Source organism: Phaenicophaeus curvirostris, chromosome 3, assembly GCF_032191515.1.
Source record: "Phaenicophaeus curvirostris isolate KB17595 chromosome 3, BPBGC_Pcur_1.0, whole genome shotgun sequence".
NCBI classification, from domain to species: domain Eukaryota; kingdom Metazoa; phylum Chordata; class Aves; order Cuculiformes; family Cuculidae; genus Phaenicophaeus; species Phaenicophaeus curvirostris.
This window is the reverse complement of record NC_091394.1, coordinates 50013855-50085943: the sequence shown is the minus strand read 5'-3', so window position 1 is coordinate 50085943 and position 72089 is coordinate 50013855. Positions and strand designations below refer to the sequence as shown.

Genomic DNA, 72089 nt, shown 5'->3' with positions numbered 1-72089 from the left:
TTACTGTTACATTCTCTTAAGGACCTGATTGAACACAAATCTTAGTCTTTATGGATCCAAGCCTGTGTCTGAAGCCATGCACGTGCCAAATCAAGGGATAAAGTGCTGTAGGAAGCCCTCTTCCTCCCCTGCTTGGCTTAACGGGGGCAGTAAATGCTGGTGCACAGACTTCAGCTGCCAGCAGAACTTCCCTGGTGACTGAGTCCTCCTCCTCAGCATAATGTCAGAAGATTGCTTTCCCTGAGATTTTTCATGGAGACAGTCTGTGCTTTTAACTTCAGCTCAGCTAGTGAAAGGCAGCAGCGTAGACTGCAGGGAGAAAAACACCTCTCCCTACTACCAAACCCCATTTCACCTCCTGAAACCATACTAGGACTTCCAGGTGGGTCACAAGTCAGTGTGGACACCATCAACTTCTGCTGGCCTGCTTCTTCTCCATGGCTTCAAGTTGCTGCTAGGTGTACAGCTTGTTCCCGTGCAAGCTGATCTGCTTGAAGGAGATGGGACTTAAAGCAAGACCTAGGATGGACCTAACATCACTTGAGGTTTGGATTTTGCCTGCAATGAGCAAGCATTGCTAAGGCAGCCCCACAACAAGCAAGGCAAGCTCAACACAGTCTGTAAGGAAGATAGGGAAAGATTTCCTTTAATGCCCAGCACAGGGGTATCATTACAAACAGGGTGGCAAGAAGCTTGTGACACTCCACGATGGGGCATGTGGAATGGTGCTGTCCCACAGAGATGCTTTGTGCATTGCTGTTTCCACTGGGATATCTGCTTATTTCACATGGCAACAAGCCTCCCTACTCCATAGAGGGTGTGAGTAGGCTGTATGGCCAGACATAACTTCTGGTGTAGGAAATCTCCCAACTCCTGGGATGCTGTGCCACTGGAAGAAAGGGCTTGCTATGCTTCACACATGTCTTTTTCTACACTCTTTAAATCACAGCTGTGGTTTAGTGGACCTCTGCTCCAAGCAGATGTGCTGCTCTTCCCATGGCTACCTTTCAGCTATGTGGGCCATGCTTTGAAGCTGCCTTTCAGTTGTAAAATTCTAGTATGGGGGCTGGTGAGCTTCATCAGGATCTGACCCTTGGTGAGGAAGACTGTTCATGCAGCACACATGAATGTTCATGTGCTGATGTGGAACAGATCATGCCAGGGTATTTTGCATTTGGGTCACTGTATTGACTGCTCACACGGACCAGCATGTTTCACTGTTCATTTCCCTGGTACATGCTTTGGAAATACCTGCTCTCAAAATGTCTAACTGTTGAGAGAGCTGGCTGAATATTAGATGGAGGCTAGAGAGATCCTTGCTTCTTTCCTTAAGACATTCGCGGTCAGAGGTTTTTGCAGTTTAAGCACAGAGAAGGCTATTCACCTCTGCCTTCACCCAGCTGTTTCAGCCATTTTAGAGTTTCTGTGCTATGTAACATGTAACTTGAGATGTGGGTTAGTCTTCCTCCTTGCAGTGAGTTGAATTTGAAATCCCAGCTCAGCCTACTCTAGACAGAGATTTAAGCCACTCTTCTTATGTGCCTCTCTTAGCCTGCTCTGCACTACTGAAGTGGTTCATTTTTTTTGCATCACTACCAAAAACTGCTGCTCCTCTGTGTCTCCTCTCTTCTCTAAGGCAGGCATCCCTGCCCCTTATGGTGACAGGGGTGCCTGCTTTGTTAACTCCAGTTTCCCCACTGATCTAATCCTTCTGGGCACTGCAACTGATGAAGGAGGCTGCAGCATCGAAGGGGTACCACTGTGCACTTTCTCCTACTTTGGTCTCCTCAGAAGCTACATGTGTCCATCTGCCTCAGTATAGCACCTCCCTCCCTGCCCTCCCCTGTCTCCTGAGACTCACTGACCCCATGTTCATGGTGGGTCTGCTGTGTCAAGGAACTTACCCGAGAACAAGGAACTGCAAGTCTTAGCCAAGGGAGAGATGAGGGACTGTGAGTGTTTTCCCTTCCCCCAGTACCAGAGAAGAGAGATTATACAAGGTACAAATACTCTGGCTTTAGAGAGGAGATTGAGCATGCAGGCATACGCCAGGGAGATGGGTGTCATGGCAAAAGGGAGGACCAGCCCGAACTGCGCAACATGCACAATGGGTCACAAGACTTGCAAGGAAAGATGCACGGTGGTGTCAGCACCTGGCAGTGTTGTTCTGGGCTGGGAATCCTTCTGTACTGTACCCTGTAAAGCTGATGCATTATCCACTGTTGATTGTGTTATGACTTTTAAATTAGTATGTTCCTCCAAGATTTAATCTTATCATGAAGTTGTTGGGTGGAGTTAAACCCTAACTCACATGTGTCTGGAAGATGAAAATTACAGTGGGGGCTGAAAAGTGGTCTCTGCTGAGGAGCCATCAAACTGAGATGTGCTCCACACTCCTGTTGGTACAGATCTCTGAGGCAGAGGATGTTCCTGCCTTGTGGTGGCAATTGTCACACCTGCACGTGGTTGTAGATGTCATCGTGTGATGCAGAGGGGAACAGATGCCTGTCCGTATCCCCATTCCCCAAGCAGGACTCCGAGGGAGCTTTCTGCCTATATATAGGAGCTCAACTTGGACAGAAGCAAGTGGGACATGATGATACAGAGGAAAGCAGGAGACCCAATGATATTTGCCCGAGCTTGCAAACATCACCAGGTAATTCCAAGATTTCCCCCAAGGACGTCTCCAAAGCAGCCCTCTGGAAGTCATGTGTTTATTGCCTTCTCTTTTTTGTCCTTTTTCTCCTATACCCTATTTTATGGAAGGAGTTAGAAAACAGGAAGGATTTTTTTCTTATCCTTTTTTTAACCTAAGGCTGCAACCGAAGCTTTCAGCACGGGACTCTGTCACAGCCCCAGTCTGTGTGCATCTTGTGTGATAGGACTGCCTCATGTCAACGCGCGGCTTACAAAAGATTACTTAAAAAATGCTCCCTCACAGTGGAAGGGGAGAGTGTTGACCAGCTATCCACGCTTAGCAATGCTGGCAAAGTGAAACTGTCTCCCTTGGGACCAGAAGACAGACAAGTGAATAGAGCTGATCAACTTCCACTGTGTTTTTTGTTTAACTGGGGGGAGAACGTGCGCATCACCTGTGAAGTTTGCCATCTGCACAAGTCAGGCAGTGGATCAGTTGTTCCAAGCAGTGGTGCAGTCAACCCAGCCAGTCATCTTCGCGTGTGCTGAGGCAATGTTTCCGCTTGATACCATGTCTCAGGAATTTTAAAGGGAGTTTTAAAGGATCTCAGGAGTTTCGAAGCTTTCCATTACTCTGGTTTTGCAAGAAGTTTTTTCCTATGCTTGTTTATGGTTTTGATGCTCAGAACAAACAGATGCATGTTTAGAAACAAGTCAGAATTCCTTGACTCATAGGAAATACTCCACTTTATTTTGCACTGTTTAGTACCCAAATCTAAGCGTGCAAAATGTCTCTGCGAATAACCTCAGCCATTCCCCGTTTAGGGCACTTCTTGCTCGTGCTGAAAACTCTCTCACAGCATAAGCAGTGACCATCTGTACACGAGCTGAAGAAACTTGGGTAAATATTGCTGCTTTGGTGCTGTTATTTAGAAGGTGCTGTGCTAAATGATTTATTAGTGTGCTCAGTGCTGACGCTGAGAGGGCTCTTCTCAGGTTGGCTTTTATCACTGACACCTCCTTATGGGATCTTGCTTACTGGAAAATTCCAAGTAACTGGATAGTAGGAAGGACCTGCAGCCCCAGGTCAGGTAGCTGATGATCTTGTCCTCATAACTGTGTAATGCCTCACAGCATGAGAGAATAAAATCCACGTGCGGCACAGCCATCCTGGAGGTATGGCCCTGAGCTAGTGAAATCCAGTGGGAGAAGCTGCAGCCTCTGCAGTAGTTGAAGCTCAAAGTTTCTCCCTCTGTAGTTTTTTTTTCCTATTTTTGCACAGAGGTTGAGTTAGAGGTGCCAGTGCAGCAGTCAGAAATTACTTCTTCCTGTACAGATCCCTGAGCAGCCACAAGCAGAGACTGGGTAGACCTCGTGTGTCTGTAAGCCTTCCCTCTTTAAAGGAAATCCTTCATTTAGAAACCCAAATAGCCTAAATCCTATTTAATATCAGACAGATAATTTATTCATCCACACTGCTTTCAGCAGCACGGAGCCCTGGACATAGGGACTCCATTTTGATGTTCCCGAAGCCTTATTTGTTGGGTGTTACTGGATCCAGCAGCTCAACAGGTGAGGATATCCTGTAGCCTTATCCTGTAGGCTTATCTCCACTTTGATAACTGGCTCCCAAGTCACCTATCCCACTTGCCTGCTGGCAAGAGTAAGGATCCCCCTACCCTTGGAAATAGTTAGAAATGGAGATTAACGAGCAGTGGAACAGACAGTAGCAATGAAATGCAGGGCTTGGCCAGACAAGAGTACTGACCAACTGCTGGTGACATGCACGGGCCTCTTTTATTCCCTAATTATCCCACACTCGTTATTCCCCATACCACCATGATCCCTCCCTTCTGCCACTTTTGCTTCCTTCCCATAACATCCTGTAAGTTCGTGCAATTCTAAGATGCTGTTCCTGTGTCCCATAATGTGCCGCTCCTCAGTCTGTGAGTTGTTGGGGAGAGCCTCTCCCATTGTCTCAGCCTGATTGGGTCTCCCCCACAGCCCAAGGGGCTGAGGCTCCTCTGGGACAGCCCTGCAAGGGGCAAGGAGGGACTCATGTCCCTAGTGAGGTTCTTGGGGTCCCGGCACCTGCTATTGTGCCTCCATTCTCCTTTGTGGGGAGGGGCGAGCCTTTTTTTTTAAGTTCAGCCGTAGCTGAACAACACTAGGTCTGACATGTGGAAAACTTGTTGTTCTCCCAGGTTATTCTGGAAGCTTTTCTTAAATAAAAGCAGAAATTTATACAACCATTTGATTGTAAGGGCTGAAGCTTTAGCAATGCAACAACTTGGAGCTGAGAGCATGACCTTCAAAAGCATTGCAGCAGTGAAAATGGGAAAGTGGAGTGGTGTGAACACACAACCAAAATACCTAAATGCACACACTAAGCAGCAAAAGAGAAAGAGCTCAGAAGGGCTGTCAGTAGGGCAGGAAAATCCTGGAATTTCACATGTTGAAAATTCATCAAACCTCCTTGATATAAAGTTACATGCACATGACTTTTGAGCAATAAATTAGCCACTATTATCCCAAAGCCTTAAAAAACTGAATAGGCTAGTGACTAGGCAGTTCAGAAATTCTCAGTGCAAAATTCTCCCTTCAGGCATCAGCCAGGGCCAGGGAACATCACATCGTTTGTGTTGTAGCTTTTTTTACCTTTCAAAAGAAGGAGAGATATGCAGAGCAGCAGATCTTCTGCTTGAGGTCTGTGAGGACACCAGCAGCAGGCATAATCACATTGTTTCATTTTCTATGCTCTGTTCCAAATATTTTTCTAGTTGTGTGGTTTCTTAGTTAGTATGTAGCATGAATATACATAAAAGATGAGTTCCTTCTGTCTCAGTGGTAGAAAATACAGAAAAAGAGGCAACCAATATTTTAAATAGGGTAAGCCAATTTAAAATATTTGGTTTAACAGCCACCAGTTGTATGACGGCTCAAGGAATGCCACGAAAGTAGGTTAATCCAGACCGGTGAGTGTTGAAAGTGGCCAGGATCAGACAAATAGGTCTTGGCCAGCCTTATGTTAACATCCTTCTCAAAACTGTGGGGAAGCAGATTATTTTCACACAAAACCCTCTCCACACAGGTTGCCCTCTAGCAGTGCCCCAACCTTCAGCCAAGCTTTTTGCAATGGGTTGTGAATTACTTGCTTTCTAATTGGTGAACTCTATCGTGTTGCAGAGCATATTGAGTCTCTTGCCACTTGAAACAAGATCCCCTTTTGAAAACATTTCAAGTTAGTCTGAGCTGAAAGCCTGAATACAGAATTGTGAGGGAGGTGGGAAATTGCTGAGGAAAATATTTTACCACAAGGACTGCAGATGATGGCCCTTGGCAGGGAGGCATTGGTTTAGTTCCTGAAAAGGTAACGTACATCTAGGACTTGGAAGAGTTGAGCAGATTAAAGCAGGGTGCTACCCACAGGTAGCAAATTAGAGTGGCAGACAGGAATGTTTTGTTTTTGAGAGACTCCTGTGAGTCTTACAGCTGTATGTTGAAGGCAGTTCCTTCTAGGAGAATGACTGCAGCTTGTGGGTGTCTTTGCCCGGCGTACAAAAAGCTGCCATGGGTAATGGGGACGTGGGTGAGAGCCCCTACCGCAGGTCACGGTCAAGTTTACATATCCATTTCGAATAATAATTTGTAGTCTCTCGGTAACAAATGCTTTAAGTCTTAGTGTTCATATTCTCATGTCCTTCCCAATTCAGTCCTAGAATAAACGGATTCTGCAGAAGTTTTCTTCTGTGAAAGCTCGTGAGATCCATTTTTACATATACTTAATTGGAAGTAGTTTTCTTCACAAAAGGAAATACATTTAAAAAAAATTTTGTTTCGGTGTTAGTTCACGTTTGCTTTAAAGAACACAAATGCTTTTATAAATGAACTCCTTACGGTGAGGAGATCATATATGCAGTAACTTTAAATAGCTGGCACAGCCTGGAGACCACCAGTCTCCACAGCACATACCTATCTTTTTTAAAAAGTATTGATTGCTTTTAACTACTTACAAAATCTTTGTTTCCGTACTGCTATGTTAGAACAGTTTGGTCGTCTGATGTCTTGACAAAATTTTCACAAAATTCTCCTTTGCTTATGCTTCGTGTGGAGAAGACACTATTAAAAGACCAAGAGAGAAGCAGAGAGCAGTATGACTAAAAGCATATTCTTTATATTTTTGTTACTTTTCATTTTTTTTACTTGCTTATGTATCAAATTATTATAACTGAACTCCAAAAGTCCCATTGATTTGTCTGAATGATTTGCCAGGCATTTAACAATTTATTAGCAATTAATAGAGTGTATTTGGCAGGCTAGCAAACTGACAGTTATTCAGTTGATACCCAGAAAAACACTTTAGAAATACATATAAAGAGCACAGTGATTTCAGACTGGTTTCTCATGTTGAGTTTGAGTTTCTGCTTCTGTTAATTTGGCTGTAAAAATGTAAGCTGAATTGCATTAGGATGGAGTGAAATACTTAAAGAAGTCTTATATTTCAAACCCAATTCTTTTAGATGTAATCTTGTGGAAAATCTTGGCTTTGTTCCGAAGTGGAACACTACTACAGTTTGAGATACTGGATGTTTCCGTGGAATAGAAATTTCTGATTTGCAAGTATCGGTGTCTTGGTTAAAATTATATTAATTCTTACACTTGTGTGATAAAGTACCTGCATTTTTGCACACTGGCTTGAGAAGTTTTGAATTAAAATAATTGCCTCTTCTAGGACATCTGTTCAACATTAAAAGAATATAAACTCATTATCTGGTACACATTATCCAAGATAAGGTTAGCAATTTTTTTTTTCATTTTATGCTTCTTTTCAATTGCAGATTAAATTCCCAAGCTCTGTGAAATGGTGACTCATTAGGAATGTCATTTCAAAGACTGTATTTAATCTCTTTATCTTTTCCCACAACTGATTTACCCAAGGGCATGAATAAAGCACATGTAAGATTCCCAAAGACCCTCAAATCATCATTTCTTTCTTATCTAGCATTACTGTATTCTCACTTTATTTAAAACTGTTCTAAAAAGACTCGTCAAGCTGGTAATTTTGACTGTGAGGGAATTAGGTGGCTTTTATTACTATATGGATTTGAGCTGATGACTGGACTGCATTTTGTCTCCTCTGTTTCTTGTTTCACGTGTGTCTGATCCACAGCACAGACCCTTGCCTTTGGAGTACAGGCATATAAAGGTTTTGTCTTTTCCATCACTATGTTTTTTTTTTTAAAGCCTTCTCCACATGAAACTCTTGGCTAAGTATAAACAATGTCAGGCAAGGTATTAAGTAAAAATGAATTAATTAAAAATGATTATTAAAATTAATGAGTATTGAAGATCTAAGTGGTCTCTACTCTGAATTTGAAAGTCCTAGGTAAGAACATCAAGGATGTTTATGTAAACTATTCAGAAATAAGAAAGTAAAAGAAGGGAGACCTTCTGTATTTCCAAACTGTGGCTAAAATTTTATTTATTCAGGTACGGTAGTTGAAACGTATTAATAAGCGTCATCACCTCACAGGAGTGGTAACTTCAGAGAAGAAATGTGTTCAACAGAGGTAGACATGGGACTCTTCCTACCATTGTTCCTGGTGATATTTTCCTCACTTTTCTTGTCGGAATACCTCATGTGTCACCAGGTTTTATTTAAAACTCTGCCTGTGCGTTGGCTAATTCCAAGCATAACCACTTCTCAGTGTAGATGTACGAAATATTACTGTTCAGATCTGGTTACATATTCTAGTTTGCGGATGCCTTCCCAATAAATACATGCTTTTAGCTTAAATCAGCTTTCTTGCCTGTAATAAAAAAACCTTTTCTCCTGTGTTGACCTTAAGCTCCAACTAATCTTCCTAACAAGATACTAAAAAGAATCCTTGGCTATAAATGAGACTCTGATTAGCCTTGTTCATGGCTGCAGCTGGAATTAAAATAAATGCCACCCAAGGGCAAGCAATCTTCAAATGTCCTTCTTAAAGTTCTTGCTGGGCAGGGTTATCTCCCACCATTGCCAAGTGTGGGAGACAGAAGCCATCGTCCCTGTCTGGAGACTCCCAATGCCTCTCTTCATGGTCAACATGATACAACACCTCCTCCCAGCCACCTTGAAGTCCGCGTGGCTCTGCTGTGATGATGTTTGCACCTCAAGCACTGAGCCCAGGATGCCAAATGTCTAGCTGCATGGGTATCCAGAAAGTATTTTTAAGAGAAGCAGATTAAAAAGAGTGGGAAAAACGAATACACAATTGTAACCCGAGAAAAATCTCATGTTAGTACAACCATCAAGGAGAAAAGAGACTTATCTGTATTTACAGCACTCATCATTTCAAACTTGGTCAAAATGCACTGTGTATTTTTACAGCATATCCTTGCTCTAAGACACAGGAACCCAACCCGTGCTGACCTACCACTTTGTAACCTGTAAAACAATCCACAGAAGACAACGCTGTTTTTATCATCTACAGCACACAATTTTCCCATTTGCTAACATACAAGAATGTAAATTGTTCTCCCAAACTGCATGCAAAGGACAGACTAAAGCAGCAAAAGGAATTCTGAGGAAAATGCTTTACATTTCAGTTTTTCTCCAATAAAACTGTTCTGCACGGGCGTGAAGTAAGCTTGGGCCATCTTCTATTGAGTCAAACTATCGGCTTATTTCTGTATTGTTTTTCTTCCTCCCTTGGCAGTTTGTTGTTCATACTCGTACACAGAGAACACTCCTGGAAATTTTATGCTCACTCTGAGCAAGGAAAAAGCTAAGAGTGATCCATTCAGACTGAGCAGCCTCTCTGTGTTAAAACATGCAAGAGAAGGTATCATTAGCTCTTTCTTCCAAATTTTTCACAAATAATATATTTATATTCAGTAAAGCTCTTTCTTCAGGGATTGAGGTCAACAAGGCCAATGGCTAAAAAGAAGAGTCCAGTGATGCATCACAGGGTATCAACAACAAGCACCTCACCATTCTTTTCCTCTGCTTTTCCCTTGTTTATAACTTTGTTTTCTTGTATACTTGGTTTTGGTTGTTTTTTTTTTTTGACAGGAGTTTCCATTAATCAGCAGACATGCTCTTCTTCCTGCTTCATTAGGGACACACCATTCATTCTTTCTGTACAAGAAAGGCAAAGTTCAAATGCACAACTAATTAAAAGCAACTAATGACGAAGTTGGCCATGCAGGCAGCACAGGAAACGCAGCTAGCCTGTGGACATTTTAACAGCAATCTGGCTCACTTCTGTTCTCCAAGCAGCCCAAGAAATGGTTTATGATCAAAGGCTTGCTTTTTAGGCTGAAATCTGTCTGTGAGTTGGACGGATAGTGCTCTGGATGCACTAAAGCTGTCAACTTGCCACCTTTACATCTTTGAGAATGACTCTAGGCCACTGATTTGGAGCCTGTACCATCATTTGGCCTGTGCCAGTGTCTTAACATCCCAAACTTGAATATATGCTAACACTCTGCGTCCCAGTACTCAAGAAGCTCTGTTGAGACCCTGAGCGTTACCTTAAATCCAAGTTAAGAAAAGCTGACGTTCAGAAATCACTTCAAGCCATTCCAGTAGGGTTCATCATTGATGAAGTCAAATAGATGGGTTTGTAGATCTCTCTCTCTTTGGGTGGCTGTTACTATGACAGATTCTTACAAAGAGAAGTGGGATGAGGCTGCCATGCGATCATGAAGTCAAATTCTCCCAGTCATGGACAACATGGTAGCATTATATAACTAAACACTTATTAAAAAAAATAGCATTAATTACCCTCAGTTTTTCTTTTTTTAATAAAATGAGAAGAGGCAGCATATGGACACATCTGAATCCCAAGACATGGTCACAGACAGAATTACATAAAAGTTGCTCAGGCTTTTGGCATTTCTTAAGGCCATGAGTAAGCTATCTCAGCTGTTCTCTTTCTATTCTTGCATTTAGATTTTTTTTTTTAAATTGATCTTTTGTCAAGCTGAGTTTTGGTTCTCAAAAGTGTAATATTTTTTTCTGGCATTGGACGAATTAGGCAAGGGATCTAAATTTTTAAAGGTAACTAAAGTCTTAAAAAAAATGGCTAACTAAAGAGTAAAAAAGGGTAGTTATTTTGTTTTACATACAAAATCAGTTCCTTACTGTCCTCTAGTGGAGCAGTTCTATCCTCACCGACATTAACCGCCTTTCAAAATAAAAAAAAAGTGTCTATTACTAAAATATTCAATTATGCATTATTAACTCTTACATACCAAAAACTTCGCCTACCGCAGGCTTGATTTCAAAAAACCCTAAGGCAGTGGTACTATCTTTAACCCATCTTAAATGAATTCTAATTTATATTTTTAGCTTGCCCGAACTTTGTTTCCGTAACATCCTACAGCATTTCCATTGCACAATCCATGGTTCATTTGTTAGGCAGGAAGATGCTCCTTTCTGCTTGTAACTAAACCTGCTGCCTGATGCCCCTTAGTAAGCAACACCTCCTATTTACAGTTTCCACACTTCATGACTTAACTGGCATCTATCATACCCCTTCTTCTGTGTCTCCTTTTCAAACTGAATCTTACCTTCTGCTTTGCAAACTCCTTCCTGTTCTATATTCCAGTTCTACCTGCGCAGTTAACAATTTAACTTAATCAACTTTATACTTTGCCCTCCACCCTTTCTCAAAACTCTTATAAATAGGCTGAATGTAACAAGCCTTAGGAGAATCCCACAGCAATTTTCTTCTGCTGTGGTGATTTGATATAGCTTTAAAAAAGGCGCAATTTATGGCCAAATCTATGTTTATATCATGACAGGTTGGTTCTACTATGAGTTGTCAAGATGCACCACGCTTTCACACCTTCAAAGAGTCTAGAGACAAACAGAATAGCTTGCCTTTAAAAAGTGTTGATTCTTCACAGAGTGTATTTATTCATAGGTCTGCAAATCTTGTTCACTACTGTCTTACCAATTATCCCACTGTTTCCAATACTCAGTAAAATTGATCAGGCTACATCTCCACTGACCTCCTTGAAGTATTTTTTTTTTTTAACCTGATGGCAGAATCATCACTTTGTACTCCTTGACCATCAAAACTGCTCTAAGTGACAAGATCCACGCTACAGTGGGGAGTTGGCAGTTTCTTCTCATTTTCGAATCCAGGGGAGTAGCCCCCAATCCAGCTAGCTTGCTCGTAGATTTCCTTGACCTTTTCTGCCTTTTCAGCCTACTACAGCTTTTTCCGCCCTCCCTGCAAAGAAAGGTTTTTTAGCACTTCCAAAATGAACAGCAGTGCAAAAAATCCCAGCTTTTTTCACCTTACCTTTAAGTGTTCACATTATAGTTCGATCATTTACTCTGCCAACTTACTGTGAAGTTTACTCTTTCTGATAGTTCTTAAAAGTAGGATTTATAATTAATTCTTTAAGAGACTTTTTCATAGAGCCTGCTTTAGGGCAAATTTTACATTTGATGAGTGACAATGTGCCTCTGCTTTTCTTTTTGTGGATGTAACTTAAACTTTACAAAGGCTCTTCTTAAGTAAAAGCAGCCTCCTACCACCTTTTGTCAAAAATTTTTTTTTCCCTTGGATAATTATTTATTTGGAGCATGTAATAGTTGCCTTAAAACAATTTTCAAAATAACTGCAAGAATTCCACCTTTTTGGCAGCACCTATTTTCTCTGATGTTTTCTAATTTTCAGGAAACTACTGACCTTGGCACGGATTCTTTGAACTTTTACAGTATGTAGAGATTTATTGTCAGAATGTTAGTATACATGTGAATGACTGAAAATTTTCATTGTTTTTTTGCTTCACGCCTTTGCTATTGCTTAGGATATATCCCTGTGAAATGCTAAAGCAAATCAATCAGCTAAGCAGGTAGTGTGGGGACAGTGCCTAGTGACCCACCTTCTATTTTTCTGCAAGGCCTGTGATTTCAGCCTAACAGGATTTTGTGTTGGACTCGATGATCCAGTGGTTCCTTTCCAACCTCACGATCCTATGATTCTATGTGTTATTTACTGTTAGTTAAATTAATCAATTTTCTTTTTACGAGAATGCCATAACCTCTCCACCAGCAGAACCTACTGCCACTCTTAAATAACTACTCCTGAAATTAATTGGTCCTATCCACCAAATTTTTAAACACATACATTCTATACATGCACACACTAACATATGTATATATATAAAATACAGAAATAGAAAGTACAAACACTTATTATTTACTATAATAAAATATAATAAAAATAAAATATCTGTACTTTGTTATTTTATTTTGGTTTAAGACATTTAAAGTTGCTTGCTTTATGATCTCTTTTTAAAGAGCAATCTCACTGCTTGAACCTAATTCTGATTGTCCACTGCTTGAACACTGTCTTTTATTCTAGAATTCTATTTTATTCTTAAGTATCTTATACTGATCTTTAGCCTGCCTACCTATGAAAAAGCATTTCTCTGCCTGTGTGATACTGTATGCTTCTACTGTCCAAACACAAGTGTGAAACTATATCCCCTGCTACAAGGAATTAATGTAAAATACCTCTGGAGAATCCTTCATAATCTAGTGGACAGAAGTGGCTGTCACCTAGAACTCTTGAGAACAGCTGTCCTCCAAACTCAGAAATAACGCTTATCTCCTTATTAAGGAGACAGAGATATACGAGCAAATCTAAATCAGCTAAAAAAATTTTGGATATTCTAATTTAAACATTGAGAAAAATGTGGTGCTATACATTTAATACAAAAAAATTGACAGACACTTAAAACTAAATGGGTTTTATACCTCCAAACTATTAACAGTAAATACCTTTCATATTTAATACAGCTTTATTACAAAGTTGATATAACCATTTTTGCCAAAAGAGAAAGAATACATAAAAAAAATCCAGTGCAAAATAAAAACATCCTACAAAATCTGCATTTCAGTTCCCATTGACAGGCATTTAGACCTTGCAAGAATGACTGATTTCAGTGACTTCAGAGCTGTGACTCACTGACACAAAGTCCAGGATCTGCTGGAATTTTAGGTGTTGACTTCAAAGAAAAAAATGGGAGACTCATTGTCAGACAGGTGCAAAAATTAAAACAAAAGGTATTAACAAAATGTGAAACAAACATTAAATAGTTTTGCTTCCTCATACATCAGATTTTCAAACAAATTTTATAAAATTTCCATATTTAATGATTTATCTATCATTGTGGAAAACAGTTTCTTTATTTCAAGTTTATATTAACTATAAATATCTAAGGACAGGAAAGATGCTCTTCAAGTTGGTGCGCCTTACTTCCCCATCCTTTATGTCTTCTGCTCTTTGGCTTTTGGTGAAAACATTACAGCATATGGTTGCCGTCTTTTTGGACGCTGACAGGGAGCAAGATCCTCTTTAATATATCCTTAAAAGAATAAGAGCAAATCTGAGGTGAGAAATGGAATATAAAAACAGGCATAAGCTTAGCTTCGTTTTTTGTTTACCCTCAAAAATAATATGTGATTTTTTTTTTTCCCTTTTATGGCAACTGTTTCTCATTTGACAAAAACTAGAGATCCCAGGGTGCAATATCTAAATAGTAGCCTTCTGTTTTGAGGGCTTTCATATTTATTAAAGACTTGTCCATCTGGAAAAAGCCAAACATGAACCTATAGATCAAACACCTTGAAAGCTCTCTGATAAGAGGAAAGTGTATAGAAAATGTCTATAACATGCTCAGCTTAGCTAACATTGATAGTAAGCAGACACCTTATACAAATGTGTTATAACACCTGCTTCTTGTCAAACCCTTACTGTTTATCAGCACTAACATCCACTGAGGTGAGCGTAGTAGATTTCTACTTCATAGCTGGAAAGTTTTCTCCATGGAACACAGTTATTTAAAAAGAATAAACCAACACAAACCACACTGGGTTCAAGATTCTGATAAGAAGTAGAAAATACATCCTTTGTACCTCACTACTCTGAGGGACAGCTGCAATTGCTCATCATGGGAACTCTCTCTGGTGTCTTGTTGCTCTTGCTGCACTCTTGTACGACTTTTTACTAAGAAAGGGCTGCTCTAAGGTCTGCTTCTGATACGCTGTTGAGGACTATTATAACAACTGAAGGCCTCTTACTCTAGCAGAACAAGCAGATAGTTAAGAACCTGATTTTAACAAGGTTGCAAGCAGATTCCAAATGGGTAGTAACAATCTCCGTAACAGGATATCTTGATCACCTTAAGTTATAAATGGATATACCTAGTTTAGACCAGCTTTCTCATGAGCTGGAAAAGGTAAGAGGCAACCAGGATGGAACAGGAAGGACAAGATTTGTCTATCTTTAAAGATAATGATCCAAGAACCACATAGGTGGATCTAGAGTGGTGAGAATGTCTCATTACTTAAGGTAGAGGAATGAATTAGGCTCAGCCAAGCCCAAGGGCTATATAAGAGAGGAAAGAGACTCTTCTCAAAAGAAGTGGTGATTCACCAGCGTTCCTTAGGAACTGAGGGATTCACTTTCCCTGATGTGATACTAGAGACAAATTGATAGGAAAAAAAAGAAAGAACCATTATCTTGAAGCCTAAGCAAGTCCCAGGAAGCTTAATGGCCTGCAAATATCCCCTTGCAGTGGGTATTTAAGAAGGTGGAACGTGACTACAGCTTCAAGAGCAAGTGTGACATTTGTCCCCCACAATGGGGAGCAGGCTTGTTTGAGAGACACATATTTCTTGGAAATACAGCTTTAAATTTAAATGAACTGGACTCAGTATATCTTGCTTAAGAAGTATGATTTGCACTACAGTAGTTATTGAAGTCCCTAAAAACCAAGGCTCCCTGTTCTAAAGATTAAGGATGATACTGAAACCCTATCGCATAAGAACACATACACATCTCTGGCTACATTTCCCTGTTCCTGACCTGAAACTGTTATGAAAAAAAAATAAATGAAGACTAATGCTTCACAGCTAATAATATCTGCACAAATAAAGATATAAATAACTCGGAGTTCATATAGGGCTCCTTACTTCAGGGTTTCACTGAAGAAGAAATGTACATATAGTACAGTACAAACTCACCATGTTTTAACATCATTAGTAAAAACTCATTTTTATACCAAGCTCTAGGATTTAGAAGAATTATTTAGGAAAGCACAACATTCTGTGTGAAAAGGCGTCAACCCCCAAAACCAATAAGCTTGACAATCTCTAACAAGCAGGGTAGAAGTACTAAAAACTATTTCATCTCACCCTACCTTCAACATTTCCATTATCATGTGGAATTAGGGAGCTCTAAAGATACAAAAGACATTAACAGTGCTGCCTCTCCTCAGTAAGTACAATCTCTCAACCTTTGTCTTTGAAAACGTTGACCCAATTCTTGCTTTGATTCAAAGACATGTAGGGTTTTAATTAAGTTCTGTGAAAATCCCAATTATTTCTGCCTTCTCTATCTAGGTTCTAAGAAAGCTTCCTTGTATTCACTTATCTTTAGTAGTATAGAAGCTACTAAAAAAGACAATATTTGCTGCTGATAAGTAAGCAGACCTCAACAAGACTGGATGAACTAGAGATAATATCATATAACCATTTTAGAAGAAAAAAAATAATAAAAATCAGCTTTAAAAACTGCTTTGTAAGCCTTTTTTTGCACAAACCTCTTTCCACACAAGTTTGGGTGGAAGGAAATCCAACCTCCCAGAAATTTTCAGGAGTATTTGGAGGAATGTAGCGAAATCTGTGTCTTGAACAGGAAGCTAGTTTCTTTTCTCTCTCTTCTTCTGGAATGTCTGCATAATACTGAATGTTAGGGGGGAAAAAATAATCCAAGTTAATAAATTCATGCATGTAAAGCAACTGTTTTACACAACGGCATTGTCAATCACTTTTTATTAACAACGTTATCTAAAAATAATGGCAAGGATAGCCAAGAGTAGAGATTTGTTATCCAAATGACAAACATCTGGCCATTATCCTAAAAGCTTACTGGATTCACACATTAAGTATAACCTTATAGTGGCCAGTTTGTTAGCTTTATATCTTTTAACATACCACAGGTACAAGTTTAAGGCATGTGTACAATTACTCATGTAAACATTTTTAATGACGGAGTTCACAAAGCTACATAGCACAGGTGTTGGAATAGATGGGAATTTTATAATAAACTAAGTTTTATCTTACATTTACAAATAAAATAGAAAAGTGAAATAAGGTACTATAAAATCCATGCTGTAGAATTATTTCCAGTGTCTAAATTTACAGCAGTAACAATGCACTTAAGTAAAAATGCTTCCTACTTTATCACCGTCAAATTAGGAGTAAATATAGAGCTAGTTTAACTAGCTGACTGACACTGGGACTTCATGCCAGGTGGGCATTCTCTGGAGTATATAGTAAATTGGCTAGCTACTATTTCAACCTTGTCAACTGTATTGGAGGCTGGAACAAGCATATGGACACTCTCCAAAGATATTTGCTGGGTGTTCCCATGAGTAGCATCATAGAAAGATAAGAGGTTTTTTTTCCATGTAGTTTTCTACTGGTTTAGTTTGTGATTCTTGTTAGCAACTCCTAAAAACAGTAATCTTGCACTTGGATACTGCAGACTACCAAAATATTTTCAAAGCAAATGCACTGTTTGATTCAAGTGGCAAGCCAACAGTCATCACTGTGAACTGCATGAGAAACCTGATGGTCATAAAAGCGGTAGAAAATTGTACCGAAATTATAGTGTAACAATTCCAATAGGCAAACTAAAGTTTAAAACCTCATTCAATCAGCCGGAAAGACTGGGGTATTTGAGAAAGGAACAGAATATCTCATTCAACAGAGATTACTTCCTGTCTCCACATACTGGTAGGATTTCAGAACACCTACATACTGGAATCATGAAGTACACTAATAAATTCCTTTCTTCCTACTAGATGGCAGACAAAGTATAAAATAGGCATAAAAATACTCCTCCAAAAAACTGAGAGATAAATACTTATAATTGTATAGAAACAAGTAATCATAGCTCTGAAAATGAAACTTAGCTGGAAAAAAAAAATGTCTGTGTCACTCAGTTAAAGATCTAGAGACTAATGAAAGAAGAGGAACAGGTAACTATCATCTAGTACCTATGACTTTTCACTGACAAAAATTAAGAAATGACATGGTGTTAAGTCAACAAAACTGACTGTAAGAATTCTACAGCATCTGCATAAACCAAACAGATTAATAGCCAAATCTTATTTAGGGATAATTAGCAGTGCACCTTATGTTTATCCTTTAAATAGCCTGGAATTTTAGAGATCAGCCTACTAAAAGTTTGCAGTGTTTTTTATTTTTTTTAATTAAAGTGTTTATGACTGCTAAGGAATATTTATGGATCAAACAATGAAAAATGCAGTATAGTTTTCTAGGAACAGAAAATAAAAATACCAATGAATAATCAAACTCAGTATGCATTCAAAAGAAATTATAAACTAACATTACTTTAGAAAAAATTTTAGAAACTTGTTCAGAAATCCGTTAGGGTTGATGAAGAATGAGAAAGTTACATACATGTCTGCTAAACAGCAAAATGAATTCTAAACTGCTTTCTGGATTGACCTCACTGTCCACAGCATTTTCAACCCATACATAGCATGCAAGCTAGGCCTTTCCATGTATAAAAAGATAGGCAAAATCTCATCCTGCGGTAAAACAACAGTTTACAGAACTTTATAAGTTGCAGTCTATAAAGAGAACAAACCCTTAAATATGTTCCATGCTTTAGTTTAGCACAAAGTTACTAACAGAGTCATTTCTATAATCTAAATATATATAAAAAACATTTGACTGACTCTGTTACTTATCTAAAACATAGTTAGGCTTAATAACCACACTAAAAAACCATTACTTCTACAAGCTACCAGTAACTCCAGCATACGATCTTTCTCTGACCACGTTGCAATGTCATAACAAATGAAAACAAGACCTCTTATCAAGTGTTGTACCCTGCAAAGTGAAGGAGATTCTTCCACAAAGTTTTAAGGTAAGGACTTAGAAAGAACTTTGTTACCAATCTGCTACAGCGTGTGCAGAAGTTAGACCTCTCACATCTTCTCAGTATGACAGATAATTCTCCCCACTCTCATACTGCATGCAGCATGTGGCCAGAAACAATTTACTGATTTTTACCCACTCCCTAAGTATTTCCATAGATTTTGGAGACTTTTTAAACCCATATGACTAAGAAGTAAGCCAAGACTTTTAAAGCATCATTTATACTTTGTCTAATACTCCCTTTTTCCATATCATTTCATTCAAAGCTAGTCTTGTTATGGTGCAATGACTTAGCCAAGGATTCTACACACTACAAAGCTTTCATCTTGAATGGCGTAGACTCAAAAAAAACCCTCAAAAACCCAACCCCAAACTTTATTTATAAAGTTTAATTTAAAAATCTAATATTGTGAAATTGGAGCTGTTGATGTTTCCAGACACCACAGTTACCACTTTAACTCGCCAGAAAGTAACGCAAACTGGATTTGCTGAGAGGAGAAGATCCATAGCTTACATAGACAGGAAATAAAAAAAATTAACACATGTCTCTTGGCCCAAGAAATAGACTGAAACTTTGGTATTTTTGTGTGTGTGTGTTGTTATTTCTTTTCCCCAACATCTTGTTTTCTTTTAAACCCTTTAAATCACAGACCTTTTTGAAAATACCATTTATACTGTAAAACTTCACTATTTGTATTTAATAAGTTTTACCAAAGCTATTTTTCAGAAGCGTGTCGCTGTTAAAAATATAATCTAACACACTTCTTCAGCTAAGTAAACATGACTTAACTACAACACAAATAGAAGGAGAATCTATAAATAAGGTTGGCATATCTAGGTGTGGAAATTAAGTGAAAACATTCCAGAGAACCCATCTTTATTCAGTCATTAATCCAAGCTGCTGGCAAGTCAGAATGTATAAGATGACTGCTTAATTAACTCCAGCCTGAAAGTCTATTAATGACTAAATGAAATATGTCTTTATTACCTCTGTAACTAATTCAGTATTTTATCTCTACACCAAGTATCTGAAAGCAGTTTAGTAATTTGAGAAGCAGGAAAAAAAATGTAACATGAACCTAAAATGTCATGCTTTTTAACCTGCTAGTGTTAACATTTTTGCATGCATTTGCATGTATACACACATGGGCACCTATGCTGCTGCAATTGTCTGAAAATGCAGATACCCCCAAAAACAAGGAAAAAACCCCAAATCAAGGCATTGCTATATGTAAGGAAAACAGAACATAAAACTTAATTCCAGAGCTTTTGAGATAAAGTTCAGAAACTTGCAATAATTCTTGGCCTCGCTAATTTATTTTTTATTAACAAAAATTCTACTGGAACTGTGATGTGAGAAGTTTCCATTCTCACACAGATACACACACAAGAAATAAGACTTTAAGTTATATACACTTACTACAGTTACAAACAAACCAATCCAATGCAAAACTTGCTGAACCAACTTTGGTAAACGTTTACTTCTCTGCTACTCTAGGCATTGATGATGATGTAACCAGATTAATAATTTCAACAGCACTTCAGAGCTTAAATACCAGCAGAGTTAGGAGAATGAAAGACTGACCAAATCTTAAAGCCCTACTTACAATTTCACATTCCTTACAAGTATGGCCAGGCAATTTTCTTCGTTCTTCTTTCTTTCGAATAACCTCAATATGAGGAAAATCTAACACATTATTCTTTCTGAAAAACAAAAACGTTTTCACACTTTAGCACATTATTTCTCCTACATGTCTGGAAACATTTAGTTTTTAGGATACAATGAATAAAAGTCTCAGGAAAAGCAGAAGTATCAGAAAACGCCTGCAAAACCCAATCATACTGCATTTCATAACTGAATAGGACTATTTTTGTAACTAGAACAGTTCTAGGGTTTTTTATAATGTAATATGATCTTTTACATAAGAGGAAATATGCATCATCGTATCACGGCTTTTCAGAGTGTGAAAGTAATTACTAGATCAAAATTACTCAAATACAGATCTCACAGAATCACTAGGTTGGAAAAGACCCACCAGATCATTGAGTCCAACCATTCCTATCAAACACTAAACCATGCCCCTCAGCACCTCATCCACCTGTCCTTAAAACACCTCCAGGGGAGGTGACTCAACCACCTCCCTGGGCAGCCTGTTCCAGTTCCCAATGACCCTTGCCATGAAAAGTTGTTTCCTAATGTCAAACCTGAACCTCTCCTGGTGGAGCTTGAGGCCATTCCCTCTTGTCCTGTCCCCTGTCACTTGGGAGAAGAGGCACCCTCCTCTTCACAACCTCCTTTCAGGTAGTTGTACAGAGCAATAAGGTCTCCCCTCAGCCTCCTCTTCTCCAGGCTAAACAACCCCAGCTCTCTCAGTTGCTCCTCATAAGGCCTGTTCTCCAGCCACCTCACCAGCTTTGTTGCTCTTCTCTGGACTCGCTCCAGAGCCTCAACATCCTTCTTGTGGTGAGGGGCCCAGAACTGAACACAGGATTCGAGGAGCGGTCTCCCCAGTGCCGAGTACAGAGAGAGAATAACCTCCCTGGACCTGCTGGTCACGCTGTTTCTGATACAAGCCAAGATGCCATTGGCCTTCTTGGCCACCTGGGCACACTGCTGGCTCATGTTCAGTCAGCTGTCAACCAACACCCCCCAGGTCCCTCTCCTCCAGGCAGCTTTCCAGCCAGACTTCTCCTAGTCTGTAGCACTGCACAGGGTTGTTGTGCCCCAAGTGCAGGACCCGGCATTTGGCCTTGTTAAACCTCATGCCGTTGGACTCTGTCCAGTGGTCCAGCCTGTTCAGATCCCTTTGCAGAGCCTCCCGACCCTCCAGCACATCAACACTTCCACGCAGCTTAGTGTCGTCTGCAAACTTGCTCAGGGTGCACTCGATGCCTTCATCCAGGTCATTGACAAAGACATTGAACAGGGCTGGACCCAGCACTGAGCCCTGGGGAACACCACTTGTCACTGGCCTCCACCTGGAGTTAACTCCATTTACCACCATTCTCTGGGCCCGGCCATCCAACCAGTTTTCCACCCAGGAGAGTGTGCACCTGTCCAGGCCAGAGGCTGATGACAGTTTCCTAAGCAGAATGCTGTGAGAAACTGTGTCAAAGGCTTTACTGAAGTCCAAGAAGACCGCACCCACAGCCTTTTCCTCTTCCAGTACGCAGGTCACTTTGTCATAGAAGGCAATCAGGTTAGTTTGGTAGGACCTGCCTTTCATGAATCCATGTTGACTAGGGCTGATCACTCAGTTCTCTTGCATGTGCTTCGTGATAGCACTCAAGATCACCTGTTCTATGACTTTCCCCGGCACTGAGGTCAGACTGACAGGCCTGTAGTTTCCTGGATCCTCCCTGCAACCCTTCTTGTAGATGGGCACAACATCAGCCAGCCTCCAGTCCAGTGGAACTTCCCCAGTCAGCCAGGACCACTGGAAGATATTTTCTATAGAATATTTATTTTGTCCATGACAGAGTCGTACTTGCATTGATTTCTCCAGGAGGAACGTTATGTTGGAGTTCAAGAACAGAACTAACAGATTCTTCTCAACTTCTTTGCTCACAAAACACTAATGTAAAGTGTTTCTTCTATAAAGAAAACAGACTGAGGTAAAAAATAAGCTAACAACTATTTAATTGAAGGGGCTGGTATCACTATGAAATGAAGATTCAGACTACCAATGACAATTTTGCAGAAAGGCAACAGAAGCACTAAGAGGCACAGTTATTAAATACTACTCATTTACTTCCTGGAGAAAGGGGCAAAATTGCCAGAGAAGGAAATGTTTTTCTTTGCACAAGCAACTCATATACTCTGCACATAAACTCAAGCATGATCACATGCTTGAAAGAAACAACATGAATTATTAAATACTGCATTCAGTAAAATTACAAAAAGCAAAAGAGGCAATCCCTTCTCTTCAGCAAATGTGCTAGGTACACACACAAATGTCTTGGGGTTTTTTTCTCCCTACCCCAGCTTTCATCTAAGGCTTTTATCTAATTCACTAGGTATTTTACCTGTGCATGTTCAGCTGCTAGTACATTATGCACAAACACATTTATTTTATGGAAAAACAAGTTCCCTACAGGGAAGATATTAAGAGCCTTAAAATGCCTGCACAGAACAAACTGAATTACCTTTCATCACTTTTGAAATATGGCTCCACAAAAGCCTTCTGCTTGGCTTTATCTTGTTTATCCTCGTGTTCTGTAAATACAGATGCAAACCAAAAAATTATATGTCACATAAGGTTAACAGACTGCCTGTAGAAATGCCTGTAAAGCTACTAGCTAGCTATTAAGAAACACAAAACTGCCATGTACATTCAGCCTGAGACAACAGATTCGAATAGATACTAAAAATAATACAGAACTGATTGAACCTGTGATCAAAAGTGTTACTGGGGCAGAAGGAAACAGCAGTGAGACACATAAAAATGATAAGCAGAATAGCAAAGGAAAGGTTGCTAGAAGTACTGTGAAATGTTTGATAGAACCTAGAATAGACAGGAAAAAGGAAGCAAGTGATCTGCAGCCAAAATCTGCTGTTTTTTCTGCAACAGTCATTTTGCTCTATAGCTCCTATGCCAGCTTCCACTATGCATCTGGTATTTGTGTAGGGGCTATATAAATGAACTACCAAAATAATTTTCATACTGGTATACGTTACGCCCTTATAATGAATAAATTTTCCCACAAATTTATGAAAAATGAACTCATGGGTTATCTGGCATATTTGTTCCTAGAGAATAGAGACTGACTTCAAATCAAATTTTGTAGTTTAACCAGGCTAATAAAACCAAAACAAATTAGGTCCCACTCTTTAGTTTCTTGTTTGTTGCTGTTATTCCCTTATCCTGCTCTTCATCATGGAAAGCTTCTTTTTCATCACATGCAGAAGGACTATCTTCTGGGAGGCAGGACTCATATTCTTCATGAGTGGTCCGATCAAACATTTCTGTTATGGTATCATTCAGCTTTTTTTCTCCTCCTGTCATAAAAAGCACAATGAACATATAAATCATTCTCTCAACAATCTAAGTCAAGAAAGCATATTTTGATTGAATGTGTATCAAAAGAACTAACATTTACTTCCAGCTCCAGCAATGCTTAACTCAGCACCAGTGATACGTTTACTTTCTCTGCAACTTCTCTGTCAATCTTTGTCAATGTGGCCAATGCTTATCTATTTTTCATAAAGATACCTTGATTCAATTTCTAAAATTTGATTAATTACTAAATCACTTTGATATACCTTCAACCTTAATACTAGATACATGAAATTTTTGTTCTTGCAATTATGGAGTTATCGCAGCAGAAGGAAATACTGTTTGTGGATAAGAGATAAACTATGGAAACCTGATCAAACTGCAACAGCTTAAAAACCAAAACACATTGTTAGAAGTCACTGCCCTGCAGCCATGATTCACCACATACCAAAAATTAAGCATGACATAAATACATTTGTATTTAAGTAAACTAATTCTATTTATATGCCATTAACAATGAAATTAGTCTTCCCATTGAAAGTCTGATATGATTACATAGCAAACTTCCAGAGCTGTTTGTTGTAAGAGTGACTGTTGCAGGTGAGGTCAGAACTATTATAAGATTAAATATTTAACTCTTCGCATACAGTAAAGGCATAGCTACTGGCTTTTATCTCAGCAAAAATCCTATCTTTTTTTTAATCTAAATTAAAAAAATCCCAATAACAATCTAACAATCACTGATTCTACCAGGAAACAATAAACTTTGTAATCTATGAAAATACATCAATGCTGTTTTACTGCAAACCCTTTTCCCCTAGATATACGGGGGGTGGGTGGAGGGAGATAGAAAAAAAAAAAAGAAAAAAAAAGAAAAGAGTCTTACTTGGACTGCTTTCCTGGTTTTGTTCTTGATTTTTCATTTTTGATAGCACACTTTCACTGACATATGTATAATCCATATCAACCACTTCCCCTTCGACTCTTGTCTGCGAACCACCCTAAATAAAAAAAAGCAAACAAGACAACTCAACTCAGAAGCAACTGCTGCAGTGCCATCCCTGTGTAACTGAAATGCTTTCACAACAGTTACATGCATTTTTTTAGGGCACTTTATCATGTAGGCATTACTGAATTAAAAACATCACAAAGACATAAAGTCTAGGTAACAGAATAACAGGTTTAGAAATTCAAATGTGAAGCAATTATCTGGTGGATTACAACACCTGATGGGCAAGAAATACCTTAGAAGTTTTCATATTAAATTCTACAAAGATAAAAAGTAATAATGAAACATATGGAAATTTAAAAACAGTCATACATTTTAAGATTGCCTTTAAGTGAGACAAACCAAACAGATTTCAGGGAAATTCTCAGATATCTTAATAATCAACCTGCACCCAACTCAAAGGAAGATAATAGTCATTCTCTGCACAGTGTATGTTTCTTAACATAAAGAGGTATCATAGTGAACATTTTTGCAGGAAGTATTACGAGATTTAGAAGTTGTTTTTTTTTTTTCACTGTTTTAAAAGAAACCCCAAACCACCCCTAAATGCATGTTTCACACCTGAGTGGGTTTATCAAATACGACTAGACAGCAGAAATGTTCTAGGATAACTGTGGAGTACTATATATTACACAAACGTTTCAGACGTACAAACAAATATCAAATGAGCTGATTTTTGTTAAAAAGTGGTTTTGGTCTGCCCAGAATAAAGTTCGTGGTACTTTTGTAGGCTTAGAACATGCAGACTTGTTACACAAGTTTACCTTTGTATCAATCACAGTAATATCCATTTTGTACTGTGAAAGGTCAGCTCCTGGGTCTATGCTCCACTGTAGGTTTTCTAAAGGCTTATCTTTCAGCTCTGGATGCAGAGAATGTGAGAAAAAAGGCAAATAATCAGAATCTAATTCTGACAACAGCAACCTATAGTGTCTAAATTGAGTCAGTTTTCCTTTTATCAATTAATCTTTAAGTTTAGGGATTGATTTTTCTCAAATAGTAAACGAGCTCATTTGGTGTAAATCATGTTTTGTCTTAACAGCTAGAAATAGATCTACATGTTTTCCTGTATTCAGGAAGTACACCACTCCTTTCTATTTGCACGAGGTATGTAATACTCCTGTGAGTAAAATCAACATACTGCAAATCAAGCAGTAATACTGAAGACGTTAGATTGATAAGGATAGGTCTTATAATATAAAATAGTACAAAAGGGCTTGGATGTTGTTCTAGAGATGACTCTTGATTTATTTGTGAAGTAGAGGTTTGGATTCCAAGCTACACAGCCACACCAGCTGCTGACAGATTTTTTTAAAACTCACAATGCCAGTATTTCTAAATCAAATGCGCAGTGTGACAGCTCAGATAAGGAGTACAGCAGCAGCGATTCTACAATCCCAGTTCAAATAATAAGTTCTCAGAATGAATGGGACCACTTAACAGTAAAGAAGATAAAACTGCTAGGAAGAGTACTAGGCTGCATCTGTTCATAATCACTGAAGGTACGATTTTCCTTAACAGATCATCAGAAGTAATGAAAAACATTGATAAAACGATCAATCCTTACACTTAAGTGAGTTCAAACTCAAAACTTCCTGAAATTTTATTTCAGTAACTGTTATTCACATGTTGCAGTAAACAATGATGCTAAATAAACGACAAAGGACAAGATTCCTAGCCTGCTGAGTTTGCAGCTGGATGCCAATGATATATTTATTATACAGTGGCAAAAGAATGCCAGGAAGAGAGTTAGAAGCAGAACAGAGAAAGTGGTTAAAGTGAGAGAAAATAAGATACGAAAAATACTTTTCACCCATAGCACAGGCTGGAGGGGTGGGGAACAATAAAAGGAGCATTTTCATCAAGTTACCTTGCTCATTTTGTAGTGCTTTATTTTTTGATAGTCTACAAGGGTTTGGTTGAAGTACAGATGCTGGTTCAGACTCTCCATGTCCTGTTCTCGTTTTCTTTCTATTTGGTACATGGCCACTGGCAACCTAACAACATATTGCAATTTTACTGTTTCCCAAAACTTAAATATAATATTTCAAAGCAGAAAAAAAAGTCAGCAAAGCATACCTTCACATCATCAAAAAGTTGCTCTGTCTCTGTAGAATTTGGTGGTAGCACAGTTTCAAAGGTAGGAACTTCTTCTTTCATTTGGATTTGTTTTTTCTTATCTGGGAATGTTTTTCCCAGCATTGCTTCATGTACATACGATTCCTCTTGTACATCTCCACCAAATAAACAACTCTCATTGCTGGCATTTCGAATGGATGATGAACCTTCAGGAATGGGCTTCCCTAGCTGTATAAAAATGTCATGCAGAGTCACCTGCTTCAGTTTATTTTTACAGGTCTCCTCATTCCCTTGTTTTTTCTCTTGAGAACGAACGCCAGAGAAGCGATCAGACAGATCCAAGGGCTTATCAATTGTATGTTCCCCATTAATATGCTGAATGCCTGATCGAAAGGGCACAGAGTTCTCTTTGTTGAAGGATGTTTTTTCACAGCTCAGGGCATGCTCATCTTCAGCTTTCTTTCTCTTAGCACACCTACTTTCTAGCTGCCTCTGGTGTTCCAGAAGGAAATCGCTCTTGATCACCTCATTTTTAGCTGCACATGTGTTCCCAGCACAGGTTACAGCCTCATTAGTATTCTTTTTCACAACCATTTGCCTGTTGGCCTGGCTGATAACAGAGTTGATTTCAGCTCCAAGATTCAGTGGTGCAACAAAAGCAACATCTTCAGATTTTGATCTACTTTTATGAGATCTGGAACTGGAAGGATTGTTGAAGAGGTTGGTTTTCAGATTAGGCTTCAATCCTGAATCTAAAATACAAGAGGTATGACTTGTACTTGAGTTGTTCTTCATACTGCTAGAAGCTCCAAAAACAGGAGAGGCTACCTGAGAATCCCAGTTAACATGTGGTGGAGTGTTCTGAGCTGGATCTGAAAGACTGAATACAATGAGAGATGAGATATTTTTCTGGAGTACACATGGAGCTGGGAGGAGAGAAAGGGATACACAGAAATTTTAAGTTTACTATCAGTGATCTGCTTTAAAGATCTCAGAGGTGATAGTATTAACTGAAAACAGATGGAAGAAGAAAACAGATTTTTGGTCTAGGAATAAGTACTATTGCACTTAGAGCTCTAAAAGACAAACAAAACTCAGACCTTGTCCTTCATTTTGGTATGGTGTGAAATTCTGTTCTCTATCCAACTGAGAGCCAAGCCTACCTAGCAATCTCTTCTAACAAAGGATTCCCTACCGTTCAATGCAGTAAAATAGAAGAAAGTGAGAATGGTTGCGATAAACAGTCTCTCTAAGTTCTTGTATAGATCTTATAACCATGATAACAGATTTTCAGAGCTTCTGCAAGTGAAGGAAAAATGTGCAAGCTTCTTTCAGGCACTGTTTTTTCTTACTTTTCATCAATAAAACTTAAATTTGAAGATTACAAAATAGAGGCTAAAAAATATTTCAATTTAGACCACAACATCCTGTGGAGTGTGGGAAGGGCAGCAGTCAACTTATTTGATATCTAGCCAGCAGAAAAGTTTTATGATCATTCTCCTATCCCAGCTCCAGGTCCCTTAACCCCAGGTTTATGGGCCTCAGAAGATACCTCACAATAAAAATAAGTGGTGAGGGAGGGACTGTGTACATCAAAAGCTCAAATCAGAAGTCTGAGAATAAAGAAGTCTACAGTTCTGCATTCTACCAGTTCCTTTGCTTCTAATGTTATTAAATTGAAAGAAGCCTGAATAATGTGACAATACTTATTTCTATGTCTGTTCCTTTAAAGCAAACTGCGTTAAGATTTTACATTCTACTAAGACTAGAACTTTATAAGCCTGTTTAAAACAATATTATAACCAAGTGGCAACACACCCTAAGTTGTTGTCATCATTTCTTGATTCAGAGGCTGGATGCTTTCTTGAGTCTTCAGACTGTGTGCTCTCTGGGGCCTGGCTCATAACAGTATTAATGTGGGGAGGACTCAGTACACTCTGGGACTCCTTGCAAGTGGTGAAGGAAAACAAAGAAAGGATGTGTGAGAAGCTATTAGAATTAAAAATCAGAAATATGCTAGGTTTGCACATAAATACTCAGAAGACCCTTTTAAACTGAACCAGTCAAAACTCTGAAAAATAATAAAAGTTACAAGAGAGATGAAATTTTGACCAACAACTTTAAAGAAATCTTATGGAAATCAAAAAAATAAATAAAATCATCATTCAAGTGCACACTACTATTATTTTTACTGTAGTTACCAAGCAAAATCTTCAACGCATCTCACCTGAGTCACCAGTCTCATGACCAAATAAACTTTTTAGTGTCAGATTTGATTACTGTGCAAAGGGAGTTTGGCAAACCCACGGATTTAGTCCCATGTCATAGTCAAACTTGAAAGTTGTGTACACAGCATGAGCTGCGTCCCTACCCTCCCCCCAAACCTCCAGACAGGTCAGCACAGCTCTATTTCTTCTTGCTAGAGCAGTCTGTAATAAGTAAGCAAAAGCAAATCTAAGTGAGCTTATTGGAACCCTGAATACTTTTGCAGAATTTTAATGCAAAAGAAAAAAGACGCTGTTTTTAAAAACAATTGGCACAAAAAGCTAATAACGCAAGAAGTCTGAGAATACTACTTACAGAATCCTCTTGAACAGCAAGTCCAATTGTTTCTGCCACAACTGCAGCCAAGTTAAAAGATGGCTTTGGAATAGGATAGCTTCCCATTCTTGGCTTATCTTTATGTGTAGACAGAAGCTCACAGTTAGTTATATATACACATTATAACATCTTACTCCACTCACACATATGGTACAAACACAGAACTAAAACGATAAAAAATTAAAATTGGTAACTATGAAAACAGTTAGACCTGTGTCGCATAAAAATCTTATCTGGAAGTGGTAAGCAGAGAAGCAGGTCAAAAGAAGAGTTTCTGATGAAAGCAAACAAAGTTCTTGTCAAAGAACTATTTACGGAGAAGGACATAAGACAAAGACTTCTACCAGTTCACAACTGCAAAGAAGAGAATAATTAACAGACGCACTTCTAAACGTAACATATTCATGTCAGACAGAAGTCCAATTCTCAGAATATTTTATCTCTTGCACAGATGGAAAATCAGATGTAAGACAATTGGGTAAGTCACCTAAAACATAAGATATCTGCAGTATAAGAACTGCGCTGAGCAAGCTTCTCTTCTTTACTAACCCTGACACAGACAGACAATACAAGACAGGCATTTCAGCAGCAATTCTTTCATTAAATAAAATACCTTTTTCTGGGTCCTGTTTTTAAAGAGAGGTTGTTAGTGAACCTTTAGTTTTACAATAATTTTGTCTTACTTTAAATGGAATTAGAACTACATCTGTTAATACACTTACTTGGTATAGGGGACAGTTGTGGATCACAGGTGTCTGCCACTAGTATTTCTTCTCTATGGTGACTCTTGACTTGTGTGGAATACAGTGGAATTTTTCCAAACTCTAGGAGATGTAGAAACATTGTCACATAGTGGAATTGGGTAACTTGTTGTGATAATTTTGCATAGATACAACGGTCCTCATCTTGAAAGCATTTGAATGTGAATTCTAATATGTCAGTAGATCCACTAATCTAAACACATTTGATTATTTGACTTCTGAGGTCTCACTTTAACAAATTAGTCACAAATATTTCACATTAATCCTTTTTCTCAGAAGTATGAGCCTAGCCAGTCAGCCATAAAACAATGCTGACACATAATTACATCACCTTCTATACTAACCACATAAAAAGTGTGTATTCAATCTATATTTGAGCTGTTAATATGGCAACAAAAGTATTAAAGAGTAAACCATGCAAACGAATAGTTTTCTGCATCAGCTAGGGTAATGAAAAGGTGAAAACCTTGAGATTTTAAATCATGACCAACTTCGTGACATGTAATCCCTTCTATCTGGACACCAAGAGCTCCTCATAGCCATTAGCTGTCATGGGTATTTACCACGCTTCCCACATATTTAACGTTAGTTTAATTTAGTAGCTCAATTTTTTCTTCAGAAAATGTAGAGATGTAGGTATGATTAGAAAGGAGAAACTATTCACAGCATTAAAATTACCAATAAAAAATAAAGGGTGTGAAGAACCAACTCATCCTCTTCACCCCACAATTGTGCTACTTTTATTCTCGGCAAGAAGCTTTTAGTCAAGACCTATATTTAGATGTAATCACAGATTATTTATAATACTTCTTTTTTAAAAAAAAACTCCACAAGATAAATTAACACATTAAAAGTACTTGGGTTATCACATTTCTTGTGTATCATTAAAATACAAGTGCATACTCCCTTACTTGACAAAAATATTTCTTATAGTTGAAATACATTAAGAGCTATTTCTATGACACTACAGAATGAAGTTGAAAAATGAAATCCAGGCATATACACTAAAGATGCAAACACTGTATCAGAACGAGAAAAAGATCACACAGCTGCTAGAATTAGACACCTATCAGTAATGTTACTCCAGTTGCAGAATAATTGCTAAACATGGCAAAACACTTATTTTGCTCCCCACTAGGTGGTGACAAGCCAAAACCAAGCAGATTTTTTTAGTTACTCTGGAGTTACAGAAGCAACATGGGTTGGAAAACTGTTATATTTGCATGTATATGTAGAAAAGCAGAAGGTTGAGAAAAGCTTTGGAGTACATCACTGATACAAGGGTTATTGTTAAAGAAATTTTCCCGTTGACTCGTGTATTATAGCACAAATGGAAAAAAAAGTCAAACAAAAATCAGATTCTTTTTTTCTTAGTTTTCACCCTCTGCAATCAAGTTTATATCTTTTTCTTTCTTTAGCTCTTAAAAATATATTTAAAATTACTAAATACAATACTCTTACCACTGTTGCTGCCTCCAAGTTCCAAATCTGGATGTGTATGTTCTGTGTAACGGATATGCCTATTTTCTTTTTTTCTTTTCATACGATTAACCACAGAAAATGAAGTAGTCACAATTGGAGAATCTGGAATGACTCCTTCATCTAATTCCCCTGCTTGTGGCTTTTGCTCCCTGGAGACCAAATCAGGTGGTAAAATAATACCCCAAGTCAGCAAGATGAAGAGCTTTCATTTCAGCAAGCATGACAATCATAAGGTTCAGGAAAGCTGAATTTTCTACATTGTTGCTATTTCAACAAGATCACAGCGTAAAAGAACCTAGTTTTTAGACACATCTAACAACAAACGAACTGCACTACATCTAAAACAATCTCCAGACCATTGGATGATACCTCTTACCCACTTGACAACAGTCTTCAGAGGGGAGCGTAAAAAGCAATGTAGACCATGTAAAATTAGTAATGTAAAATTTGGCATGATTCACGAAGTTTATTTTCTCTTCCAGTCAGCTCCAAGTATGTCGCAGAGTCACTACATAACAATTAGCATAACAAGTAACTATGCCTTTTATCTCCAAAAACTCTATGTAGACTTAGCAAGGAGATAACACAAAAAAGTGTTAAATGCAATTCTATTATCTTAAATACAGTTTGTAACCTGTCCCCGTGGTGGTGAGAAATGGAAAAGGCAGTAAGAGGAAAACACAAGGAAATCCAGCTCCGCTTGCTTGATCATGTCTACAGTAACACTTTTTTTTTTCCTCATGACTCAAGAAAAAACATAGGCTAAGAGATAATTTCCTAGCTACAAAGAAACACATACAGTTTTGATCCAAAGGAAGTGGAAGAAATACGGATGTATTTCTGCTTGAATTGAAATGAACTGCAAAAATCTTATATAAAACAAGTTAATAACATAACAGAACTACAGAAAGCTGCCTGGTTTGAGACAACAAACAGTTTTGCAGTTAGGCTGTTTACCATGGCTAACTATGAACGCTTAACGACAAACACTGATGCACTGAAGTTCTGAAGTCTTGATGAATTATATTGCAGGATTTTGTAGTTCCTCTTCTCTAGCACATTTACAAAGAGTCAGCTGTTAAGAGTTCTCTTTAAATGTACTTGTATACATGACCTTATACAACAAATTAGCCTGCTCTAAATATATTTCTGTATCTTACAAAGAAGCAAACCATCAAATGAAGAAGCTGCCATACATACTATACATAATAAGTATGCAATAAATAATTTGCAAATCAATGAAGCATTTATCTGAGACCCCCAAAACAGACTTTTGCAGAAATTTCCCTGCTGTTTGCGCTCATGGGTAATATTCTAATCTGATAAAGGATTAGATAATACGAGTGTTCTAAAATTTCATTGATTCCACTGTTATAAAAGATCTTAACTTTTTCTTCCTAACATATTAAACCTTGATAACAAAATACAGAGGACTGCAAAAATAGAATTCTATGTCAATGCACCAGAAACAATCTGTTATGTTGCATCTGTGTGATTACATCATATTGATCTAAGTTGTTCATTCTAAATAAAGCAACATGACTGCAGTTCAACCAAAACAACCAAATGCAGTGGACCATCCATATTAATTACTGTTTATCCGCTCAACTCCACATTCATTTAAACGACCACCTAACATGGAAAGCAAATAACATGGTGTTATGTTGCTCATTCTCAACTTTCCTACAGTGGGTGGAGATTTCTACTGGAAATTCAATTGCAGGACTGGGGATCAAACTAATATATTTGGATAGATCTGCCTGGTGTAAATTTTTTTAATGTCCCAATTGCTGTCAAGCTGCATAGGAGAGCCATTATTGAGAAGCAATTACACAGTAGGAAGCATACAGAAGTTTATTCCTACTTGGCATTAAAAAGGAGTGCTCCTAGGGTCATGAAATATGTTACTCTGAGAAGATGAAGTGCATACAGAAAATGAAAGGATGATTAAAGTGGAAATAATGGCAGACAAACCAAGAAATGCAAAGGAATAGGACCACAGTCATTTTCAGCTGAGGTTTAAGTTGTTTTACTCCTCTATCAAAGTTACTCTCTGACAAAGAGCAGAGAAAAATTACATGCAGAAAAAGCCCTATATATCGAGTGTGTACATCCTGTCCCATTTCCCCAATGTGTGTAACCAACCTGTTCACACATAGCCACAATGAGGCAAGTTTCAGATGATGTCAGATGACAGACAGTTATAGAAAACAGGATTACTACCTCCGTCTTGCACAGTGCACCATATCTGCATGTTAACTACAATACTATACAGCATGTTTTTGCTATCGTATCACATTGCAATTTGACAGCCTCTTCTTAACTCATTATTTTTATGGGTTTTCTTCCCTCAATGTTACTACACTTTTTTTTTTTTCTAAATTGTAAAACTAAGTTTATTTAAAAAAAATATTTGGATAGCCTGAGATGCTTTGACTAGGTGAGAAATTACTTTTTTAGTCTTAGCCTAGGAGGAAAGAATTGGTGGAGTCAACAGAGAAACAAAAAAAATGAAATGTAAGGCTTTGCTATGCACTGTGGCTAGAATAGTCTTGAAAAATAATGAAGTCAAACAGAATTTCTATGAAAAAATTCTCTCTTTCAGTTTAAAAAAAATAGATTAGCACAGTTAAAAACAGCAAAAAATCCGCACCATAAAAAGATGCTAAATTTATTGTAGTGGCTGTAGACTATCTTTTCACAATCTATTAAAAAAAAAAAGGAAGCTCAAGTTTTAAAGACTTAAAAAGTTGATATTTAAATTGCCAGAGATTACTTCTGAGGAATGGAGGGGATGGAAATATAAAAAAAAAATAAAAATCAAAACTTACTCCAACTCCTTCTGTAATTGCTGGAACTGTTCAGTTATCTTTTTATTTTCATCCTGTAAGTTGTTTTTTTCATTCACTGCAATTTAGACAGAAATATAAAAAAAAAGAAGAAAAAAAATCAATGCATACATCATATAATTTGTAATTTTGCCATTTAAGGTCCTTTAAGGAAAAGGAACCAACTCTCAAACATAACACCATACACCCTCTATGGCTTACCAAAACGCATTTTCGAGCTAGTCATTAAAAAGGTTGTAAAATGATGTGTTAGATATGGCAAAGGCTTCACAATGACTGGATCATAATGTTAATTCCAGAAAATCATTAACTACTTTTCTCCACATACATAATGAGTGAGGCTGTGTTGTAAAAATGTATTAATTGCTCACTCAGCACCGCAGACAAAATTGCTTCCTTAGGCTGAAATATATGAAATATAAAGTAATTAGCATTTGGTTTTACCCAATGAAGCAACCACCTAATGGGGGGACAGGATTTCTTAAAAAACAGTTAATTATATTGTCAGAATATATTGTTTTTCTTAATTTCCAATTAATTTTGGCCATACTTCTCATGAGCTTACTGCACCACCTTCAGCCTTTTCCCCCACACTGTCCCAAAGTAATGTAGTGATGACTCCTTGCTTTTCTGTGTAGTTCAGTTTTTATTTTCTTGTTCTTATTTTTCTGCTGTATATTCTACCTCTGGATTATTCTTGACTGACCTTTTTTGCTGGCTGCAGAAAATATATAATGGTCACATAGATCTTATTCCAAACCCGTAGAAGACTACTGTTCTCTCAGACAGCATTCAAGAAGATTTGCACCTCATAGGTCTCCCCTTGATTTTTAAGGGTTGATATTTAAAGACCTGATAATAAAGTACCCTGTTTGTCATTAATCATTGAACTCAAGAATTCAAGAATATTTTCATAGAAATATCAGTTTTTAAATGTTCTTGAAAATGGATGTATTTAATATTTCTATAATTTAAGCACTTAAACTATTTTTTCTGTCTGGCATTTCTCATATTTTGAATCTCATTGAATGCCTGCTTACTCTTCATCAAGCAAGACAACTAAAAGACACAAAATAATTAATTAATAGTAATGATACTATTAACATTTTCAAATCCTGAAATCAATCAATCTTTCCAAACTGTATTTACGAAGACATGTGCTATGCCCTGCCTCCATGTCACCCAGCAGATTTTTTTTTTTTCCTGTCCCATATGTACAGCTTCCTGATTTCAAAGCAAGCGGGCTACAAGCTGTGTGGCATGAAACAATTCTTTTGTGACTTCAGAGGGTTATGCTGCAGTTAAGCTCCAAGAGCAATTAGGGTACACAAGCTGGACCCCGGGAACTTCTGTTTGAACTGGCTACTTTGTGATCACCAGTTACTTTTGAAGTCAGGGTTTCCTAGATCAGTCATTGTATGCTTTAGGTGCAAGAACAAAAGAAGCAGCCACGTTTTATCTACAGTAGCTACTTTACACTGTAAGATTTTCCATGTCAGTTCACTTTCAGTATCAGCACTTCAATCTAAGAAGGTGGATCAAATGACTAGTTATTGGTACATTACATATTTTCAGACTGCAGAATTAAATAACCCCCTACTAAACGGGAGCTTATGAAACACGCTATATAAAAATGATATCAAGTTACAGGAATTAATGAAGAACTAGTTTACAAAATAGTATGATTTGCCTTCAGACCCGTGGACAAAACTCACTAAGCTCAGTGATAAGTTTCAGATTCTGCTGCCGGATATTTTCAAACTCTTGCTGTTTCTTTCTCATATGTTCTTCAGTTACAGCACAGCGATCACACAATCCAGCTCTTAACCTACAATAAAATTAAGAGAAAAAAAGTCCCTCCGTTAAGAAAACATTGCCATACACGAAGCAGATATCCACTCTTAATGGCTTTTTGAACAATGAAAGCCATAAAATTTCTCACAACTATGCAGAACGCCACTAAGTGCTGTGGTTTTTTATGTTGACATAGCAACATAAACGATCTAATACTACATGTACTAACATCTGCACAAATGACTGCAGGTACTGGATACTTCTAAAGCAACATGCATTACTTTTATTAAAGTGGAGCGTGCTACGCCTTGCCACTGAAAGCCTTTGCGAGGTGTCATACTAACAGTACTGCCAGATATAAATTACCATTCATCATAAGTAAAGCTCATTCAAGCAAATACAAATAAGTAAATCATCTCAGTAAATACAGTTACTACTTCATCTAAGAAGTCTCCATCACTGTCATTAAGCAAGTAATAAAATAAAAAGTTTGATCTGTAACAAATACCAAGCAAATGTGAAATCCCTCAGCTTTATCTAGGCACCAATACTTAGAAGTGGATCCAAAAGTCCACGAGGCATTGCCTCCACTGTCTCCCACTGTTTAGAAAAATGTTTAAAGCATATCTGCTATGATCACCGCATCTTACTTGACATTCATTCACATGTGTTCACCTTACAGGTGATAACAGAAGTGTATTTATTTAAAAGCCAACAAGTGAAAACTACACTCTATTTTGCCTCCTAAATAAGAGACCAATTGGTTAAGGGCTCTGCATTGCTGCTGTGAGCACATGAATTATTAAAAACACCCCACCCCCCAAAAAAACATCTAAGTTTCCAATTCCACCCTTGACTATTGGAAGCAAAAGCCATCTTCATTTACAGATACTTTAATATTGTGGAATTATGAGTAAAATACCGAAATGCCTCTCCATACTGGCTTATCTGATTAACTGTCAGATAAACACAGTATTATCATCTCCTTGTATTAAACCACATTAAATGCTCTTTCTGTTTTCGGCAATGTACTTCATCTGGTAAGGGATTAGAGAAGTCCATCCACTCTGGAAACATCTCTCTATATGTGATGTGAAAGTTTATTATCTGCATGGTTACAAGTTTATTCCTAATGTCTTTCACAGAGAAACAGTGCTGAATGCAAAATTTCAGTATTATGGCTCTAAAATTTAAGGTAAAGTGGGAAAATAATTTACTGTTTATTTATCTCCTGTTGCCAGGAAGTTTGAGAGCCTGTTAGCAAATTTAACAGAGACTTTCCAAAACAGGTATCATTTTTACAAGATGAAAAAATGCGCTGTAATTTCATGTCTATTGGTTTTGTTTTCCTATATCACAGGGCAAAAGGTGATCAGAGCATCTAAGTCCAAAAGAAGGCAAAAGACAGAACCAGGCAACCGATAAAAGATCCCTCCCCAAAATGTGAAAGATTTCCTAGTGAGTTATTTCATGAGTTTCAAAATATATTTTTATAGTTGTATATTCTATAGCTTGCCTCATGTTTTGTACTTGTATTATGTTTATATTGATTTTTTTTGTTTATTTCTTTACAAAAATGGATGAAAAAGAACGTACTTGAAAATGCCTGTCTGCCTCCCAACTGACCTATTTAGCTTCTATTTATCTTAGCTGAACTAAGCAAGCAAAGCACTTAAAAAAACCCAAAATTTTTAAAATCTAGTTCAGTAAGAAGAATCTAAATTTTATACTTTTTTTAAAAAAAAACAACAAACCCACACTATTTGGATTGTATTAGAAAAGGACTGGTAGCAGGGGTGGCAGTAGGCTGTGCTGGGGAACCATCCAACTTGCAAAGTATCCAGCGCTATTCTGTAACAGCAAAACACAACAAACCCAAAAGCTGAAAGACACTATTTCACCTGTCTTCTAAAACTTTGATAGTGTCGTGCAGTGCTTTTTGCTGTTCTCTGAGTTGTTGGTTCTTGGTATAAAACTCTTCAAGCCTCTCTGCATCTCTGAAATCAAATAAAGAAAAAGTTAGTTTTAGCTTTAAATTACAGCTATTAGTTTTTCAACAGAGAATTCTCTCTGGCACGTTTCTTTCATGTTCCTGGGAAATGTGATTATCATCAGCACAAATATTAAGTTGAAAAGAAATAAGGCAAGTGTTTCTTATGAACGGTAATTCAGAAACATCTGAGTTAGGACTAAGCAGCAGCTAGTTACACATTCATGTTACAGCTGAGCTTCTGTTGATAAATCTGATTTTTGCTCAGGATGAAAATTAGAAGTGATGGTAGTCAAGGCATAAAAGCTAGTAGCTCAAGCAGTTCTCTTTATTGTGATGCTGAACTGTTGAGAAGCTAACTGGGGGCTTTCACAATCAAGTCACTTGTCTTAGCAATGTGTGCATCTTGCAGTGTGGCAAACCACATTAGGTTTGTAAAGCTCTGACAAGTCTTCAGATCCATGAGAATCGAGTTCCTCAAGAAGCAATTCTCAGAGTCTACAGAACATGGATTCACCTAATATGAGTATGAGGAGGAGAACTCACTTCCCTGAAATCCTCAGAAAGAAAAGATCCCCTCACTTTTATTATCAGATCACAAGATCTCTTCAAGATGCAAACCAGGTAGGAGCAAGGCGCACATGTTTGTGCTTTTTCTACAAGGAAATAAACTTTCTGTAAAAGCTATGCAGCTGAATCTATGTATCATGAGAATGATTCACTTCTGAGAAGTCATTCCCAGCTCCTCTTTTTATCATGGAATCCTTCCTACATTCCATGAAAGCAGGTGCTTGTTTTGAGTGTGTCTGAGTGGATTATCTGAGGAAGCTATGACATTGGCTGACAAAAAGCTGCTAAGCACACACACAACATCAAAGGAAAACATATTTACCAACCCATTGATAAGATTCTTTTACACAGATATACTTTTACATCGGCACTATCATTTTAGGATATGTTAGTAAACACATTTTCATATTGCTGATATTACAGTAATACAAGAAATAACCAGTCATGGGTTGTAAAGTGAATGGGACAGCCAGAAGATTTCACAGTGTATAATCATAGACATATTTTATCAATAATGAAATTCAGGAACAGATATTCTGTGTTTTCTGTACTACCATCCAAACCAACATTGTCCTTTTCAGCTGCATAAAAAAAACACATACAACAGTTACAGGCAAACAGCATGAAGGATCATTAAGGATTTGTGCTTTCACTTTGAAAGGACAAAGGATTAAAGTTCATTAACCAAGTACGGCCGAGCTATGGCAAAATATGTAGTCTGAAAAAAGCAGTCTGTATCTTTCTGTAATTTTCTGACATTTAAGGCATAAAAAAAAACACCTAATTTTTTCAGTTTTGCAACTTACAAAAGGCCTAATGCATGATATTTTAAATTATTTTCTCAAGGTACCTTCAAGACATTCTATGGCATTAAGTTATTTATTAAAAAAAAGACAATAACATACACTAATACTCTATGCCTTCCACCTAAACCCTGTAAAATGTCACATTAAGATAGTAAAATGACAGAAGGAACTAGGGTTTCTTTTAGGTGGTTTGTTTTCTTTTGGTTTGGTTGTTTTTTGTTGTTGTGGGTTTTTTTAAAAAAGAATTTCATTGCACCTGATAAAGATGACAGACATTTTTGGGCTATGAAGGCATTCTGCATAATGAACAGTCTCTGACCAAGCATTTACAAGTCATTAGCTCCAAAGCTGAAGAGGGGTACAAAATAAGGTGCTCATTGTCAGCTGATTACCAAGTCTGAAACACTAAACCTCAGGTATTCATATGAACCAAGGAGAACAAGACCTCCTATGTAAGAGTATTGCATCTACAATGTGCTAATGGAAAAAGATTCCAACAAACAATAATTAAGCCATTCAGTATGTGTTCAGACACATCACCAATAGCATTCATCATCTAGGAAAAGTAACTGACCAATTTAAGATTTTCAGAAAGTGGTAGTAACTCATGATATGCCAGGTTAACTTCACAATAACATCAAGAGATAATATCTTTTTAGATTAAAACTGAAATAACTACTTCATTTATGAATTATACATAAGAAATATCAAGATGATAAACTGATTTTTGTGCAGGAAAGCTAGTATAGCCTTTAAGTGTAAATCAGCACCAAATATTTGTTAAGTGAAAGTCATCTAATAACCTAATATAATTTTGTCTACTGATATAAATATACTCCTTGTGATACTGCGATATCAACCAATGTTCAGAAAGCGTATCTTCAAAATGTAAAGTTGTTTGGATTTTAATGAAAGATCTCATAGCGTTCCACTATATACCAGGAACTCAAAATCTTCAATTGACTAAAAATTCACCAACAGACTAAAAAAGCAATTCTACCCTATTGCCACTTTTCTTTTTTTAAAGTATTTTGTGAACTCTTATGCACAATTAAACAGCAGCTGCAAAGAACATACACGATATTCTGCTAGTGCGGAGACTGAACAAGAAGCTGTATAAAAGCTGGCAAATTCTGATCCTGAGGAGCAGATCAATATGTGGGGGCATAAGTCACATAAATACTCTTGGGACTGTAAACCTTGCTATTGGTTTGGTGAATTGCTCGGTAAATGCAAGGAAGCCTGATGGTACCAGAGTAAGATGGAGGCTGTTATGGAAGTCATTAAATCATCTTTCCTTTTGTGATCCTGTCCTCAAACTGTTCCTTCAGCTGTCACTGCTATCTTCTAGCAGCTCCTCTGCAGTCTTTAGTCCCCAGAAAGCACAAAGAAAACACTTACACCTGTTCATCAAGTATCAGTGATACCAAACAGACAAAAGACAAAATAATAGGCAATTATTTATAGCCTTCACAGATGAAATCCGTGCAAATGCAGTTGAAATGTGAGAAAACAACACTGTGCAGACTCAAAGTGCTACTGTGGCTTATCAAAGCCAGCAGGGTGGACAATATTTAACTGAAATAAACAAAACACAAGCTCAGAGTAGGTCTGAGTATAAATAAAACCCAAAAAGATATCTAGGGAAGGGAGGTATTACACAGCTGAAGGCAGTTTCTTTCATAAGCCTAGTGAAAAGAAACAACAGCAATGTTCCTGGGAGTGAAGCACAGTTAAAATGAAAGTAGTCAGCAAGTTAAGTATAGCCTTATGTATAAGTAAATCACATCAGAGAAGTCAGTATCATTTTAAGACACATTTTCATACTTCATGTTACTGGAAAAGGAAAGATGGATTCCACTAGAGGGAATTTACTTCTATGGAAAGATGCCTTTGTTTCCTCCTCAACAAATATAAGCATATTGAGGAGTTCTGACAGTAACTGTCAAAAATGCTAGAGAGGTGCTTGTTTTACTATTGTAAAAAAAAAAAAAAGCATATGGCACCTATTTTTTCTAGGCTAGGTAATGGTTATTTACTGCTTATACAATTTGAAAAGCGTAACTAAAAAAGAAGCAGCAAATAAAAAACCTAATAGAAATTAACAAGGAAGAAAACCAACTAAACAATGATAAAAATGTTAATTCTGAAAAAGCATAAACCATGCTTGAAAACACTGCGGTCACACTTTAAAACTAGTATTGTGTATCTGACTTCAGATGGTAATGCTGGGAAAGCAAATATGGAATTTTTTGGTCAATTTTAATAACAGCTTAATTTCTTTAGCAGTCAAAATTGGATAAAGAATCACATTAGCATATCTCTTATCATTTAATTAAACATGCATTTAGTCAGTAGAAGGAAAATAAAAGCTGATTTAATGCTATAAATACATATTGTGATTCTACTGTATATGTAAATCTTGCAATTCAGATTTTTTCCCGAACTTGCTTCTAATGAACAGAATAAAAATTAGTAGCAAATAATGATTGCAAAAGAAGTTGCATGTGTTGCAATATAAGAACTGAGTGAACATTAACAAGGTTAATGCCGGAATCTTTAGAGAATGACTGAAAGCCAAGTTAAGGCACAATACCTGATACTAAAGGCAACATGTAGGAAAAAAAAAATTAAAATGTTTTCTTGTTCTGTCATTAACTTTTTTCCACAGAATTGATCTCAATTTTAAAACATCTCCCTCATCATCTTTCATATTAGAAATGTCAGCATTTGATATGCATCCTAGAAATCCTGTAGATAAGAAAACCTTATCAGTCATTTGTTCAAGGAAGGCAAACCCAGCTTCCAGGTTACATACCCTATAGAGTTACATATACCATCAGATGACTTCAACTGAATTACTCAAGTGAGCAGTGTTTTATACATGTTTGAAGGAAAAATTCATGAAAACTCAATTAATCTTACAAGAATTATGGCCTGTTAATGGTATTCAGATTCTCCTTTAATAAATTAGATCATTAGGATGAGTACTTACAAGCATCTTTCTTTTTTCAGCTTAGATATTTTCAGCTGTAGGCCTGAAAATGGAAAGAAGAAAATACATGATATAGAAATCTGATTCAACCAAACAAGTGAAACAATAAATTAACTCTCTCTTTTCCAATGACACTTGCAAAAGAGAAAAAAAAAATGTCACTAATTTGGAGAGAAAAATACTTCATTTTGGACTTCGTGAGTATCTTCTACAGCATCTTGGAAACAAATACAGTTATTATGATCCCTAGGAAACCGAGACTTAAACACACAGATTCCTGCTTAAGCAGGTATAAAAGTACTTTTGCAGAAAACCCCCATGTGAACACCAAGCACTATTATATGTTGGCACAGTCAACGAAAATAAGTAGCATAAAATATGTTCTGTGTACATAGAGATATACAATACAACCCTGAAAATGCAGCATCCAACCACTGAACGGAAAAATGCATTACAATGTATATGCACAGAGGAAACATTAAAAATACATAATTAAAGGTTTTAAAGCACAGGACAATATGCTCTGCTGGAAGTACGCTACCAGACCCTTTAAGTCAAAGCTTCCTTAGAACCTCTTATGGTGGAGTGAGGAATGACGTTTCACCTGTAGCCCTTCTCCTACTGAGGCCCACACACTCCAAAACATACATTCTGTGCAGAAGTACAAAAGATTTACAAACTCAACTGATGCTGTTGGCAGGAGTGGCCAGCTGGCAGCCCAGGGCCTAGACTGCAGTCCAGCCAGTCTGCCTGCAAGGTTTTGGGTGCGTGTGTATATGCACAGGGGCAGGAAGATAAAGGTGGCTTAAGTGTGGCACAGCTTAGCAAGTGGGATGCAGTGCTATGGAAGTTAATGTGATACCACCCACTCACAAGTTGGCCATACTTACCCTAAGTAAATGGGCACAAATAATCAGACTCCAACGCTATAACATTTTTTAAAATACAAATCCAATAGGAATTTTTGTAAGACGTCAGAAAGCAGTGTAACACCTTTTTCTTAGCATCGTATTTTCTTCAAACTATGAAAAGCTGTGAGCATCTTCAAGCTGAACATAAGGTATCTTGTGAGAGTTCTTGCAAATGCATTAGTGATTTAGGATAACACGATAAACTTAGGAAACCAGAACACTTTTAAGAAAGCTTTTAACAATTTTTAATTTAAACCAAAACACATACCCAATACTACATTTATTACAGAAAATGCAGGTCAAGGCAGCTAATAGACCTCTTTTTTTCTCTCCCTTACCACAGCTCAAAGGGGAAAACTACCTGCTTGAGAAGGTTCACTCCTCAGGCCAGCCAGAGCCTCAGTAAACCCACACCACAGACTGCTACAAGATGCCAGTGAGACAATGAGATAAAAATGCAGAGAAACTACTTAAGAAAAAAATTCTTAGGAAATACAGCAAGATTTCTTTTATTCCTAAGTATTCAACACCTGTGAGATGTTATGTTCTATCATGCAGATCAGCATAGAAAGAGGGTTTATTTTTTTAAGTAGTTGCTATTCATCAAGTCAATTAGGCATCTGCAATTAGAACCCCTATAAAGCGTGCTTTAATGCTGCTCCACGCCCATCGGAAGGAATGAAGCTGTACAACAATGCATCTCCTGTATGAACAGGTAGTCTGTTCAGCAAGTATTTAGGATTGTAACATTGGCAACCTGAGCCACAAATTGGAGAGGCAGTGCTCAAAAGGCCCAGTACTGTGCTACAGGTAACACTATCTCCCCTCTCACCTGAATTCAGGAGGAACCAAACTAGTTACTTAAAGGTTGCATTTTTGCTCAATTCAAATGACTGCAATGAGAAAGCAGGAAACCAGTTTGTTACATTTATCCGAGAGCATTGAATTACTACATCACGTGTAATCTCTTCCTTTTGCTTTCCCAGAGCACTGTGAGGTTTTAAGCATAGTCATTTAAAGAGCTTTGCGTTTTCAGATTTCCTTATTTAATAATCCAGTGAGCACGTAAACTCATGTGAAACTACACTGCACATTCTTAATTTAATTTTACCTTTCACACAATACTTCTATGGAATAGACAAGCTGTAGACTACATAAATCTACATTACCTAAAAATTGCAAGTGCTTTAGTAAATGACACACTGTCCCCATTAAACTATCTTTAAACTATCATTAGGCAGATTAATTAAATCCACAACACTTTGTCTACTCAAGCTGCAAGTTTCCTATGTACCTATAATATTTTAATGAATGGCTATGATAATTCCTCTTCTGATGAATTTTCAAATGCATTAAATACACTTTCTTAAAATAGACAGTGACTGGGGAGACTGCAGAATCCTCATTGCTGAAGTTCTCTTGGAACAGGTTGGACAAGCTTCTGTCAGCAATAACACAGACATAATCCTACCTTAAGGGTATGAAGATGGACTAGATGACCTCCTAAGATCCCAACCATATGTTCTATGATTATTTACCTTTGAGGAGCTTCCAACCATTTCCTTCCCCACAGCAATCTATCAATGAGATTCCTTTCCTCATAATTTTCTTTTCATCTACGACTACACTTTTTCCCCTATTGTGATCTTGTGCTTTTCAGAGGCAAGGAATAACTGAAAAAAAAACCAGGCTATTTCTTGTACACAGAACTCTCCTCACACTTCTGCACTGAAATAAAATTATTTTTTAGTAGAGAGCTTTAGACTCAAATTCATCCTCTGGAACCACGTTGATAAGGCCCACACACAGCAAGTATCCATATAATTATTTTGAGCTAGGTGCAAGCATTAACACCTGCAAAATTTTGTCACTTTGTAAAAAAAATTATTAAATTACTTTCTAATTTCTAAGTGCTATGCAACTATCCTACACATTCTACAGGTAGGAAATAAAGGTAAATACAGTTTGAATGACCATTATCCTGAGCTACTGAGCACTTCAGAATTCCATGAAAAGTTAACTGACATTTACCATGCCCAAAATCTTTGGAAACTTGGTTGTAGGAGTCCTACCCATTGACACATAATAAATCTGAGAGAAAACAATAGCTGTTTTGCTTGAAGAGGGGCAAGATTTGGAATTTTTTGCAAGTGATCAGTTTAAAAGAATAAGCAGCTTGGTTTGTTTAGCTAACATGGTGGAAAAATACACTCTTTACAACACAGTAACATAAAAATACAATAAAATCCACTGCAAGCTGAGTTTGAAGTATCTCTAGTCTATATTCTATAGACAGGTAAATATTGTAACTTGTATAACATGCCTGATCATTTCAAGCTTATGTGCCATAAATCCTACTTTTCATGGATTTGTAACAAAAATTCCAGTATTCAATACATTGTGCGCTGTACACGCAAAAAGCTTTTTCTCAACTACTAACTTTCCCTTAATCCACCTTCCACCATCTTTAAAATAATTTTTTGCTGACATTCAGATTGGAAACTGATGAGTCAATTTTAATTCTTATTTATAGACCTGAGAAACAAGCAAAGTCCAGGCAAGCCTGTGTTTGATGTTTCTAAAATATCTTCCAGTACCATTTTCTATAAGAGGATCCCCACCTTTTGAAAAAATTAACCATCCTTCAGGCATGTCTTTGATGTTATCATTGAAGACCTAATTTTACCTAACACGGTGCGGGACATACTGACAAAGGGCTAGGCATGAAAAAGACTGCCTAGTGGCAAAATTATCTGGCCCCACCCAGCATGCATTCTAAAGAGCATCTTCACTTGCATAAAGAAAACCAAAACTTTAAAAATCACGTGCTGCACATCCCAAGAAACTAGAGAAGGGGTCACTTAACATTACCCTCTGCATTACAGCTTTTTGTTTGTTCGGTTTTCGTTGTTCAGACATGCCATAGATTGCCAGATCCCATTCTGTCAGTACTTCTGCATTTATCTGCAGTTGACATTACACCCACTCAGAAAAGAACCATCAAGATTAAAAAAAAAAAAAATAGAAAAAAAAGAAAAAAACAGAAAATATAAATAGGGGTGTGTGCTTTTTTTTTTTATTTGGGACACAATATAAAATTTTATTTCACATGGTTAAATACACTTTTTTAATGTAAAAGACACTACTAACCTGGTACATCTTTCCTTTCTGTTACCCAGCTGATGAAAGGTTTTTTTAGTTGGCTGGTGTCTTTTTTAAATTACTAACATAGTATGAAGGCAAATTGTTGAGCCAAGACTTTCAGTAGGAGGTATGAACCATCCATACATTATAAAACAATCCCGCAACAGTTCTTGAAATCAAGAAGTGGTGATATAACTGGGCCTAAACAGACAGACCAGGAATTGTTTTGAGGCTAGTGAAAATAACCAAAGACACTGGAATGGTCTGGCTACAAAGATCCACTTGCATTATTAAAGCTCTTAATTCACAAAAACTCACCTGCTTTGATTCCACCCTAATATACAAACTATTTCATGCATAAGGATATGCTGGTTGGATTCCATCCAAAAGAACGGAACGTGTGACTTAAGATGAACAGAAGAGAACCTTAAACTTTTTATGAAGTATTTTTAGCAAAACATTTTACGAATACTATTTGTAAAACAATATTATAATAAGAATATAAATTCACAACAATTCATCTTTGAGTGTTCTTCATTTCCTGCACTACTGAAGAATGAACAGACACGACAGTAAAACTGATATCACAGTTCACCAAATACAATATAAGAATAAGCAACTCTTATAAATTTTGTTGAGAAAACTTGGAACACTGGAAAACTAAAATCTTTTTCTGTAATATTAATCATGGTATTTTGCAGAACTGAGGGGAAATAAACAGTGCAAACCATTTTAACATATCTGAAGTGACTAAACTCAAAGGAAAAAAAAAGGAAAAAGAGAAAATCCATTGCTAAACTTGATTTGGGAACTTTGAATCATAATCCTTTAAAGGTAAAGTAACACATTTCCTAAGCAAACACACATCCCATGTAACATTGAGCTACTTTTTCTTCACTGACCTAGCAAATCATTTATACTTGTTGATAGTTTAAATCTAATCCTGTTAATCCAGGCTTAGGCAGCCAATTTGTACAGATCATTCGTAATCATCCAGTCCAACTTTCCACATAACATACTACAAATCTCTTTAGTTTCATTCAGATGGAGTTGTGCTCCAGTTCAAAGTTTTCCTGGGGCAACAGCCAGCCTTCTGTGAACCCAAACTGTAACAATTTACCTTGTACTTCTTTATCATGACATTCTTTCAGTTTGGACCACAATTCCTTGAAGAAATCTCCCGTAGGTTCTGCAGAACTAGGGCTCCCACAGCTTCCTCCAGATGCATTCATCTTGCCTTTTTTCTGCTCCCAACTTCTTTGACTTTATTTGCAGAACCGGCTCACTTTCACACTTTAAGTTTTAAATTACATAGTTATGAAGCTGTTTCTGAAGACAGGTGTGCCTGTAATGACAGATTGACAACACTTAGGTTTGCATTCATCAGAGTATAACTTGCAGCCACGGATGAAATACGACACTTGACGCCTACCCTTGTCAAGTTGTACATAGTCAATACTGACAGTCACCCTTACAGTGTGGAAGATGCTAAGTATTTTGCAACAAGAAATTAGAAACTAACAGATTTTTTTGTCCCCTAGAAACAGCTATCAACTTAAAATGAGATTAAGATGCTTAGGACTCTTTATTCTTTTCCCACATTAAGCTACAGTTAAACAGAACTCCTGTTTTCCAAAAGCAACCCATGCTTCCAAAATATTGCTGTCAGCAATACAAAAACCAAGTTTTATCAAGGATGTATTTGTGTACATATAACCTTTACATAAACATGGATCCAAATGGCATCCTTCTGCAGAGAAAAGTTCACATCCCCTTGAAGCATTTGTGACTCTACATTTAAGTTATTCCCACTCCCTGATGAAATGGAAACAGGGGAGTAATCTCAAAATTCATGAATTGCCAAAACATTAGCATTTGAGGAGAACTATCACAGTCAGACAGCTCCGTCTTAAAAAAGCAGACTGCCTACACAACTCGGAACAATCTTACCCACAATTCTTATTTGTTTTGAAGGGTTTTCTTCACACAGGTAAACTAGAGGGGATGTATGGCACTCAGATCTGGAGCTGAGCCAAGGTACGATTCAAATCTATTGGCACTGGGTGTCCAATATTGAAATATTCACATAACCTCTCTGCTCTTCAGTTCCTTGTGCGTAAAAGTGGACATTACAAGTTTTCACCATTTTTATGTGGTCAATTTTAGACAAACACATTTGAATAGGTGGACATAACAGTCTCTGTAATATAAATCACAATTTTTAAAAGAACAACCTACCCAAACTAAGGTATTTTGTCCTATACCTAACGTAGCAGCCATGGCAAGCAAACTATGATGCTCATATAGCCAAATAAAAGGAGCAACTGGCTCTCAAATTTTTGAGGCACAATTTAAAGTCGCACTTCAAACGAGATAAGGTCTACAATTAGTTAAGAAGCTGAATTTCAAATCTTAAGAACTTTCAAGCAACTTAGAACACTTGAACACAGCTGTTGGTTTAGCAGCTCCCCTAGACTCACCACAATAAAACGTTAAGTCCAGTGGTCAGGGATCTACTGTAGGGCCTGGGGCCCTTGGTTCCAATCTCCCTTCTCATATCACTATGCACAGTCTTAAGCAAGTCACTTCTCTTTCAGTCTGGCTGTCTTTAAAATGGAATAAAGACAATGGGATAAATGGAACAAAGCATTATTTTTGACAATGCAAGAACACTTCAACTGTATGTTTTCTGTAGCATAAGGATACTTAAACACTAAGTAAGTAATGGAGCTGACAGAACTGTCAGTAGCCATTAGATAGCTCCACATTTGCTTTACCATGTTCTGTCTGTAGAAAATTCAGTGTCCTTTTCAGTACTTTGATTCAAAGTAGCTAACGTTCTTATACAAAAAGAGGTCCTTAATAGAAAATAAAATCACCTATTGAAACTAGCAGTGCCCAAAACCCTTCAGTGGAAGTTGAATATTAATCTGCTTGCATCTTTGTAGCTGAAGGACTCCACTCCACGTGCAGTCACATTAAGCCATCTTACAATGCTTCTTTGTGGAATCAATTCCTTAGTGACACTAGGAATGTCTTTTTAACTCCTATTTTTCTACCTTCAAGCAGAGATATCTCAGAAGTCATCTCTTTCTCTTTTCTTGTCACACGCTGTGGCAGTGAAGTCAACAAACTTGTTCTCACTTACTGTCTCAGATTTGAGTATGTCAGATGAATAATTTTCAAGAAAAGGGTTTCTGACTCAAGAATTAGTAAAGGCTGTCCTTCGTAGTTTTGGTTCTTTTTTATTCCCACAAAGATGACTTTTACGAAAAAAATTTACAAAACTTGCTCAGAATTCCTGAAAACTATTAGTACATCAATTGAATATAAATAGGGAAAAAGAGCAGCAAGTTTTCTCAAGCTTCACCTGCTTCAAGATCACAAAATGATACATTGCTTTCTATAGACGTTCAATCTGTCTTCAAATAGAGAGTCCCTGGCAGGTCTGGGCATTTGCACAGGTGTGAAAGACCTTTGGCGATACCCATTTCTGAACTGATTCTCTAGTCCTAAAAAAGGGCTTTCCTGTACTTAGAAAAAAAACAAAACCAAAACCAAATGCCTGAGTTGGATGTACTGACCCTCACAGGCAGGGAGAGAACTGGCAGGTGCCTGATGGGGGAAGGAAGCACAATGCCAGCCTCTCTCCAGAATGCCCTGCTGCTGGGCCCAAGCAGGGAGCTGGGCTGCTCTCAGATGGGGCTTTGCTCCTGTCCTCCAGACTAACCCTTTCACAGAAAACCAGAAACATTTCTAGCTCCCTCAGGCACTCCAAGACTTTGTGCGGCTTTCTGAGCCATTGCTCCCCTACACGTGGCTCCATCAGCAATGGCAGCTGGCACCAATAACAGCACTGGAGCTGCTTATCCATATTCATGTTGAGGCTCTGGAGTGGCCCCAGAGAAGAGAAATGAAGCTGGTGAGGGGGCTGGAGAACAAGCATTATGAGGAGTGGCTGAGAGAGCTGGGGTTGTTTAGCCAGGAGGAGGTTGGGGGGAGACCCTATTGCTCTCTACAACTACCTGAAAGGAGGTTGTGGAGAGGAGGCTTTTCACAGAAAGGGTCACTGGGCACTGGAACAGGCTGCCCAGGGAGGTGGTTGAGTCACCTTCCCTGGAGATGCTTAAAGGATGGGTAGATGAGGTGCTGAGGGGCATGGTTTAGTGACTGATAGGAATGGTTGGACTCCATGATCTGGTCGGTCTTTTCCAACCTGGTGATTCTATGATTCTGTACATCAGTGGCAGGAACACACCACCTGTCTCGGATTCAGCAGAGCACAAAGCCTCCTCAGCCCCTGGCCCCACCAAAAAGCCTTAGCCCTAGCTGCACAAAATCACAGAACGGGTTGGGTTGGAAGGGACCTTAAAGATCAGCCAGTTCCAGACCAGGTTGGATGGAAACACCTCCAGCACTGGGGCATCCACAGCTTCCCTGGCCCACCTGTGCCAGCACCACCCTCAGCGTGAAGAATTTCTTCTTAATGTCTAATGTAAATATTCCCCCCCTCCAATTTAAAGCCGCTCCCCCACGTCCTATCGCTCCCTGCCCCTCCCCAGCTTCCCTGCGGCCCCTTCAGGTACCGGGAGGCCGCTCCGAGGTCTCCCCGGAGCCTCCCCTTGCCCAGCTCTCCAGCCTCCTCCCTATCCCTTCGCAAAACAAGCGGGACACTCACTGGGAAGACACGCCGGGATGCTCGCAGAAATCCTGCCATGCCCGAGCGTTTGCCGGGCGGGAGACGCAGGAACCCGCGGCCCAGCGGGACGGCGCGGGGGCGGGCATGGACCACGCGCCCCTCCGCCCCAGCGAGGGGGACCGGAGCCTCCGAAACGGGGCAAGGGAGCGGGGTCGTCACGGCCGAGCCCTGTCCTACCACAGCGGGGGAGCCGAGCCAGCGTTTGCAGCTCCCGGTCGGCGGGGGAAGGAGGACGGACGAAGGGACGGAGCGGAGCGAGCGGCGCCGGCCCCGCGGGGCCCGGGGGAGCGCGCGCCTCGGGGCGGGGTCAGCGCGCGCCGCTTCCTGGTTGGCTGCCGGCGGCCGCGCGCCAAACCGCGGGAAAAGAGAAAGGGGAAGGGGGCGGGGCGGGGCCCCCCGCGGGTCTCGCGAGGCGCTGCGGGAGGAAGGGGGTGCAGGGTGCTGTGCCGTCTCCTCGTATGGCCGTGGGGAGGGATGTGTCCCAGTCCGGCCCTCCTCGGCCTCTCTCTGGGAAGGCGTTTGGGGTTTCAGGTCCCTTCCAAGCCAAACAGGTTGCCCAGGGAAGCTGTGTTCCCATCCAGCCTGGCCTTGTCCTTGGGCAGCCTGGTCTGGTGGGAGGTGTCCCTGCCCATGGAAAGGGGCTTGGAACTGGATGATCTTTAAGGTCCCTTCCAACCCAAGCTATTCTATGGTTCTAACCCAAATCGTTCTATGACTCTATGACTTTGACAGGGAGCAGCCTGGGGAGTTATAGAATCATAGAATCACTAGGTTGGAAAGGAGCGCTTCAATCATCAAGTCCAACCATTCCTGTCTGCCACTAAACCATTTAAACGCCTCCAGGGATGGTGACTCAGCCACCTCCCTGGGCAGCCTGTTCCAGTTCCCGATGACCCTTTCTGATGTCCAGCCTGAACCTCCCCTGGCGGAGCTAGAGGCCATTGCCCCTTGACCTGCCACTTGGGAGAAGAGGCCAGGTCCCTCCTCTCTACAGCCTGAATGAGAGTGCCCTGAGTTGGAAGGGACCCAAAGTGATCATTGCATCCAATTCCTGTCCCTGCACAGGACGACTGCAACATTTACCCCATGTGTCTGAGGGCATTGTTGAAATGCTTCTTGAATATTGTCAGGATTGGGGCCATGACTGCTGCCCTGGGGAGCTGTTACAGTGCTCTGCCACCCTCTGGGTGAAGAACCTCTTCCTAATGTTCAACCTAAACCTCTGGCATAGTGAGCAAGGCCCTGGCAGCTGCTGCGATGAGGCAGGCATAGGATAATAGAACAGATTCATAGAACGGTTTGAGTTGGAAGGGACCTTAAAGCCCATCCCGTTCCCCACTGCCATGGGCAGGGACACCTCCGACCAGACCGGGCTGCTCAAAGCCCCATCCAATCTGGCCTTGAACACCTGCAGGGATGGGGCATCCAACAACTTCTGTGGGCAGCCTGTGCCAGTGCCTCACCACCCTCCCAGAAGAACATTCTTCCTATTATCTAAATTTCCCCTTTTTCAGCCTAAACCTCTTCCGCTTTGTTCTTTCCCTGCACTCCTTGATAAAGAGCCCCTCCCCATCTTTCCTGTAGACTCTCTTTAGGTACTAGAAAGCTGCTAATAAGGTCTCCCTGGAGCCTTCTCTTCTCTAGGTATAAAGCATGGAAAAGCAAGGGTGTGTGTGAGAGCCTGCATTAAATCAGATGCTGGCCACACAGGGGTGCCTACCTGAAAGAAGGTCTTGCTGGTTTAGTCATAAAGAGGCTCTTCAGTACCCCTGTGGCCGAATTGGCCTCGCAGGTATTCAGGCTACGCTGCCAAATCTGACTTTTCCACAGGATTTGTAGTCTACTGGCTGCTGGGGTTTACACATAGAGATTAAAATGTATTTGCAATGTTTCTCCCCCTGCTCCCTTCTTGATCTTAACAGGGGGTTGTCTTTTTAGCACATGGCAGAACAGCCTAGAGTATATTAATATTTTATATGAATATGAAAATCTAAAACCTGTAGGCTTATATAATTAGCATGGCATAAGGTAGCTGAACTTCGGGGTCACTTTGAGACTTTTACCAACTTTTATTTTTTTTCCCAAGTTGTAGATCAATGTCCTTTCATTCACTGGGACCAACCTTGCTACCCGCCATGAGATAACCTCCTTGATTTTTAGTCTTTTTAGTAATTCTTTAGTCTTTTTAGTAGTTATTTTTCATAATGAAATAGGAACAAAATACAACTTTTTGCTATTACTATCCTGCCTTCACATGACTCCAGTGGACCATTTTGGCATGTCTGAGAACAGTTGCAAAGACAGATGAATGGCAAGATTAGAGGACACAGTGGTGATCAGTTCACAAGGGCCAGGGCTGAAAACACAGACTTTCTAGATTACTATTAGCAATATGAAAAACGTTGTGTTCTGTTATTTAATAATAGTTAGTAGCTGTTCCATTGTACTTTTGTTCCATTACTTAGATCACTTGAGTCTCTGAGAAGTATTGTGAATATGGAACTACAGAGTAAGTAGAAGTGGATCTGAAATCTGATTTCAACATTTTTGAAGTATTTTGGTATACTGTCAGATAGGAAGCCAAGCTGAAGTGTGATTAAGCAGGCTTTAAATCCCTGGTTCATCATTGTTGAAAATAATTTTGTTTTCCTGACAAATATGTACCTTGAATCCTGAGGTGTTTTGAAGAATCTTTTAGTTAACTTTTCTGCTCATTCGTAGCCACTTTAACCACGTATTTTTCAAACAAAATAAAATAAATTCAGTGTTCAGTATCTCAGCAGCAGATTAGTTACATTGCAAGTTTGATCCATTATCATATCAGTACCCCTATGGTAGAACTAAAATTAGCTACATCCTATGGAGGAAATGGTCATAATAGGTTGTGATAGGCACTCAAGTCTTCTTAAATAATGTTTGTTGGCAGCTTTTTAATTCTCCTTTTGAAAATTCTGTAATCTATATGTTTGTGGAGTAGGAAAGTTATCATTTCCCCAGTTAAGAGAAACAGATGTCTTAAGTATATGCACAGATCTGATAAGTGGCAATAAAACTGCTCTTTTGCTGGTTGTTCAGGTATTTTACCATAGGTTGGACTTTTCTTTGTATTTATAGGAAGCACCCTGGGAATGAATGATGCCATCCATGCTATTTTCCAGCAAACTGTGTGAGCAGTTTATTCTCATTCTCTGTCATGTTGAACCCTACAGCAATATGAATCCATTGGCTTCCACGGTGTTATTCTTATCTACTCAACAATAAGTGACAATGGATTAAGACCAGCAGTTGAACTTCATCGCTCTTCCAGATTGATTTGATTTTATGTATTCCATAATCACATACTTGGCCACTAATTACTGAATAGGTCCCTGGCTTGTTAAGCATACCAGAAAACTACTGAAGAGTCTGATGTTCCATGTTCAGTTATATTGGATGTCTCAAGCTGACTAGTCTAACTGGAACAGCATCTCATTCATCTCCTAAGAGTAAACACACTCACCTAGACAATAAAACTGTGGGAAAAACACTTCACCATTGTTGCGCTTGAACAGATACGAAACTTTCTATGGTATGGCTCATGTCCAGATTTATAAGTAACCCATAATATGGCACATTAAGTGACAGAATACTTATCCATGAGCAACTCTTCAAAAAAAAATCTATTTTAATTCTAGCCCATCTTAGTCCTGGCTGGTCTGAAATGTTTAATCTTAGCAATCGTACGTGAAGCTGTTGATTTTCACTCATGCTTTGTTGGTAACACCTTCCTTCTTGATGACTATTGATGAATATTGCAGTGTTGTAGCACAGATAAAATAAAAAAATAGCTTTAAGTCTTCCTCACCCCTTTTTTGGGAGGTAATACAGAGGCTGCATCATTGTTTCTAACTACTCAGGTTGCAGGAGGTGACTTATGTATACAGGACAGGGTTAAAAGTGGTTAGCAGGAAGCTTACGTTTTTCTACTTCTGTTACATCAAGTCAGATGTAAAGATTAAAACCAACTTTGAATTACACCGCGAAAGTCCAGTTTAAGTATCTGATTTGCTTTAAACACAATGGTAAATATATCACTTTTCCTGTATGTATAAATATATATACACACATATATATATATAAAATAGTGAAGTTCTTGTTAATTCACATGAGGTTTGGTAAATTCCGCACATACATACATGCCTGGCCAGCATGCTTACAACCTCCTTGACTTACAGGTCTGCACTGAAGGATAAATATATTGTTTAGCTCTCTGGTCATGTTCACTTAATGAACTTTATGTTGCAGTTACCAATAAGGACATCAAAGGAGCCCAACTTCAGATGCAGCAAATAAGAGCATACGACCTAGTTCAGCTGCTACCTAAATGGGATTTGAACTGGGAGTCTAGAAACTGGCAGTACTCTGAAGGGTATGATATGTTACAGCTGGGAGGGTCCACAGGGCACACTACTGATGTCTGGCACAAATGGTTGCTTTCTGTGGAAAAATAGGGAGGAGCCACTCCATCACCCCCACTAGCTGAATTTGATTCTTCTCAAGCTGTTTGCGTAGCCGCTTTTGAAATTGAGCCAAGATCAAATTCCCTGATGCCAGTAGCATTGTTCACTTTAAGAAACCCTCGTCTTTGAAGTGTTTTCGCTGCTCCTCGTCTGTAGTCAAAACCAGCCAGGATTTATTCAACTGGAACTCTCAGGTCTCTTAGAGAGCTTTGATGGAATAAGAAAACCCGCAACCTGAGGGATGCTGTTGCAGGACTGCAGTGTACTGTTCCTGGTCCCCAGACTCTAAGAAGCAGTACCTATTTGTGTTACCTGTATGTGAAAATATTTTGCTCCTACTCATGTTTCTCAGGTTAGCATGAATAGTTTGAATAGTTATGCATATTTATGTCAGCCTTGGAAGGTTGTTTCAGGCTTGGAAGGCTGAAGTAAAAGTTTACAGGCGTGTGTACAAAATCATGCCACCTATCTTTTGCTATAGTGAATGACAAGAATTCAGGACAGGAAAACAAGCAAAAGAGAAATACGTATAGGAAATAATGATTTACTTACATTTTTGAGGGAAAAAAATCCCAAACAGTGGTTCCTGCCCTTCCTGCCTCTTAAAAAAAAGGAAAACTCAAATAAAACAGAACACATAAACTGGAGAGAGGATGGCAAGCAGTATTTTGAAAACCTGATTTATTTGGTTTGAATTTTAAGAATGTGCTGTGTTAAAATCCTGTAGCTGTAGAAATCCAAGCTCTCTTGTAGCGTTACAGGCTCTACAGAGTCCCTGTGCAAACCAAACAGTTCAGCCAGCTATAAATTTTTCTTTTGAAAATAGTGTATTCCTTAGCGAGTTTTCCTTTCCTGTTTGATAGCACAATCAACAGAGATGATAAAAATTAAACATTTTTTCCTGATGAATATTTTAGCTTCTGTGAGTACAAAACTTTCCCTATGTTCTCTGCCATTTTCCCACATTTTGAAGAAAAAGTTTTACACAGATACGGTGCTGCTAATGAGAAGGTCATTTCAATCTGCTGTTCATTGAGATTTTCAGCTGCTCAGGAGGCCTTTTTATGGGCACTCTACAAAAGAATGATAATGTTCATTTTTGCATCAACCTTGGAAATAGCTGGCAATAAAGAACTTCATAATTGAAGCTTCCTGTTGTGTGACTACTATAAAGCCTTGCATAATCCTGTGTAAATATCTTGTATATAGTGGATTATGCCCACTGGGGACTCTTGATTGATTTTTTTTTTTTTACATCATGAAAGAGAACAGTAGTTTTTTCACTTGAATACAGGTAAAATTAAGATTTCCAGGGAGATGGAAGTAGCTATGTGAAGGCTGTAAAAAATGTAGTTACACAGATGTCGAGAAGATTCACATTTACTTAAGTTAAAGAGTTATTTTGTCCTAACAGGCATGACAAAACCTGTCTTCATTCCTTTCTGTTCAGCTCAGCAAGTACTTCAGTGCTCCAGTAGTTAATCAGTTACCAGATTCTGCAGCTTTTGTTTTCACACTGTTTAATTTTTCTTATTTGACACAGAACCTGTGAATGGATTCAGTTGCAGGTATAGGTACAACTTTCAGGTCTGCTTACTCTTTATGATTATGACTACTTTTTATTACCATGCCACTCCGTTACTCATTCTAAACTGGAAAATTTCTAAGAAGTATATAGAAAGAAAGGAGTAAGAATGACAAGTACATTTCCTATCTTACCATGAAACCAATTCTGAACATGTAAATCTAGGTTTAATTAACTCACTCTATAAAATTGAGTGATTAAAAAAGTTAGTCTGGCAAGAATTAGTAACCACACATCTTACTGTAATGGCACTATGCCTTGTCACAACAATGCTTTTATGAGATGGGGATTATAAAAACATTGTATAAAAGAGAAGACCAATAGGCAGTAATAAAATTACCTACTCAAAACACCAAGTCGTTGGCAGCGGAGTTTCTGTCTCTCTCTCCTGTGCTTAGTTCATTGAACTGCCTCTCCAGTAAATACTCTTGCAGACAGAGTTGAGCTGCACACAGAGGGTCAAAAAGCTGCACTCACAAAAATCCTGTCAATATGTGCCATGCAGACTGGCAGTACTTAGACACGTTAAGGAGATAGCCATTACACCACTTCAAGCACAAGAGAATTTTTTTCTTAAGGTTATCTTAAATTAATTTTAAAGAAAGACTTTCAAAACTCACCCTTCTGTTTGAATTGTGAAAAGTTCTGTTCTTGATCGGGGTGATAAATATTTACTATTGACTTCCCTCCAGCTATAAACCTCAAGTGTAAGTAAGATGAGGAAGCCACTGTGGACCACACTAGAGAATGCCGAGAGGAGATCTGCTGCACCTAAGATATATACAATGTGCAATGGATAACCTAATATGCCTTTCATTTAACTGGCTGGGCAGGTTTCTGCATTCTGGAGAGCATGGAATCATACCAGAATTTGTTGGCATAACAGGCCTGTCAGACCGGTTCCTGGGGCGCCCAGGAACCTGCCCAACCAGTCTGCATCAAAGGACGGCCCAACATGCTGCAGCTCAGCTCAGCTCGGAGGCTTCATACACGGTGAATTATTCACGCCTCTGTCAACTCCCAACATACTACTCAGAGAGAATGATGTAGCCTCCAGCAAAATAATTTACTGAGGGGTGGGGGAGTGATGCATCCTTGTTAAGTGTAGCAAGATCTTATTGTTATACATTTTCTTTCATTTTCTGTGCAGATGCACTGGGCTATAGGTCTTGCCCAGCATAGGCACAAAGAGAAACAGGAAAGAAAATACGTTTTTTTTAACAACACTAACCATGCAGACTTATTATAATAAAATAACACCCAACCTTCACTTTGACCAGCTTAAAAAAGCCCCCAAATTATGCTTAATTCAGATTCATTTCCAGACCCTCTCTAAGTCTTTATACCTATAATTTGTACATGATTCAGCACAGCATTGTTACAGGTGGGAGACAAGACACTGGGAGCTTGCAGATGGAATATCCACCTTGTGACTTCAGAGGAGCCCTAGGTCAGTGCAAGCTCACCCTGACTAATTACTGCACAGGATATTTCAAGGTGAAACAGGTCAGAGAACATGGAGTGCATGGGACATGCTTCCATAACCATGAAGAACTACTTGTAAGGCAACACCCTGCTTCTTTGAAGGGTACAGCAGCTGCCCTGTTACAATAGTACATGGGCTTCAGCAGCAGCTGCACTACTTCTTGTTCATACCTGGGGACAAGAATACTTGCACATCAGTCCATATGGCATAGTTAGTCAAGCTGTAGGCAGAGATCAAGATATGCCCTGACAGAAGCCCGCATCTGTGTAAAATTACTTCTTTTTTTTCTCTTTTTTTTTCTTTTTTTTTTTTTTAAATACAAATACAGACCATAATTTTCAGATCTCCTGCTGAGATTGTCAGACATGTTAAGGAAGATCAGTAGGAGCTGTAGAAGTTTAACACTTCTGGAAATGTGATCATGGGTACATACACTCAGTCTACTAAACCTATGCTTAGGTTCCTTTATTTTTTATCTAGGCATCTAAATTTAAACATTCAGACTTGAAAAAATTGGTTCTATTAAATATTGTGAAAGGCTCTGCATAACTATAAGAACCTTTCTTGTTCATAAAATGGTCCCACAGTGATATCATTTTATCAATTTTTTAGATTTTTTTTTTCTTAGTTACCCATTGTAATAATAGTTACTGGACAACTAGTGTTCAGAACAAGAAGTTACCATCAATTTCAATCAGCATTGTGCAACATGGGCAGTTTTTTCATCATTGACCAGAATATGTAAAAGAAGAAACGATAATTTTTAAATATACTCTACTCAGATTATTGTTATTACTATAGGGGAGTAACCCTTCCTGTAAGAGAACATCTTATGACAGACTTGAAGGGAACGCTTTTTTTCTGAAAAAGGCAACTGGATTACTAACTGAGCTGAAATGACAGATGAACGCTGTTTATGCTTGCAGTCATGCCACCTTAGGCTATGATTTCACACAGCTTAGCAGGGCTGGGCTTGGTCAGTACTTGGATAAAAGATTTACAAAAAGTCCGCTGCAGGAAGTGGTTTTGGTGATTCAGTAGGCTATACTCAATAGCTGGGCTCTGATGCCAAATGTGACAGAGGCACTGGATTCTGGATATGGCACAGTCTTGGTGCTGTATAAAACTGAAGTTTTTAAAGACTTCCAGGCCCTTTCCACAAGCACTACATCTTGAACTGTAAATTTCTGTCCAATGTGAATGTACTATGTCTGCCTACAATCTTTTTATGAGTTTCACATGATGGGATAAACTACATAGCTGTTAGACTATACAGCGTGGAAAAGGTTCTGCTTACATAATAGTTTTAAGGAGTGCATGTTCTTCAAAGCTTGTCTACTCCTTGCAGCAATGTCAACTGATCTCATAAAAGACACTGCCTGAAATTTTGTCCTCCATCCTGAGTTCATCATGGCAGCACCAGGGCTGAGCGAAGAAAATTTTGACTATTTTTAGATAGGCTTTCTTGATAACTTTCCTACAGATTAAACCTGGAGTCTTATAGTGAATCTGGTAGTATGCCTTTAAAAGACATTGGGCTTGCCACTTAACTGTTTAATGGAGTCTGAAAAGTACAGGGATAAAAGGGATCTTGAGTATCTCTTCCTTTACCTTGATAACTTAAAGAAAAATTTAAATACTTTTTCTCCTCTCCAGCCTCTTGCTCCCCTAAACCAAAACCACCATGCACAGACAGGTTACGTAGAGGCTTCTCATCAGTAGCAGTTTCTCTTATAGGGTTGCTGGCAGGGCTGAGACCTTAGATTATGCTTTTATATTCACTTCCATAAGTTACATATTTACTTTCATAAGTAAAAAAGCAAGGGTGTAGGACAAAGAAGTCATTGTATGTATCAATACATTCTTGGATAAACATCACTTGACTGTTGTTCTCAGCCTTGTAACTCCTGACGGTTCTAAAAATACATGTACTGCAGAAATTAACATTGTGGTATCAGACCTGCTTGGAGTCCTCTGTGAGACAGATTGATTGCTTTTCCTCCTAAAGAAGGCAGTATAATTATGTGAAGTACCAAATCCGCTCTTATTTCAAATGTAATTTGCAATAAAGGGATGAACTCTTTCAAATCAAACCTATGATGAACACTCTTTCAAATCAAACCTATTATTAAGTGCTTTTCCAATTGAGAATAAATTATATGTTGTTTGTTATCTCCAGCATCTGTCAAGAAAAGTCACATAATGCTTATCTGTGAACTATTTCGATTTATACAATGATCGCATAAAATCTTCTTCAGCAGAAAAGGCTCAGAGAGGTGCAATTCTGAAAAGTAAGACAATCTAAATGGTACAGGCTTCAACTTGTTCTTATAGTGAAGGTATGCACAAACATTCATGTCTACAAGTATTCATTACAGAAAGTTTACAACATACCTCCCTGTAGCTATCAAAAGCTGCTTAGTACTTTCACAAACAGATAACACACATGCCCCCCCCCATCAGAGTTAGGTAATATCTCTCTCCTCTTGACTGGCTGTGTAGCAGTGTAAGGACAAGGAGACTGCTGGTTCATAAAGGGCAAATTGAGAAACAGGCCAAGTTCTACCTTGGATAGGGAAGAGAGGTAGCAGCGTTTAATTTCTGACCTTGAGGCTTGCTAGAGAAAAATGCCTCCAAATGAGCCAAAGGATGCAGCCTAAAGCATTTTTCATGCTTTTCTGAGCAAGGACAGGTTTAGAATTTGGCGCAGTTAATTTTCTGATGATGACAATTTCTCATTTACCTCAGCTGAGATAGCAGGGCTGGGCACTGGCAAGACATTAAAATATATTACAAGAGAACTATCACTAGCTTGGCAATTTTTCTCTGAGAGAAAAAAACTTGAAATGTTATTCTTCTTGATATCAGTTCACCTCTTCCTCCACAATTCACTAAATAGTCTTTAACAGTTGGTCCAGTTCAATAATTCAAGGTGGGAAATCAGTTTTGTGAACTTTTGAGTGTACAGCGGTCTACCTATGAACTGTAATGCTACAAGAATGTTGTGAAGCTATGCAAGAGAAGAATTAGTTCCTAGGAAATTTAAACATTCCCTTCCACTCCCAGAGAGTAGGAGGGAAAAAAAAGAAATACAGAAAGTAGCTGAAGCACCTCAAACCATTACACTGGAATGATTACTCTGGAACAAGACTGCACAAATGTCTGGAACCTCTATTTCTGCCTAATTCAAAGAAGTCCTCCCTACAAACAGTCTTTCCCAGCACTCTCTTGTATAGAGAGTGATTGGTAATTATTTATTTCAGAAAAAAACTGCCACAGGCTGAAATACCAATGGTTCTTGTCATTGAATTTTCTTCTTATCTACCGTCTGTATTTGACTAGGTTGGAATTACCATTAAGAAGCATTGCAGCTTTTCCTCTTACAGACAGTTAGGAATATACTTTGCCTTTTTTGAGGACATTAATCTTTGCAGAAGAGCAAATATTTGCTGTAAACAGAATTATAAAGCAGTAACCAGAAGTGGCATTGCTATGATTGTTTAGGGGTCTGAATAACAAATATCTTTCTGTTATTTGTCTTCTTTTTCAGATGATACTGTGTTAAGCAACAGAATTCCTGTGTACAGAGGTGGAAACATGGGATATAAGGAACTTTACAGTTACCTTCTCCTGTGCTGAAATGGAGATTTTATTTCTCCATTTTGTCTTCTACATCTTCAATTTTTTTAAACATGAGAACTACTTTCCCACCTCATGGTGATTTAGCTTGTACTTACAGCCTCTTCTGCAATCCTTTGTCAAAGACCTTGGAAAAATCTGTGTAAACTCTACTAGTCATCTATCTTCTGTTTTACTAGTACACCAGATATATTACAGAACTACAGTTTTTTATTGCAGGAGGCTTGCTGAAATATTCTTAGTATATATAGATTTCTCTTTCTGTTTCATATTGCTAAATGCAATAATAGTTTAAACCAAGCTGTTACTGAAGAAAGATTCACAAAACTTTTCCAAGATTATTCACTAGGTCTGTTTTATAAAATGAATATGTATTTGTTGCTTTCCAGTTCTTTGAGTATAAATGAGAAAATACATACTTGGTTTGAAATATGATCATAGAATCATAGAACAGTTTGGGTTGGAAGGGACCCTAAAGATCATCCAGCTCCAACCCACCTGCCATGGGCAAGGACATCCTATTAGATCAGGCTGCCCAAGGCCCCATCCCACCTGGCCTTGAACACCTTCAGGGATGGTGCAGCCACAACTTCCTTAGGCAACCCATGCCAGTGCCTCACCACTCTCATACTGAAGAAATTCTTCCCTATGTCTAGTCTAAATCTGCCCCTCTCCAGGTTAGACCCATTGCCCCTAGTCCTGTCACTACAAGCCTTTATAAACAGTCCCTCTCCAGCTTTCTTGTAGCCCCCTTCAGGTACTAGAAGATTGCTGTAAGGTCTCCTTGGAGCCTTCTCTTCTCCAGGCTGAACAACCCCAACTCTCTTGGATGTTAGAGAATGGTTTTTTTTTTTGCTAGAAATTGAAAATACCACTTTGTCATGAAGCATCTTCAGAATTCAGAACATCAAGAGAAACCCAACCACTTTTATGTTCTATTGCTTCATTCAGCAGTTTTTTGTAACAGCATTTCCTCTTCCAGTACCTACTCTGTCGTGTACCTAAAAACAGCAAGAGCAGGACAGTATTGGGAAAATACTAGATGGAAGTAAATGTTGGTTCCAGATTTTCACAAGAAAAGCAGACTTTTGCAGTTAGTATATTTCAGGTAAAATTCTGAACTTCTGAAATCAGAAGGAGCTTTGCTAATGACTTTACTACAGTCAGATTTTTAATCCTCTTATGGTACCTTTCTTGTATGATAAAATAATCAAATAATCTTCTGAAAAAAATATCATTCCAGTATATGTTTCTGGCTTGAGCTGTTAAGGGAGCTACTTGCTTTTTGAAACAAGAGGGAAACTTAAGCAGCCATTTCCCCTCTGGTACTAGTCAGTATGCAGAATACAGGACCATGCTTTATTGTAACCTGAGAATGCTTTCCAGACATTGCATGATAACAGCAGCAGATCAGGACACAGAGCCATCAAGCCTTGAACTCCAGCTTTGAACTTCAGCCTGCAACTTGAACTGGAAGTATGCTTGTGTCAGTTCAGCACATCATCCAGCAGATCACTAGCCAGCTGTAATCCTGTGACCATCTGCCTCTGGTGAATTTGGTTCTGTGGTAGAGGTCTAGCAGTACCTCATTGCAATAAGCAGGAAAGTCTACTGCTTAACTGTCTTGTGCTCAGACAGACCCATTAAGTGGCAGACTCCCTAGTTGCATTGTAGGATTTTTCCATCATGCCTCTTGCCTGCCAAGTAACACCACGTGCCGGATGTGTCCTTTTGTCTTGAAACATGTTGAGGTACTGTGTTACATGTCAGAAAAGAGGAATTGTAGGAACATTTTTAATGAAATGCACTTCATTGTATTTAGTGATTTTTCTTCCATAGTGACAGTGCTTCTAAGGCTAAATGATAATTTGTTAAGGGCTACTAATCATAGAATCCTCAGGTTTGAAAAGACCTTAGACATCATCAAGTCAAACTGTACCTGTCCACTACTAAATCATATCCCTAAGCACTTCATCTACCTGTCTTTTAAACACCTCCAGGGATGGTGACTCGACCACCTCCCTGGGCAGCCTGTTCCAGTTCTTGATAACCCTTTCAGTGAAGAAGTTTTTCCTAATGTCCAATCTGAATCTTTCCTGGTGCCACTTGAGGCCATTCCCTCTCGTCCTATCACCTGTCACTTGGGAGAAGAGACCAACATCCACATCTCTACAACCTCCTTTCAGGCAGCTGTAGGCAGTGATAAGGTCTCTTCTCAGCCTCATCTTCTCTAGGCTAAACAGCCCCTGTTCCCTCAGCAGCTCCTTGTAAGACTTATTCTCCTTCCACCAGCTTCATTGCTCTTCTCTGGACACACTCCAGCACCTCAATGTCTTTCTTGTTATAAGGGGCCCAAAACTGAACACAGGATTCAAGGTGTGGCCTCACCAATGCTGAGTACAGGAGTAGAATCACTTCCCTGCTCCTGCTGGCCACGCTGTTTCTGATACAAGCCAAGATGCTATTGGCCTTCTTGGCCACCTAAGCCCACTGCTGGCTCACGTTCAGCTGGCTGTCAACCAACACCCATTGCCTAACCTGTTGTCAGCTCTCAGGACTTTAAAAGGAAAATGTTTGCACCAGTGTGGCAGCATTATTGAGACAGGGTGAACAGAGTCACCCAATATTTTTTCTTTATCTTGTTTGAAATGTAGATTAACTACCTTCCAGGACAAGAGGAAAAGGCCTCAAGTTGTGCCGGGGTGGTTTCGATTGGACATTAGAAAAGATTTCTTCACTGAAGGGGTTTTCAGGCACTGGAACAGTCACCTGATTGAGTCACCATCCCTGGAGGTGTTTAAAAGACAGGTAGAGGAAGTGCTCAGGGATATGGTTTAGTACTGGAAAGGTACGGTTGGATCTAATGATCTCAAAGGTCTTTTCTACCCAACCGGTTCTGTGATTCTATGATTCTAGACAATCCCAGGAGGAGGTAGCTTCTGGCAGAGGGAGGGAAAGATCAGTAGGAAGAGGGGAAGAGCAGTAGGAAGAGGAGAAGGTGTGGTAGTGTCTTCCACCAACACAGCTCTCTACAGAGCTTTTGTCCACCTTTCTCTGAGACATCCAGCTAGAGGCCTGACTGATGAATGGTGAAGAGGTTATTGCTCCCCTTCTTGATTTACCCAGAAACTAAGTTTGCCATTGTCTCCCAATTGTGCGAATGAAGGTGTTCTTTCTTATTGGAGAACATCAGTGAAATAATCTGGTTAAAAAATTCTGTCCTTTATCAAAAGACACTTTAAAAGCAAAATTATTAAATGAATACAATTGTAGAGCTCCAGAAACCCTGTATTAGGGTAGCTGAAGTACTGGCAAAACTTGGCAGGACAGGCAAAAATGATAGGCCCACAGGTTTATTTTTTTTAATCAAAACTTGTATTTCATTTTAAAACAAAGCCATCTGTGATAGTATGACTGAGGGGGCACATGTTCAGTTCTTTTCAATATATGAAAGGGTTCTAACTTCTGGGAAACTAGCACATGCACGGTAACCAAAACCTTGTTTAATATGATGTGAATGATGTTCAGTCCTTAATTCCATGAGGAAACTGTATAATGGACTTAATGCTACAGTGTAAATGCATTACTGGACTAATTCTAGAAATGACGCAATACATTTTCCTCATTCCCTAGTTGTTTATCACTAAAAAAAAATGAGTTCAATGGAAAAGAAAAACAAACACGGAAAAGTTAACTGTGATTTAACAATGTCTTTTGTGTTAGTTTTATTTTACTCCCTCAGGAAAGCTGTATTGCTAAAACATAAACTCTTCACCTGCACAGGAAAGTTTTAAACTTTGAAGTGATTCTTCATTACATGATGCCGGTCAAGTTACTTCTTACACTGTGGTTACTGTGCTGTGTAACACCACAGTATTTTCAGTGCTCTAGTGATCAAAAGAAGTAATACAATGCAGACACAATGTAAGTATTGTTGTTTCCTTAAGTACTTATTAGCTTCTGAAAACTCCAAGGGAAGTGGGAATTTGCCTCAAGGAAGTGTATTTTTTCTGGTACTTCTGTAAGCTCCTGACAGAAGGCAGTTGTGTCAGGACTTGATGGCTCAGGTCATCTTTATCTGAGCCTTCACTCGAAGCAAGACCAGAATCCAGGTGATAACTTGTCAGGATTCTGAGTCATGCTGTCTGAGAAAACAGATACTACAGAATTTCAGTGTAGAAGAGATTTTTAAATGATTCAGTTAAGCTAGACCAAATTCATCTGCCTCCACTTACATTGTTTTCCATCCCTAATCAACTAAGCTAAGCCAGGAAGTCTAGTATGAATGTGAACTTAGGTGACCAGACAACTTTTTGGATTGGCACAGTGCAATCAGTTTAAAATCTTATCTTTCATCAGATTTGAGAGAAGTGAGTTAAGGTGTGAGTTTACAGTAGCCTAGCTACTTTGCCCCAGTCACTTCTGAACAAACACTTGTAGCAAGTGTAAGTGTACCTTACTTTCAAAATGGACTAGTTACTGAACTCTGCTGGAATTCCCCAGTCTACTCGGCAGTGGTTACATTCTATAGCTGAGACCAAAATTAATCTGCTGAAAGTTGCTCGTATCCCATGTGTGAGATTCATCTGTGTTCTTCCCTGGATAGCACAAAGTAAGCAGAAATGTCAGCAAGTCTCACCTGGAGCATCTCCTCTAAAACTGGTGCATGTACAGTCAAAGTGTATATGAATTGCATAGCTATGTAATTCAGGTGTCTAAAAGGTGTCTAAAAAGGATTTTCCTACCATTCCTTGTGCAAGTTCTCCCAGTATTTTCTTCTTCAAGAAATAAATCATATTTTAACAGGTGCTTTTTAGAAAATAAAATAATTGGAATTTGATCTAGAGTAATAAAAATGGAGCTACTTGTACAGTGTGGAGGCCTTGAGTGTTTCAGTTTACAAATCAGCAAAGTGATTTTCTTCATATGTAAGCATCTAGAAATGCAAAATCAGAACACACCGGTGAAGCCATTCACTCTTTGGCCCAACGCTGAGAAAAAAAATGTGATGTACCCTCTAGAATTAACAAAACTACATTTATAAGGAAAAAAAACCCCAAACCCAAAAAACGCAGCCCACCCTAGTAATCTATTTTGAACCAAAACTGGGTAACAACCATCACTCTCCGTAGCTGGCCCAAACACAGGCTCTCCACCTACCTTCTTATAACTGGGCTGACTCATACACAGTCAGGACCAGGCAGTGTGCTCTGTAAAATGGTGGCAAATAGGAACCTAAAGGGCAGCAAAGAATACTGTCTAACAAGTCCCTTTAGAAGTCAGTGAATTAAAACCTGTCAACTAAATGAAAATCTGAGAGAGCACTTTCCCCATCCCAGGCAATTTAAAGTACGTATGGGATAGTGAACAAACAGCACATATGTCCCTCTGGTCATGTATTTTTTTTCCTGACACTCATGTCTTTAGTTCACTCTTGACTCATATCCAAGCACATACTGGAATATTATTAGTTCTAAGAACAAATATCAGGGACTGATATTTACATTATGCTTTAAAAGGCATGGAAACAAAAGTATAAGGTGTTAAGCCACATCTGAGGTGTTGATCTAGGCTCTGTTACTGTTTAGGCATACTTCCTTGTTATACACTAAGGTACAAAATATTTGATGAATGTAGTGCATAAAATCATTTTCCAACTGGACATTGATGATCCCAATGTAGATGAGAGAAAAATTTGTCCTGTTGTGCCTTCTCCTTTCATTAATTTGTTACACTTTAGGTTTTGTGTTTTAAGCTTCTACGAAGAATTGTCTCTTATCTGTTCTGTGAGGGTACACACAGAACCAAGGAATGAAGTAGGCTTTCTTGTTTTATAAATTGGGCTGGCAAGGATCCCGCTGCCTAAATTGCTGTACTGGAAGGGACAGGGAATGCTTGTTGCCCATGCAGACAATTGCTCCTTCCCCTGTGCAGCCAGACAATTAGCTGCTGCTTAGTAAAGGACCAAGGAAATAGATGGATGGTGGCTATTTTGGGGTGAGAGTGGAAGGGAGGGAAGGGTTATGTCTCCTTGCAGAAGCATTCTCGTATTTTCACTTTCTTCACTGCAGCAGCAGGGGTTAAACCCTCCTCCTGAGTTTTGTCAGCACACGTGAGGTATTTTATCTCTTTTTTAGAGTGTCAAGATCCAATCTTTCCTACATGCTGAGAAGTCCTGGAACAGCCTAGTGTCGGCAATGCTGGTTTCTAAGAATTCGGCACACTTATATACTTACTGCACAGATGATACTTTTGTCGTTTTTCCAATCACGTCTGCCTCATATTTTAAACACAAAGCAGGACAAGGATTAATACAAGTGGAATGTGCATACTGGAACATGGCCTATTTGTTACAGGAAACTATTGTCACGCGTTACTGACAATCTGACATAGGCGCAATTGTCTGAATTGTAGCATAAAAAGGGAAACTTACCTTTGAGGAAATATAAACCATTTATCAATGGCTAATCTCCAGGTTCTTTTCTTAACATCAGTGAGAAACAGAGAAGCTGTTTTTTGTCGTACATACTCCACCTGGGTCACCAGTAATACCAGCTGTTTTTTCTTCAGAAAATAATATTTTTCTTTTTTTTTTTTGTTTTTGTGTCAGTCATAGCCATTCACAATGCCAAGCCAGAGGAGTTAACACCAAGAAAAGACATTCTGGTCTCAGTGAATTTTGTGTCACAATGGAGTTGATTACAGCTAGTACTGGAATTGGTTTAAAAAATGAGAACAGTCACTTCCATTTTCCCTCTTTCCTTTTTGGAATTTTCTAGACCACGTGATAGCCTGTTCCTAGACTGTGAAAGAAGGTGAAAGCTGAAGCATGCACTGGTTCCCCACTACTCTGTTGGCTTATAATCTCGGCAGGGTCTGCCCCAGCCTCTGCCTCTTGTATCGAAATGTCCTTTTTAAAATAACAAGAACTTTATAAGTGGAACAAAAATTGCCAGACTGAGTTGCCTTGCAAAGTTTATTTTAAGTGACACCAGAATTGCTGAGAATTCAAATAATATTTATCTTCAGTAAAACCATGGGAGTTACTGTCACAATGGTTAGATTGAGACCCTGGGGGTGAGGAATATCAAGAGTGATCAAGGACAGGAAAGCAGGACAGGGGGGCATGTTTTATTTTGCTTTTATGGCACCCTATTGGACCACTACTTGGAGGCTTGGCATCTTGCTTTTTTCAGTTAGCTTAACAAAAAAGTCCACCTCTTCTTCTGGATGCATGTGTATGTGTTGTAGGAACAGAGGGAGTATTGACAGCACAGAAAATCCCCCGGGGGATTGCAAAGCACACTCCAAAGCACTTGGAGCATCCTCTACAGCAGTACTATGTGCTGTAGTTGTTGACAAGCATTGAGACCAGAGCTGGAGAAGGCAGCAGGTGACACCAGTGGTGGTATTCAGGGTGTGAACAGGAAGGAGGGCACAGGAACAGCGGGGATAATAGCTGACAAAGCAACGGAGGTATGAATCAAGGTGCAGGAAGGGGGAAGGAATTTGGACAAGAACATAGACTATTTAGATTTTAGTTCAAAAGTTTTCTTCTCGTGGAAGTACATGCCTGCTTCTACTTACCCTAAATATAGTCACTCTCAGGGTGTTTATATTGTTACTCAGCTGCTTGTGAAGCAGTTCACCAATACTGCATAGTCATTTTCTGAAGAGAAATTAATCTTGTTTGTGTGGAGGAAGTGTCTTTGCTTATCTTAGTGTCTTGCTAAGCATATTGCGATTCTTGGAGAAACCAGATAATTCCAACATCTGAAAACCAGTAACATGTATGTTTCCAAACAGCAGCGTTTTCAATCAAGCAGCATGCTTAAGGAACCAGGTAAACTCCTTTATCTAAGCAATTTTTTCCCATTTCTGTTCTGCTTCTCAGATTTTCCTCTGCTACAACTTCAGAATAATCTCCTTATGGCAATTGTTAGGAAGGTTGGAAGAGTTAACCCAGGGTGCATGTGGCCCTTTTGTTTGTGCTATCTGTACTTTTTGTACTCTAAAGCCTAGGGTGACACTTGATATTGTACTCAGTCAAAGCCTTTCAAGCAGTGCTCTCTGTATCAGATTAATGATGCTCTCTGAGTTACACAGGCAGCAAATCAACTAAATCAATACACATACAATAGTTCAGGTGGCATTTTGTCAAAAGAATGAAGGACTTGCTGTGACAACACCTCCAGAAAGATAGAAATATGTGGGCAGATGGCAGTGGGGCCTCGTTTGGACAAGCAAACAGCCTGAAATAGTGTCATCTCACCTGGTATGTGACTTGAGAGAATTTGGCTCCAAGTTCTTTCCTCCCTTTTGCATGGCCCTTTGTTCATTGTCTTTCAGCAGTGACTGATGTTTGAAATCCATATGCTACTGCTGCTTACAGAGCTCTAGCACCAGAGGAAAGCAACTTGAGCTTTACAGACACTTCAAAAGCAAAAGGACATAATATCTGTCTTGGGACAGATCTTTAAGCTGGTCTTTTTGTAAAGTTTTTCCCTTGAGAGCCTGGCAGTTGCCTAATTTTGAGCAGCCAGTACCTTACCTGTATTTTGAAGAATCACTCAGCTCAGCTGAGACCTTTGCACTTCCATCAAGGAGGCTAGCCATCTCAGTATCAAAGTACAAATTGATGTGTGAAACACTTCCAAAAAATACTGGTGCTAGGAGTAAAAAAGAGAGAAGCCTGCTCATTTTTATGTAAATGTTTGGGTCAGAACAGGCAGATGGACTCTGTTGTTAGCCTGAGTAGTTTGCCTCTGCAAGGTCAGACTACAAGCCTTCCAGGGAAATTACAGTGAGATTGTTTTTATAAATACTAAATTGTCTTTTCTGTTTATTTTCTTTTCTTTATTTCTTTTTTTTAATTAGGTTATCTGGCTTTATCATGCAGGAAGATCAAAAGACATACAAACACCATGAAAGAAAGCTAGGAAAAGACACAAGTGCAGAGAACCTGGCAAAAGACTCCCAGGAGAGTGACCTCAGGGAGGCTGAGTTGTCTTCTGGCTCGGTCTAAGATTCCAGAGTTAAATTGAGCAAGTTACTTGCACTGGCTGTTTAGGAAAGGCAGATAGATGCACAACCAGTGGAATTTTATTTTTGTGATTTTTTGCCCCCTATAACTGGAAGACAGCTAACAGCAATGCTGTTGCCTCAGATTCCTGCTGGAAGAGATGATTGCTTAATGTGGAGCACGTGTGAAGAAAGATGTTGGCTCTCTATTCTGTAGTACTTTCCCTGATTTTTTACACAGCATGACAAATAGAACACTTCCATAATGTTTATATGTTTTCCAATACATGTGAGCAGTAGAATCAAGACTAAGTGCCAAGATTGTTAATTAATTCCACTTTCCCAAATTGCCCATAAGGTTTAAGTTATGCATGGCAATTATCTCCTTTAAACTGTGAAGCATGCAGAAAGTGGTTATTGCCTGCTGTCTTTCTACCTGCACCATGGCAAGGGCAATGAACCTTGTTGTGTGTTGCTTGTGTGATGACACAGAAATGCCACGTGCCTTCCTGCCGTTGTTAGAGTCGCGACAAGCTGTGCTGGTGGCCCT

General features: G+C 38.8%; 1 protein-coding gene across 2 annotated transcripts; it reads right to left on the bottom strand.

Annotated features, from left to right (window-relative positions):
• Positions 1-12869: 12869 nt before the first annotated feature.
• RBBP8 (RB binding protein 8, endonuclease) lies at positions 12870-58163 on the bottom strand. Of its 2 annotated transcripts, none has more exons than XM_069853959.1 (19): positions 58014-58163; positions 47731-47955; positions 42556-42598; positions 38096-38191; positions 36116-36228; positions 34383-34458; positions 31531-31700; positions 30031-30132; positions 29288-29385; positions 28526-28653; positions 26708-27587; positions 26499-26625; positions 25393-25490; positions 24506-24620; positions 23451-23621; positions 22769-22838; positions 20230-20326; positions 16252-16393; positions 12870-14013 (listed from the first exon to the last, which is right to left on the bottom strand). In XM_069853959.1, exons 2-19 carry the CDS (start codon positions 47840-47842, stop codon positions 13916-13918), a joined length of 2736 nt encoding a protein of 911 aa, XP_069710060.1. In that variant the 5' UTR covers positions 47843-47955; positions 58014-58163; the 3' UTR covers positions 12870-13915. The 2 variants fall into 2 exon arrangements, with proteins under 2 accessions (XP_069710060.1, XP_069710061.1); XM_069853960.1 differs by lacking the exon at positions 58014-58163 and adding an exon at positions 51289-51531.
• Positions 58164-72089: the final 13926 nt, after the last annotated feature.

Bases quoted from the DNA above. Each gene is read 5' to 3' on its own strand.
- RBBP8 (XM_069853959.1), bottom strand. From the start codon at position 47,842: ATGAATGCATCTGGAGGAAGCTGTGGGAGCCCTAGTTCTGCAGAACCT. The intron at 38,192-42,555 runs GTAAGTACTCAT...ATTTGATTTCAG, and splicing joins CTGAAAAAAGAAAGATGCTT to AGATGCAGAGAGGCTTGAAG. The intron at 26,626-26,707 runs GTATGCTTTGCT...ATATGTTGTTAG, and splicing joins AACTTTTTGATGATGTGAAG to GTTGCCAGTGGCCATGTACC.